Source organism: Ctenopharyngodon idella, chromosome 9 (assembly GCF_019924925.1).
Source record: "Ctenopharyngodon idella isolate HZGC_01 chromosome 9, HZGC01, whole genome shotgun sequence".
Classification (NCBI taxonomy): domain Eukaryota; kingdom Metazoa; phylum Chordata; class Actinopteri; order Cypriniformes; family Xenocyprididae; genus Ctenopharyngodon; species Ctenopharyngodon idella.
The window spans coordinates 37,869,250-37,931,652 of NC_067228.1; the positions used below are offsets into that span (position 1 = coordinate 37,869,250).

General features: G+C 41.8%; 2 protein-coding genes and 1 long non-coding RNA gene across 14 annotated transcripts; 2 read left to right on the plus strand and 1 right to left on the minus strand.

Moving 5' to 3' along the window:
• The first annotated feature begins 18,540 nt into the window (after window positions 1–18,540).
• LOC127518758 (leukocyte elastase inhibitor-like) lies at window positions 18,541–29,314 on the plus strand. Of its 11 annotated transcripts, XM_051905858.1 has the most exons (10): window positions 18,601–18,674; window positions 18,763–18,841; window positions 18,930–19,008; window positions 19,539–19,609; window positions 21,237–21,413; window positions 22,693–22,833; window positions 25,020–25,137; window positions 27,587–27,729; window positions 28,408–28,575; window positions 28,664–29,314. In XM_051905858.1, the coding sequence occupies exons 4-10, from the start codon at window positions 19,568–19,570 to the stop codon at window positions 29,057–29,059; spliced, it is 1,185 nt and encodes a 394-aa protein (XP_051761818.1). In that variant the 5' UTR covers window positions 18,601–18,674; window positions 18,763–18,841; window positions 18,930–19,008; window positions 19,539–19,567; the 3' UTR covers window positions 29,060–29,314. The 11 variants fall into 11 exon arrangements, with proteins under 11 accessions (XP_051761817.1, XP_051761815.1, XP_051761824.1 ...); XM_051905860.1 differs by lacking the exon at window positions 18,930–19,008 and having other exon boundaries at window positions 18,591–18,674; XM_051905859.1 differs by lacking the exon at window positions 18,763–18,841 and having other exon boundaries at window positions 18,599–18,674.
• A 13,682-nt stretch (window positions 29,315–42,996) lies between these two features.
• Window positions 42,997–50,087, plus strand: LOC127518756 (DNA polymerase epsilon subunit 2-like). 2 transcript variants are annotated; one of them, XM_051905850.1, is made up of 19 exons: window positions 43,033–43,129; window positions 43,213–43,340; window positions 43,438–43,538; window positions 43,625–43,700; window positions 43,858–43,935; window positions 44,792–44,885; window positions 45,356–45,430; window positions 45,526–45,609; window positions 47,346–47,392; window positions 47,474–47,641; window positions 47,889–48,061; window positions 48,213–48,302; window positions 48,391–48,445; window positions 48,587–48,646; window positions 48,775–48,852; window positions 48,939–49,047; window positions 49,408–49,584; window positions 49,742–49,809; window positions 49,894–50,087. In XM_051905850.1, exons 1-19 carry the CDS (start codon window positions 43,127–43,129, stop codon window positions 49,910–49,912), a joined length of 1,683 nt encoding a protein of 560 aa, XP_051761810.1. In that variant the 5' UTR covers window positions 43,033–43,126; the 3' UTR covers window positions 49,913–50,087. The 2 variants fall into 2 exon arrangements, with proteins under 2 accessions (XP_051761811.1, XP_051761810.1); XM_051905851.1 differs by having other exon boundaries at window positions 42,997–43,340.
• A 4,794-nt stretch (window positions 50,088–54,881) lies between these two features.
• LOC127518778 (uncharacterized) lies at window positions 54,882–60,783 on the minus strand. Its single transcript, XR_007931653.1, has 3 exons — window positions 60,281–60,783; window positions 56,599–57,360; window positions 54,882–56,496 (listed from the first exon to the last, which is right to left on the minus strand). It is a non-coding gene; the product is annotated as an uncharacterized LOC127518778 (long non-coding RNA).
• Between the last annotated feature and the right edge of the window lie 1,620 nt (window positions 60,784–62,403).

The window sequence follows — 62,403 nt, forward strand, 5'->3', positions numbered from 1 at the left end:
AGATAAATAATCCACACACAAAAAAGGTTTTATATGAACACCAAAGAATCAAAATATAATATATACATATTATAGTATTATGGCTCATTATATTCATTCATTACACACAGACTGATATATTTCAAATGTCTATTTCTTTTAATTTTGATATAACTGACAACCAAGGAAAATCCCAAATTCAGTATCTCAGAAAATTAGAATATTACTTAAGACCAATACAAAGAAAGGATTTTTAGAAATCTTGGCCAACTGAAAAGTATGAACATGAAAAGTATGAGCATGTACAGCACTTAATACTTAGTTGGGGCTCCTTTTGCCTGAATTACTGCAGCAATGCAGCGTGGCATGGAGTCGATCAGTCTGTGGCACTGCTCAGGTGTTATAAGAGCCCAGGTTGCTCTGATAGTGGCCTTCAGCTCTTCTGCATTGTTGGGTCTGGCATATCGCATATTCCACTTCACAAGGTCAGGCGAGTTTGCTGGCCAATTAAGGTCCTTAAACCAGGTACTGGTAGCTTTGGCACTGTGTGCAGGTGCCAAGTCCTGTTGGAAAATGAAATCTGCATCTCCATAAAGTTGGTCAGCAGCAGCAAGCATGAAATGCTCTAAAACTTCCTGGTATACGGCTGCGTTGACCTTGGACCTCAGAAAACACAGTGGACCAACACCAGCAGTGTTGGACATGGCACCCCAAACCATCACTGACTGTGGAAACTTTACACTGGACCTCAAGCAACGTGGATTGTGTGCCTCTCCTCTCTTCCTCCAGACTCTGGGACCCTGATTTCCAAAGGAAATGCAAAATTTACTTTCATCAGAGAACATAACTTTGGCCCACTCAGCAGCAGTCCAGTCCTTTTTGTCTTTAGCCCAGGCGAGACGCTTCTGACGCTGTCTGTTGTTCAAGAGTGGCTTGACACAAGGAATGCGACAGCTGAAACCCATGTCTTGCATACGTCTGTGCGTAGTGGTTCTTGAAGCACTGACTCCAGCTGCAGTCCACTCTTTGTGAATCTCCCCCACATTTTTGAATGGGTTTTGTTTCACAATCCTCTCCAGGGTGCGGTTATTGCTTGTACAATTTTTTTTTCTACCACATCTTTTCCTTCTCTTCGCCTCTCTATTAATGTGCTTGGACACAGAGCTCTGTGAACAGCCAGCCTCTTTTGCAATGACTTTTGGTGTCTTGCCCTCCTTGTGCAAGGTGTCAATGGTCGTCTTTTGGACAAGTGATTGTCTTCCCCATGATTGTGTAGCCTACAGAACTAGACTGAGAGACCATTTAAAGGCCTTTGCAGGTGTTTTGAGTTAATTAGCTGATTAGAGTGTGGCACCAGGTGTCTTCAATATTGAACCTTTTCACAATATTCTAATTTTCTGAGATACTGAATTTGGGATTTTCCTTAGTTGTCAGTTATAATCATCAAAATTAAAAGAAATAAACATTTGAAATATATCAGTCTGTGTGTAATGAATGAATATAATATACAAGTTTCACTTTTTGAATGGAATTAGTGAAATAAATCAACTTTTTGATGATATTGTAAGTATATGACCAGCACCTGTATATCTAATCTGCCACACAAGATATTCAAAGTGTTAGCAAATGAAAGATTCATATTTATAGGGATAGCATACCCAAAAAATACAAGTAAAATGTCAGTTAAAACCAAACCCCTCAAGTGTGATATATGGGGTCAGTGTGACCCCTGCCAACAGTCATCAATACAACCAGCCCAAGAGCAGAGTGCTGGTTGCCTTATCTTTTGATTTTTAATTTTTAATTAACTATGTGATAGCTCTTTAAGGATTATTTCACCTCAAAATAAAAAAAAATCTGTCATTAATTACTCACCCTCATGTCGTTCGAAACCCATAAGATTGCTCTATTTAAGATTGCTGGAATCTTTAAATGATGAAAAGATTTAATTGTAGACTTTTAATGTAAACATTGATCAGCACACATAAGCTCAACCAAACCTGAATTTGTGATTGAGGTTAATTCTCGTGTATTACGCAGCTTCCAGTAGAGGTTTGTTCTTGTGCGTCATTCAGCTTTGGTTGAGCTTGGTGTTCGCTGATCAATGCGATTAAATCCTAAATTAAATCTGTTCATCATTTAAAGCAATCGAGTCTGTTCAGAAAATTTGGACTAAACTGCTCAATTCATATGGATTAGTTTTCCGATCTCTTTATGAACTTTTTGAAGCATCAAAGTTTCAGTTGCGAAGGCAGACTACGGAAGGAAATCTGACAGCATTCTGTCTTCATTTGTGTTCTGAAGATGAATGAAGGTGTGGAACGACATGAGGGTGAGTAATTAATGACAGAAAATTTCATTTTGTGGTGAACTAACACTTTAAGTAAAAATGTATTTCTCAATTTCCGAATCACTAATTTCCCAATAACCGTATCCCAGTCATTGTCATATTGGTGACATAAGACTGTAAAGCCTGGTAGGCTGCTTCAATCTGTCATGTGGAAAGATGTTAAATTGTCCTGACCATTTTTTAAACATTATTAACATTTTAAATTTGCTTTCCCCCCTCTTCCTTCCTTCCTTCCTTCCTCTAACCCATTCAATTCAATTGAATTCAATTCTTGATTAAGAAGACTTCGTGGACCGTCACTTGATGGTGATTCTTGTTCATGCAAATGGAGACGGCGAGCCAGGGATGTCCATTGTGCTGGAAGGAACAAAGGTCCTAACTAAATGTGAAAACACCGGTGCTCTTCTAATGGGACTAATCTATTCTGCAGTATCCCTCAACACTAAAATACACATCTGAGGTCTTCCAAAAACTTTTTATGGATCTCGATGGACTCAAGCTCTCTCCAAAAGTTCGCTCCTTGAAAAACAAGCTTCTTATGTGAATTTCCATACTCTGGATGTTCTTCTGCATTTATCTGCCTTGTCAACTTGCTTGCGACTGGAGAACTGTACCATTGAGAAAACCCTAACCCTGTGACATCCAAAATGATTAGAAAAAAGCTGATGATGAGCTCCATCATTTCCATCATTTGATAAACTGTTTTGAACAAATGTTTTTATATTTACAAATTTTTGTAAAAAGTTTGTATTACAGGGTTTTTGATAGTTTAAAAGACTTTGAGTTTCCTTTTTTTGGTTAGCGGGTTTAATTGGAACAGCAGTCTGGTAGTAACTTGACTGACTTGACATGTAACCCTTACTTCATAAGAAATTATCTATCTTGTTGACTAGCGCTAATGTTTTTTTGTTTTTTTTTGGAGAACTGGAGAAGATGTTAAATTGTCTAACCCTAACCCTTGAGAAAACCTGTACCCTGTGACATCCAACATGTTGTGTGTAACCTTTACATTTACATTTGTATTAGTTGCATGTAAAGTTCTTTTGTTGTATTACAACAGTTGATAATGAGGGTTTAAATCTAAAACTGTTAAACTGTTTTGAACAAACGTTTTTACATTTCCAAATTTGTATTTCAGGTTTTTGTTTAGTTTTAAAGGCTTTCAAAATGTTTTGATAGAGATTAAGAAGCTATCTTAAACCTTTAAACCTTAGTGAAGCATTACATGTTTCTGTAAGTGCTTGTTATTTCTTGTTAATAAATTGCTCTTAACTGCACATTGTCACAGTATTATTTTGTCACATTATAAAAGCAACATTTTCATTTCATTTAAAATAATTACCAGCATAAAACAAGTAAAATACATTTAAAAGAGCAAATGGTTTTACTTAATTATATTAATTACATCAAATTAGTAAGTAAAAATTACTTAACTAAAAATAAAATAATAAATAAAATTTAACAGGCCAAGTGTAATGATTCGTCACTCAGGCTGGGATCCATTTGCAGGCTTTTATTAAAGGAAAGCATGGTTGAACAGGCAAGGTCGGACAGGGGCAAACAGGAATGGCAAGGGACAGACAGAATCGTAGTCAGGGTACAGGCATTTGCCTCAGGGCAGGCGGATAACACTCACAGTTCAGATAACAGTCAAAAGGGTCCAAGGGCAGGCAGCAGAGAATCGTAAACGAAAAGCAAACAAGATCAATAACAGGCAGGCAGACAATAAAAGAAAACACTCAGAAAAGTACACTGTGGCAATACAAGATTTCTCGAAGATGTGAAGTGAAGGAGAGTCCTTTATAGTCCGGGTGATTGGCAACAGCTGGAGCGGTGATTGGTCCAAGGTACGGGCTTCTGGGAAATGTAGTGTGTGTAGGAGTGTGTGTGTGTTAGTATTCGGGAGAGGGCTCCCTCCGATGGTCAGAGGAGGGAATTGCGGAGTTCGTTTCTGTGACAGAGCCCTGTCACAGAATTCCTCCACTAAGTTGGGGTATCAGATATCATCCGCGTCGACCCATGAGCGTTCCTCTGGACCGTAGCCCTCCCAGTCGACTAGGTACTGGAGAACTCTTCCTCGGCGTCTGGAGTCCAGCAGTTCACGGACCCGATAGGCCTCCTCGCCCTCGATCATGATGGGTGGGGGACCCTGGTCACCGGACACCTCCTCCCCCTCCTGGCAGGGACCATCGACGGGCTTGAGCAGAGACACATGAAAAGTGGGAGATATGCGAAAATGGTTAGGTAGTGCTAAACGGAATGAAACAGGTGTGATTTGAAATGGACCAACGTACCTTGGACTTAACTTTCTGCAGGGGAGTTTGAGACGTAAGTCTCGGGTGGAGAGCCAAACCCACTGACTAGGACGATACTCAGGACCAGGGCGGCGGTGACGATCAGCCTGTTCCCTCAGACGGCGGACTGCGTGCTGCTGGTGAGTGTGCGCTCTGTTCCAGGTGGCTTCGCTGCGGTTCATCCAGTCATTTACAGCAGGTACGTTAGTGGGCTCACCGGACCAGGGAAACAGTGGAGGTTGAAAGCCCAGGATGCACTGAAACGGGGTAATTCCAGTTACTGGTTTGCGGATGGAGTTCTGAGCATACTCGGCCTATAGTAGGTATCTGGACCAATCGTTTTGGTGGTGGTTGCAGTATGAACGGAGGAATCGGATTAGTTCTTGATTCAGACGATCGATTTGGCCATTGGATTGTGGGTGGTAACCGGAGGTTAGACTGACGTTTATGTTAAGGGCTTGGCAGAAGGCTGACCACAGACGTGAGGTAAACTGAGGGCCACGGTCGGACACTATATCCTCTGGTAGGCCATAGATGCGGAAGACATAGTTACAGAGCTGTTCTGCTGTCTGCATGGCTGTGGATAGCTTGGGCAGAGGAATGAGATGACACGCCTTGGAGAAGCGGTCTATGACGGTGAGTATGGTGGTATGATTGTTGGAGACGGGTAAGTCAGTCACAAAGTCGATGGCGATATGGGACCAGGGGCGCGGAGGCAGAGGTAAGGGTTGCAGGAGACCGGCAGGTAACTGGTGCAAAGGTTTGTTTCTGTTACAGATGGGGCACTGCTTGACAAATTGGATGGCATCAGTGTTCAAAGTGGACCACCAGAAGTGGTTCTGCAGCAGGTGAATGGTAGCAGTGATACCCGGGTGACCAGACGCCGGCAGGTTGTGGACCATTTCTAGCACGCGACCACGGAAGTTCTCAGGAACGTAGACCTTGTCAGGTGGGCAATCCATCGGGATATCATTCTGGCCGTTGTTCTGTTCCAGCTCGGTCATTATCTCCCACTGTATAGGTGCAATGACAAGAGAGGCAGGTAAGACAGTTTCAGGGTTTTGTGGAGTAAGTTCACCTTCATACTGACGGGAGAGAGCATCTGCTTTAACGTTCTTGGAGCCCGGTCGGTAGGTGACAGTGAAGTGGAAGCGGGAGAAGAACAATGACCAGCGAGCTTGACGTGGATTGAGTCTTTTAGCAGTGCGTAGACACTCCAGGTTTTTGTGATCTGTTAATACCACGAAGGGATGTGTGGCTCCCTCCAACCAATGATGCCATTCCTCGAATGCTGCCTTCATCGCCAATAATTCTCGGTCCCCAACATCATAGTTCCGTTCTGCTGCATTGAGTTTTCTGGAATAGAAAGCACATGGAAAGAGTTTAGGTGGGTTACCTTGCCTCTGAGAGAGCACTGCGCCGAGACCGGAATTGGAGGCGTCTACTTCTACGGTGAATTGAGTAGAGAACAGTACAGAATCGTAGTCAGGGTACAGGCAAATAGTCAGGGCAGGCGGATAACACTCACAGTTCAGATAACAGTCAAAAGGGTCCAAGGGCAGGCAGCAGAGAATCGTAAACGAGAAGCAAACAAGATCAATAACAGGCAGGCAGACAATACAAGAAAACGCTCAGAAAAGTACACCGTGGCAATACAAGACTTTGCAAAAATGAGAAGTGAAGGAGAGTCCTTTATAGTCCGGGTGATTGGCAACAGCTGGAGTGGTGATTGGTCCAAGTTATGGGCTTCTGGATGTAGTGTGTGTAGGAGTGTGTGTGTGTGTTAGTATTCGGGAGAGGGCTCCCTCCGATGGTCAGAGGAGGGAATTGCAGAGTTCGTTTCTGTGACACCAAGTTATATGTACTTGTTCACTTTGTTAATTTTGTTCAGCTTAGTTAATTTACTTAATTTCCTTAGGTGTGAAATTTACTTGAAAAAAAATTTGTGCAAAAACTTGCAAAATAAAAATTGAGTAAATTCTACTTATTGTTTTTTTCAGTGTAGATCTCCCATGTTGTCATTGTAACAATCAAACAGTTGTTACATTGTAACAAATCACTCAGTTCCTTGCTCCCTTTTTATATTTGCTACTTGCTACTTTAAATGTTTTGATGTTTACAACTCTTAATAAAAAAACTCACTTCCGTTGTTGCCGAAAATAAAACCATGAAAAAAACATTTTGGACTTGCGTAGTATGAAGGACAGGCATCCCGGAACAAACTCCTGATGACCCCGAAACATCAGTCAAGGACCATAAAACAACTCAAATTACCAGCGGAAACAGTACAGAGCATCACCTTTCACCGTGTTCATCGTATCAGATCCAAAAACAACAACAACCACGAGCGATCATCGCAAAATCCTAACCAGATTAGCAGTACAAAGTGAAGAGGAAATAGAATAAAGAGAGTTAGACTGCTGAGGTCATCTGGGTTAATGTTTTTAATATTACACTTCCTATGGAACGCTTCAAGTTTAGCTTTGAAAGAGGCAGAGTAATATCAAAGCAGACCATTTTATGGTCTGAGATAGGGAGGTCTGTAGACTTAAAATTGCATGGTGTCACTCCTGAGCAACAGACTAAATCTAAAACATGGCCTTTATTATGAGTTGGAAAATTAATATACTGAATGAGGCCAAAACTATCTAAAACAGAGATAAAATCTTTAGTACAAGTGTCAGTGAGTTTATCACATTGAATTTATACATTGAATTCCCCTATTATGATGACATTAAAATGATGACTCTAAAATTATTATTCACTTCGGCACTAATGATGTTCGACTTGGCCAGTCGGAGATCACTAAAATTAACATTAAAGAGGTGTGTGAACTCGCAAGTACAATGTCTGGAGAAGTAATTTGCTCTGGCCCCCTTCCTGTTCGTCGGAGTGATGAGATAGTTAGCAGATTATCATCACTCAATGACTGGCTGTCTAAGTGGTGTCCGCAAAATAATATAGGTTTCATAGACAATTGGAAAAGTTTTTGGGGCAGACCTGACCTGTTGAAAAGAGATGGTATTCATCCCTCCCGGGATGGTGCTGCTCTTCTCTCTAGTAATATGGCACATAGTCTTAGAACTAAAACATGACAAACTGGGGTCCAGGTCAGGAAGCAGACAGACTGGCTAAACGACCGTCTGCTAGCTGCCTCACGTTACAGAAGTCAGATAATTCCCAACACATAGAAACTCTTACACCTAGATATCATCACATAGAGACTGTGTCTGTACCCGGAATTAGTAAAAACAAAAACAAACTTCCAAACCTATTTAATGGTAAAAATTTAATTGATGTTCAACAAATAAAAAATAGAGATAATAATGCTAAACAAATTATAAAAATAGGGTTGTTAAATATTAGATCCCTTTCTTCAAAATCACTTATTGTAAATAATATTATCAAAGATAATAAATAGATGTGCTGTGTTTGACAGAAACTTTTCAAAACTTTTAGAAGAAAATAAACACAACCCTAGGTATTTATTTGATACAGTGGCTAAATTAACAAGAAATAAAGCTTCAACTTCTGATGTTTCCAAAGAGCACAGCAGTAATGACTTTATGAACTTCTTTACTTGCAAGATTGATAATATTAGAGAAAAAATTATAACCATGCAACCGTCTACTACAGTGTCGCATCAGACAGTGCATTGTAGTGTCCCTGAGGAAAAATTCAATTCATTTACTGCTTTAGGAGAAGAAGAATTGTCTAAATTTGTTAAATCATCAAAATCAATGTTAGACCCTATACCGACTAAGCTATTGAAAGAGATGCTTCCAGAGGTCATAGATCCTCTTCTTAATATCGTCAATTCATCTTTATCACTACGTACCAAAAACTTTTAAGCTGGCTATTATTAAATATAATAACGCCAACGGGGTCGAGGAGCTCACGGGGCTGGAACGCCACATCCGGGCCGACAACAGGTACCAACCAGGCATCGACAGGGTCCAGCAATCGCCGAGAAATACTGAGACGAGGCACCCCTCGGTATTCAATCCAAGAAGCCATGGAAAAGTGCGCCAAGCAAGCCTTCACCCTCACCATCCGACCGCTGCGTTTACCTAGGTGACGATGGCGTTTACGCCGGGGGTATGTAGCCGGGTGGCGCAAGAGATAAGCTGGGATCCCCAAAAGGAGCTTATGTCCACTATGATCAAACTTTTCTAAATCTTTAGCAGAGAGTCTGAGATCCAGTACTGTTTGGCAATCATACACCAATAGAGCATTGACATTTTGAACAACAAGTGACACAAACAGCATAAACACACACAGCATTAGCAGAAACACACACTGGCACCATCACTCAAAGAATTACTCCTATTTTTCTGCTGGAGGTCCTGGACATCTTGTTCAGATACATGGTATCATGGATTATATCAAATACCAACAGATAAAAAATCAAAACCTGACCTAGAAATCCAATAATGGGCTGTGGTTGGATCTTCCATCAGGACAATGATCCAAAACAAACATCAAAACCAACACAAAAATGTGTCACTGAGAACAAAATGAAGCTTCTGCCATGGCCATCCCACAGGCTGACCTGAACCCTATAGAAAATGAGTGGAGTGAACTGAAGAGAAGAAGCACCAACATGGGAATCTTAAGGATCTGTAGAGGATTCTGCATGAAGGAATGGTCTCTGATCTCTTGTCAGGTGTTCTCCAAACTCTTCAGGCATTTTAGGTGAAGACTCAGAGCTGTTATCTTGGCAAAAGGAGGTTGCAAAAAGTATTGAATAAAAGGGTGCCAATAATTGTGGCCAACGTGTTTTAGAGAAAAACATTTATTTCATAATGTGATTTTCCCCCCACTTTCAATTCTTTTCCTTCAATGAAAAGATAGATCTTTGCTAATTTTATGAATTAAAGATCAGATTTATTTTTACAGTCATCTTTGATGATATTTACCAAGGGTGCCAATAATTCTGACCACCACTGTATTTAAAATATGAACCTTACTAACAGAAGGCTATACAGGCTTGGGTGGTTTACTTTAAAAATGTGCTCCGTTACGGTTACAAATTACAAATTACTAAAAGAAAAAAAAAAAAAAAGTATTCAGTAACGTAATCCAAGTACCACAATATGAAAGTAATGTAATCTCATTACTTTTGGATTACTTCAAGGTCACACACACACACACATTATAATATATATATATATATATATATATATTATACGCAGAACGCACAGCTATTCCAAGAAGAACCATGTCGAGCAGAAAAGTAAGTATAAATTTTGCTCTGTCCACACCCGAAAAAAGTAAAGTAAGCTCGACAGTATGGGAGTTTTTCGGCTTCCAAGGAGTTTTTGGCTCCTTAGACAGCCCAATCTGTTCAATTTGCCTAGCTACAGTCAGTGCGTAGGGTGGCAACACCACCAACCTTACCCACCTCCATGTCCATCACCCTGCGGATTACGCCATTTTACAGTTTAAATTTTTAAGTTGCGATTATTTTACTAGTCATGGAATGGGAAATGTTATATTAACCTGTTAACAGCGATTTTCTGTGTTCATATATTTAAATAAAGGGTGAATTCTTTTAATAAATACCACATTTTCTTTACTCATCTTACTCAGCGTGATGTATTAAGTTATTAAGACGGAGCAATCATTGATGCGACTTACCAGCAGGACGAGCTATGAGACTCTGCTGATTACATAGCTCTGCCCCGCAATATCATGTGCGAGCAACAGCCAATCTGTCTTTGTCAGGTGATGTCACACTCGTGAAAACCGAAGTGCATTATTGGTGTCGCCGCCATTTGTAAGGTATCCAAACAATCTCTGCATCAGTGCAGAGTTGTTTTTTTTCTTTGGTTTCTTTTCATTGTAAAAATGGCACACTTTTGTTGTGTGAAAAGCTGCAATAATATGTCCCACGATAGAAAATGTCAAAAACTTTACTACGAGACAAGATTTAGTCGGTTTCCTACTTGAAAAAAGACTGTACAGAACGCATGGGTCACAGCGGTGAGACGCAAGACTTTCGTCAAGATATCTCCATTCACGTATGCTTGCTCTCTACATTTTCACAAAGGTAAGTTAGAGATTTCTGTTTTCTGAAATCCTGTTTTTCTGTATCTTTTCTTGCATGAACAATAAAGCATGTATAATTACAAACCCGATTCCAAAAAAGTTGGGACACTGTACAAATTGTGAATAAAAAAGGAATGCAATGATGTGGAAGTTTCAAATTTCAATATTTTATTCAGAATACAACATAGATGACATATCAAATGTTTAAACTGAGAAAATGTATCATTTTAAGGGAAAAATAAGTTGATTTTAAATTTCATGGCACCAACACATCTCAAAAAAGTTGGGACAAGGCCATGTTTACCACTGTGTGGCATCCCCTCTTCTTTTTATAACAGTCTGCAAACGTCTGGGGACTGAAGAGACAAGTTGCTCAAGTTTAGGAATGTTGTCCCATTCTTGTCTAATACAGGCTTCTAGTTGCTCAACTGTCTTAGGTCTTCTTTGTCACATCTTCCTCTTTATGATGCGCCAAATGTTTTCTATGGGTGAAAGATCTGGACTGCAGGCTGGCCATTTCAGTACCCGGATCCTTCTTCTACGCAGCCATGATGTTGTAATTGATGCAGTATGTGGTCTGGCATTGTCATGTTGGAAAATGCAAGGTCTTCCCTGAAAGTGACGACGTCTGAATGGGAGCATATGTTGTTCTAGAACTTGGATATACCTTTCAGCATTGATGGTGCCTTTCCAGATGTGTAAGCTGCCCATGCCACACCCACTCATGCAACCCCATACCATCAGAGATGCAGGCTTCTGAACTGAGCGCTGATAACAACTTGGGTTGTCCTTGTCCTCTTTAGTCCGAATGACATGGCGTCCCAGTTTTCCAAAAAGAACTTCAAATTTTGATTCGTCTGACCACAGAACAGTTTTCCACTTTGCCACAGTCCATTTTAAATGAGCCTTGGCCCAGAGAAAACGCCTGCGCTTCTGGACCATGTTTAAATATGACTTCTTTTTTGACCTATAGAGTTTTAGCCGGCAACGGCGAATGGCACAGTGGATTGTGTTCACCGACAATGTTTTCTGGAAGTATTCCTGAGCCCATGTTGTAATTTCCATTACAGTAGCATTCCTGTATGTGATGCAGTGCCGTCTAAGGGCCCGAAGATCACGGGCATCCAGTATGGTTTTCCGGCCTTGACCCTTACGCACAGAGGTTGTTCCAGATTCTCTGAATCTTTGGATGATATTATGCACTGTAGATGATGATAACTTCAAACTCTTTGCAATTTGTCTCTGAGAAACTGATATTGCTCCACTATTTTACGCCGCAGCATTGGTGGAATTGGTGATCCTCTGCCCATCTTGACTTCTGAGAGACACTGCCACTCAGAGCCTCTTTTTATACCCAATCATGTTGCCAATTGACCTAATAAGTTGCAAATTGGTCCTCCAGCTGTTCCTTATATGTACATTTAACTTTTCCGGCCTCTTATTGCTACCTGTCTTAACTTTTTTGGAATGTGTAGCTGTCATGAAATCCAAAATGAGCCAATATTTGGCATGACATTTCAAAATGTCTCACTTTCAACATTTGATATGTTATCAAATGTATATTCTATTGTGAATAAAATATTAATTTGATATTTGTAAATTATTGCATTCCTTTTTTATTCACAATTTGTACAGTGTCCCAAGTTTTTTGGAATCGGGTTTGTACATTTTTCAAAATGTTGTTTATTGTCTTCTTGTAATCAACATTTCAACAGCCAAATTAAGTATGCAAACCAAATGTTGTACACACAGGGTGATTTGTAGATTTATTTTACTTTATAGATTCACAGGTATATGCACTTATAGCGTTAACAAGATAATTAATAATATCCACGATCCTTAAACCAGATATTTAACTTATCCATGAATGAGGATGGATGCAGTGATGTTATAAAATCATACCAGAATAAAAAAAATATATACATTTATTACATTTTAAGATATTTTAATCACAAATGAAATGGCTGTATTGGCCTTTTGACTTTTGATAATAATAATAAGTTTTAATAATAAGTTTTATTTATATAGCGCCTTTCCAGGGCTCAAGGACGCTTTACAAGTAGACAATGAAGAAAACAATAATGGACAGGGAAGCATACAGAAGAATAAAGTCAAATACAGAATTACAAAACAGGACTTAAGAGACATAACATAACATTCAGAGAAATATTAGTAATAATGCAGAGCAATCAATTCATCAAATCAGAGGTATAACATTCAGAAAACAGGTGAGTTTTGAGTAATGATTTAAATTCAGAGATATTATTAACACAACAGAGTGAGCGGGGGAGAGAATTCCAGAGTTTTGGTGCGATAGTACTGAATGATCTGCCCCCCATTGAAGAGAGGCGATGCCGAGGGACAACGAGAAGGCCAGAGTCAGAGGAACGTAGTGAGCGAGTTGGAGTGTAGGGGATGAGCATATTACAAAGATAAGAGGGAGCCAAGCCATGCAAAGTTTTAAAAGTGAGCAGGAGAATTTTGAATTTAATACGGTAGGCAACTGGAAGCCAGTGGAGATCATATAAAATTTGGGTGATGTGAGCAGAACACTTGGTATGGGTGAGTATTCTAGCAGCAGTTTTGAATGTATTGTAATTTGGAAATGGAGCTGGCAGGTAGACCAATGAAAAGGGCATTACAGTAATCAAGGCGTGATGAGACAAATGCATGGATGACAGTTTCAGCGTCTTTGTTACTGATGAAGGGACGGAGTTGGGCAATGCGACGTAGATGAAAGAATGCAGATTTGGTAATAGAGGTAATATGAGACTGAAAGGAAAGGGTGGAGTCAATGATTACACCTAAATTTTTTAACAGTATTGGATGTTTTGATGTGAGAACCAGCAATTTCACAGGTGAAATTGGTAGAAATATTGCTGGTAAGTGAGGGAGTTCCAATGAAAATAATCTCAGTTTTGTCCATGTTGAGTTTCAGAAAATTTGAATTAAGCCAAATTTTTATGTCTCTCACACGAGCGGAGATTTTGTCAGTTTGAGGAGGTAGAGTAGGTGTGCAGAGTGAGTATAATTGAATGTTATCAGCGTAAAATTGATAGTTAAGACCATGATGTTGTAAAATCTGACCTAGTGGTATGATGTAAATTATGAATAATAAAGGCCCGAGAACGGATCCCTGGGGAACACCTCACTTCAGGGGGACAGTAGGTGATTGAAAATCCTTAACTGAGATGTAGAACTGTCTGTCAGAGAGATAGGAAGAGAACCAAGAAAGAGCAGTACCAGAAATACCCAAATCAGAGAGACGAGAGACAAGTAATTCATGGGAGACGGTATCGAAGGCAGAGCTGAGGTCGAGCAGCAGAAGTATAGACAGAGAACCAGAGTCACCAGAAAGCAGTAGATCATTCACTACCTTTACAAGTGCAGTTTCAGTACTATGGAGGGGGCGAAAACCAGATTGAAAGGGATCAAAGGGGTTAATTTCACCTAGAAAAGACTGGAGTTGGGAGGCAACAGTGCTTTCCAGTAATTTAGCTATGAAGGGTAAATTTGAAATAGGACGATAATTAGATAGAACTGAGGGGTCGAGGTTGGGTTTCTTGAGAACGGGTAACTGCAGCAGTTTTGAGAGGTAGAGGAAATGAAGCAGAGGTAAGAGATGTATTGATGAAGTGAGAGATAGGTGCAGAGATGGAAGAATGGCAAAGTTTCAGGAGAGAAGTAGGAGCAGGATCAAGTTGACAGGAAGAAGAGTTGGATTTCAAGATTAACTTAGAGACAGAAGATGGGGTTGTCAAAGAAAAACAAGACAGAGTTTGACTGGATAGATTTGGTGGATAGTTGAGCTTTGTATCAGTAGAGAAGCATTGGTGGACGGCATCAGTCTTTTCAAGCAAATAATCCAGAAAAGAACAGCAAAGCTCATTAGAAGCTATGGCGTCTTGGGGTGGAGGTTTAGTAAGCTTATTTATTGTATTGAATAATGCTTTTGGCCTGTTACTTGATTTATTAATTGTGGCAGAGACAAAACTAGAGCGAGCCGAGATGAGAGCAGATTTGTATGTTTTGAGATGATCAAGAAAAGCTAAATAATGTACAGTAAGACCGGTTTTTCTGTAGAGACGCTCAAGCCGTCTACCAGTAGCCTTAAGAATACAGAGCTCAGGGGTATACCAAGGAGAAGAGTGGGAAGAAGGGACACTTCTGGTCTTAATAGGAGCATGTTGCTGTAAGATTTCAGAAATTATGGAGTGATATTTAGATAATAATCTTTTGATATATCAAAGACATCAGAGAGGTTCGAAGAAACAATAGAGGTACAGAATGATGCAGTATCAATAGCTTTCAGATTGTGGTATGAAATAACAGTTTTAAGGCATTTTTACGCATAGGCAGATTTAAGCTAAAATCAAGAAGTTTGTGATCAGAGATACCAGTGTCAGAGGAAGAGATGGAACAGATATCAACCCTTGATGTACAGATCAGATCAAGGATATGACCACGAGTATGGGTAGGAAAATGAATCTGAGTCAGATTAAAACATTCAAAAACAGACAGTAATTGATTAGTGTTAGAGCAAACAGTATCGACATGAATATTGAAGTCACCAAGCAGGAGAATGGGAAATGTCAATGAACAGGCAAGGGTTAACAGTTCACTGAGTTCAGAAAAAAAGTTGGACAGGGCTTTAGGAGGACGATAGAGCAAGATAATTATAAGAGAGTCAGCCTTCAATACCATATATTCAAATGAATTGGTATCATGAAAATTAAGTTGCGTGAGTCGGAGATTGTCTCTATAAATGACAGCGAGAACACCCCCTTTACCATGCAGACGAGGTCTGGACAGATACTTATATCCTTCAGGTGCAAGAAGATTCAACTGCAGAAAATCATCTGGAACTTGCCAAGTTTTAGTGAGAAGAAAAATGTCAAGCTTATTGTCAGTGATAATTTCATTGAGATAAGGGGCTTTGTCCGATATTGATCGACAGTTCAGAAGCGCAAAGTGACGATGCAGGGAATTCAAGTTAGCGGTATGTTGCTGGGCATCAGTGGGATAAATTAAAGAGCGATATATAGTATTGCCGGCGGGTAACTGTCTGGTCATGGACGACAATCTATGGTTAGTCCAGATGCACAGAAGGGAATCAGGCTTAGAGCAAAAGGTACTCCTGAAGACACGCCGTGAGCGGTGAATGTATCGTGGGCGCCGGAGAATCCTTAGACTCCGACAGCATTCATACGTCACAGAATCGAGACGTGGGTGGCAGTTCAAGGCCCTTAGCTGTGATGGTAAATATCCAATATCCATTATGAAAGTGAGATAGAAAATGAGGCAGATAAAAGAAAAAAGAAAAACTTTTGCCCGAGGCATGTTAGTACTGAGCAAATGCGAGCCGATCACAGGCGAAAACCACGTTAGCCAGGACCTGAACGCCACTTCACCAAAAAGGGCATACTAAATAGGAGACAACACACCCAGATAGCAAGCTATTAAACGAACAGCGCAACCGACTGAGAGAGCGGTAACTCGCCCATCAGAAGAGCCGAACGTGGTGGAGGCGTTAACAGGTAGAGGGCTCGCAGCAGCCCGGTGGCAAGCTCACAGACAACAGGAGTTTGAAAATGATAATAGTCCAGTTCAAAGATCAGCAGTGGGAAATGGAGTAATCCAGACAGAATACTGAAAAAATAATCCAAACAGAACGGTGGAAAAACATGTAACAAAACATACAAACAGTCCAGGTGCGAAGCGGCAGCACAGACGCGCACAGCGTTCTCGACCCGGAAGTAGAATCTCAATGGGGATTTTGACACTTCAAAATCTTTAAAATACCTTTATTTGTAGCATAATATAATTAAAACCTTTTGGATTCAATAAAAGAGATCTAGTTTCTTACATACTTTGGATGTCATATCTTTGTTTTTATTATTATTAAGGCCTTTGGACAAAAAAATTGACCCGTTACGTCATTGAACCAGACAACACAGAGGTACATGGAGGACAATTAATTTACTAATTATTTTGGCTCTAAAGGTATAATATACCAGAATGTACTTTAATAAAATACACTATTAAATTCTACATACATTTATGATGATGACTTGTTTATTGGAACAATGTTTATTGTGTTATACATTGGCTTGTGTACTTAACGCAATAAAGAAAAAAATGCATGAAAAAGGGGTAGTATTACATAATTCAAAATTCTTCCTGATCACAACACTAAACCATCCTTAATCAGGCATTTATGATATAAAACATGACATCATCATCATCATCATCATTACAGCAGACCTTACTTTTGCTGTCACTACTGTGTTGTCGCAGTCCTTCGGTCGGAATATAAATAAATCCTGCACCCAAGCCATTAGTGAAATGACACACGTGACACATGTCTGCTGTTATCTCTACTCTTGTAATCTCTTTCATTCTCACAGTCAGCAGGGATACCACAAATATGGCCGCGGTGACGTCACACACAACAAAATCACGTGTCTGATAGAAGTTTTCCCAACTTAAGCTGAATTTAACAACCATTATGTATAATATGTATAATATAACTCCATTACATATATATATGAGGGGCCATACAAGCCATAATTCAGTGGTTCCCAACCTTTTGTCCATGAAGCCCCCCCTCCATACATATAAGAAACCCTGAGGACAACCCCCCCCCCCCCCCAAAACAAAAAACAAAAACAAAAAAACAACAAAAGCAAAAAAAAACAAACATGCAAATTCACTCTCTACCAGAAGGTGGTGCTTATGGAACAAAAAATGCTTTTCTTATTTAGTATTTAAATACCTAAAAAAATCTTAAATCAAGATGCTTTTACTAGATAAGTAGAATGACAAGATATTTTTTCTTGTTTTCTGGGAAAAAAAAAAATCTAAATGATGTAAGTTTTTGCTTAAAACAAGCTAAATTAGCTGCCAATGGGGTAAGAAAATAATCTTGTTTCTGTTTGTGACAGTAACAAGAAACAAGATTTCAAACAGAAACAAGATTATTTTGGCAGATAATTTTGCTTGTTTTAAGCAAAAACTCATTTCATTTTGATTTTATTTTCCAGAAAACAAGAAAAAACATCTTATGTCATTTTACTTATCTTATAGGGCAGCTATAAAAAAAAGCCAGTGTTGAGCAGCAATTTGAAGCTTCTGGTGTCTCTGGAGTCTCAAGAAGCTCTCCATGCAGGCTGGCAGTTGTGCGTAAAGATGCATTTCAGCCACTCCAAACCAAACCTCACAAAGAGAAACATTTACAGTGGGTGTAGAAATACATGAAGACTCATTTTTAAATAGTTTTATTCACTGACTAATGCCGTACTACAATGAATGGTCTAAATGGATGGATTTCTGGATGGTTGGTAAATGGCCTCCAACAAGACTGCGACGTCAGCAAGGAGCTAGCGGGTGATGATTTGGGCTGGAATATTGGGAAGTGAGATCAATTTCATTAGGGTCTCTGAGGGTATTAAAATGACTTTTGCAAGATATGTGGAGTTTATAACTGGCCATTTTCAGCTAGTGATATTAACAGACCAAACTTAGTAAACATCATACATAAAGTATACTACAGAAAAGCAGTTGAGCCCAGAATTTGAACGCAATGCATTTAATTTCACGTTAAGCGTTTTCCTCCCATAAAAAACGCTTAACGTGGCTTAATGTACTAAGACAGTGATACTGAATGACCAAACTCAGTAAACATCATACATGTACAGCTATGTACAGCAAGGCAGATGAGCCAAGAATATGAACGCAATACATTTAATTACACGTTTTTTTCCTCCCATGGAAATAAAGAAAAACTGTGGACAGGCCTGAACAAACCAAGAAAAATGTAAATATTTTGCGTAACGTCACTCCCTGGAACACGCACATGTACATCATCACATGTTCTGTCAGTGTGTGTGTGTGTGTGTGTGTGTGTGTTCATGAGGGTGTGTCTGCTCTTATAAACCCGGACACTCCGGCGATTCAGTCACTGCTGAAACTCCTTCAACTGAAGACCGGATTTACATCATGTGAATAACTGTAAATGATTCAGATCAGCAAATAAGCGCCGCATTTTAATAATTGTTAAAGAATACGAGCCTTTTAAACCTTAATCAGAAGAACACGCTGAACCCGGACACTCCGGCGATTCAGTCACTGCTGAAACTCCTTCAACTGAAGACCGGATTTACATCATGTGAGTAACTGTAAATGATTCAGATCAGCAAATAAGCGCCGCATTTTAATAATTGTTAAAGAATACGAGCCTTTTAAACCTTAATCAGAAGAACACGCTGAACCCGGACACTCCGGCGATTCAGTCACTGCTGAAACTCCTTCAACTGAAGACCGGATTTACATCATGTGAGTAACTGTAAATGATTCAGATCAGCAAATAAGCGCCGCATTTTAATAATTGTTAAAGAATACGAGCCTTTTAAACCTTAATCAGAAGAACACGCTGAAATACTAAGATACTTCATCTAAACGTTTGCGACCCTAACGTTGAACCTTCTGTTTTTGTTAACGATAATCTTAAACATCTGAAGTCACTTTTCCAGCAGAAATGCGACGTTTCTTATTACCTATAAACAGCGTTGTGGCGTAACTGTGTTTTAAAAAGTGAATTGGACAGGAATGCGTGTGTGTGTGTGTGTGTGTGTGGGGGGGGGGGGGGGGGGGGGGTTATTATTGTAATGATACAATGTAATTGCATCATTACAATAATACATGTGTAACAGAGTTGTACATATACATTGTGTGTCTCCACTTGTATATATATATATTAAATATAGTTAATATATATTAATATATATTTATATATTTAATATTGAGATTTAATATTGAGAAAAGTATTGGATGCTGAAGAGTGTGAAAAATGTGTTTTATTGTAGCGCCAGTACGAGTCGTCGTATACGCTGGAATGGGCCTATATGAACTCACTCTGTTACTTCTGTTTTCTCAGGTACATGTTTTGATTTTGTAAGAATACATTATTTTGAACCATGGGTTGTATATTTTGAATTTGTTCAACTCGATTGCACTTACCAGTTTGTGTATGTAAGGCCAGCGCGCCAGCACGAGTCGTCGTATATGCTGGAATGGGCCTATATGAACTCACTCTGTTACTTCTGTTTTCTCAGTAAATAAATTGATTGGGGCACCATTATTTGAAGAACGAGCTTTATTGGAACACAACGCAAGGAGGAAAAAGAGACCAGTTACACATGCACAAAATTTATTGACATAGACCTCATGTTTAATATTTAATATGATAGTTTCGTTCTTTCATCTACTATAATACAGTATATTGTTAGTCTCGAAAATATTTATATTAGCCAATAAATACTTTGAACCGCATTAAACATTGGATTGTCCTGATGGACGAGGGGTAGCTTTTTTTTGTTCAGTGTGCCAGAGGTTCTGGGTTCTAATCCGCCCTCGTGTTGTTTTATTTTATTTTTTTCTCATTAAAACTAAATAGATAAATAAATAAATCTAAATTATATATATGCTGTATTTTTGTAATCCGCTAGGTGCCGCTAGTGTCACAGAAACGACATACTTCACCTTTAAACGTATCAGCTTAGGATACAGATCTAAATCAGACACTACAAATAAAAAACACCATGGCGTCAATTTAAATGTATGCCAGAAGTACCTTTTAAATTAGTAATTAAAAGTAAGTATAACATAATTAGTATTAGCAGCCTATTATAAATAAAAAATAAAATGTAATTATAATAAATATAAGTAGGCTACCATAAATAAAAATATCAGTAGGCTGTTCTTTAAAAAAAAATAAGTTGAAATTATGCAAATGAAAAGACTATCGATTAACATCCTCTGATAGGCCTAGTTACAGTTTTCATAAAAAAAAATCCCTATGGAGAAAATGAAATACTATGAAAATAGTTTTAGTTATGATTTTCCCCCCATTTGGTTAAGTCTAGTTAGTTTTGTATCAAATAAAATTTGATTTTCGGTGATCGAGATCTGGCAGCAGCTCATTTTTCCTCTTGGGCGAGCGATTTTATCACAGCTTATCCTGCCCATGAAAACTCCCATAGACCAGCAAACCAATAAGAACACGGGACAATGATGACGCTCCATAATAAAAGCACGAAGGCGCAAAAGCTGCAGTAGATCAGCTTACCCGGAAGTCTCCGTAACTGGCAGATTTAAGGAAAATTACCATCGTTTGGCAAATAAATAAATTACGGACAGTTAATACGCATTACCAATCCTGTAGGCTTTATGGTACACCTCAAACAAGGGATTTAATAGTAATTTATAATGTTAATATTAATTGCAGAGTCCACGAATGGCTTGGGTATGCAGAGCATTCACAGCTTATATGGACCCCACTCCACTGATATGTATAAATATATATATATATATATATATATATATATATATATAGCTACTATCGTTTGTGGTGGTAGTTCATCAATGGGCACAGAGAACGAACTGTGAAAGTTGAAATATAACATGTCATATGTGTGTTTAATATTCAAAGTGTCCTCATTCATTATCCGTATTCAAGAAGTAGTTAATACAAAGGTCTGTAAATGTTTTGTGTCTCTGTTCAGTGTGTGAGAATGGAGCATCTGTCAGAAGCGCAGGCACAGTTTGCCCTCAATCTGTTCCAGAAAATCAGTGAGGGAAACGCGTCAGGAAATGTCTTTTATTCTCCTCTCAGCATCTCTGCTGCTCTTTCTATGCTGTCTCTCGGAGCAGGAGGAAACACGGCGTCTCAGATGACCCGGGTGAGTCTGATCTCATCAAGATCACAACAGAAGAACTAAACAGTACTTACAAAAGCATAAAGAAAGCAAAGACAAACATGTTTTTAAATGTGGTGTATTCATGATCACATGTGTTGAGTCGAATTGATAAATCACTTCACATGCTGATCATGTGATGCTGTGTTTGCTCATGGAGTGGCTGGTTTTGTCTCAGTCTGTATCTTGACACAAAATGATGATCTGTGAGGAAAGATCTGTGTGTGTGTCATCATCATTACCACAGAAAGGCAGTAAATTGTGATGAAATGGTCTGTTATCATCAGCCCAGGGTGTGTAAGTCAAGTTATAAAGCGAGAAGCAGTTTTCAACTCCTACTGTCAGTTTTTTTTGATGAATTTATTGACAAATTGACAAATTTGAATGGACAGAATGACAGCCGAAACATTTGTTTCATTAAATGGTTAAATGTTAAATTTTCAGCAAAAACGGATCAAAGCACCGTCTGTGAACTGAAGAAACCATATTTATGCTTCCATATCATCTGATTGTGATTGCCAAGAGACAAACCCCTTTTCTCAGTGTTTTTTACAGAATAACACAGTTGGTTAAACATTGTACTTTTCATGAGCTGTATGGAGTCAAAGCTGAATGTAACTATTTCTGATGAAGACTTTTGTGATTTTTAACCAGTGGTGTGCGGTGGTGTTTTAAAATGAGGAGGCAAAGTCCTCATTTATGTCCCTGTTACACAATTTTAAGTTAACATTACATAAAAAGAGAGACCAAATACAATTCTATTTTGTTATTTTTACACTATGTAATGCTCTATTTATTAAAACCAAGTATAAATTTAATCAGGTTAGTGTTTTTACTCATTATACATTTATTACAAAATAATAACTAAAGGCAGTAACAATTTAAACAATATGTATTATTTATCTGCTTTGTTTCTATGAGCTGAAGGGAGGCAGAGAGACACGGACTCCCCGCTGTAACTTTACCTGCGGGTGTCGCTGTTTGACAGTGTTTCTTTAGAAAAACGAATGACTTTTACACTTTTTAATGTCAAATTTTGTAACATTTGCATTGTTTTATTTTTGTAATATCGATTTTCTCATCCAGTTTTTTTGAGGAGGCACTGCCTCCCTTGCCTCCTCGGAGGAAACGCCCCTGTTTTTAACCCATTATTTGATGTGGCAGATGAAGAGGGTTAGTGTTTGGTTCAGGTGTTTACTCACAGACGTCATCACTATCTGCAGCTTCTGCGTGAAGGAAACTGTAATTGCCTGTTTGTCTCCAGACTTTGCAATTTCCCGAAGCGGAGGGTGAAATCCACGCTGGCTTCACCAAGCTCCTGAGCGAGATGAACAAAGCAGGAGCTCCGTACGCGCTGAGTCTCGCCAATCGCCTCTACGGAGAGCAGTCCTACCGATTTGTTGAGGTGAGCTCAGTTTATTCACACATAGAGAGAACATGTGTCTGTAAATGTGATGCTCGAATGGTTGTTCACCTGCTGTACCCTTGTGTGACAATTTAAAAAGTTACTCTTGAGGTCCTTAGAGGACAGAAATGTCTGTCAAAAACTGTCATAAACATTTGAAGTTTTGGAGCACAGACTTAAGTTTGATCTCATTTTAAAGAAGACCTTTAGCAGATTATTGTTGAAGTGAAAGTTTTTATTATTTTATTATTATTATTATTATTATTATTTTATAAAGTTAAACAAAAGGTTGTACAGGTTTTAGTTTATGGAAATTATTTATGAACGTTTTTTAAATCTAAAATACATATTTTATAAATTTGAATTTTATAAACTCAAAGCCATCAATCTAAATAAGCTGTTCCAAATTAGAGGTTATCATCTCAAAAAGTTAGGTTTCAGTAGGATTTTGTACCAAACATGGCAGTACCAAGCTTTTCCACTATATGCCAGCAGAGTTTCACAGCGCTGGGATTCGTGATCTTTATCAACACTGCAAGAGCCCCTGAGATGCTTGACATTTCCCATACTGCACATCTGCAGCAAAGAGAAAAGTGTCTGTTTTTAAACCATTTATTAGCAAAAACATTTGTTTGCTAGTGTTATTACTCTTATACTGCATGTTATTTTTGAAAAAAATTAATTTAAGACAGATGTAAACCTTCAATATTCTTTTTGCAAACATATTTTGTGAATTAAAGCTCTGCTTTATAACTTCGTAAAAGAACTCACTTCGCTCTATTATGTATATATATAAACAATATATAAGACAGATTCAAAGCTCCAGAATTCTTCACTGCAGACATTCTTTACGACTTAAGTCGTTACTCTTAAATAAGTCAAACAGGACAAACCTGCAGCAGTGACCTGACTGCATATATAACTACTATACGCATCCATTTAGAATAACTAAACACAGTGAAATACAAGTAAAATAAAAACAAACATTCTGAATGTGTAGAAACGCATCGATCAGAAGGCGGGTCGACGTTATCAGTGAACAGTTCCTCCGTCAGAGCAAGTGTTCGTGTCTGTGTTTGGAGTGTCTGACACCCTTATACACAAAAACATCTGACCCTCACAAACTCTCTTCGGCGAGCATCCTCGCAGGATGGAATTTTGACAAATAGCCTATATTAAAATGTGTGCATGCAAAACTACGATGTTATAGGGATCAGTACGGTGAGAGCGCACATACACGGTTTGTTTGTACATCAATAATAACGGACTCACACATGCCTAAAGTACGACTCCTGTATGTCACTGTAATCGTCTTTACCTACAGTCGTCATCTCTCAAAACTTTACTAGCGTGACACTGGTTTGATTTATCCAAGCGAAAGTTGTAGCTTGCGGACAGCGGTTGGGAGTTCTGAGCTGCCGTTCAGTCTGTATTTCACACACAGTGCGATGAGAAACGGCTTGGGCTGATCCGAAACGATCGATCACAGAACATGAGTGTAACGATGTATGCATGAGGTCCCAAGCAGGCAGAGGAGTTTTCAAGAACTCAAAGACTTTAATCTAACTCAAAAGGCAGGCAAACGGATGATGCAAACACATTTAAAGACAACAGAGACTGGACAAGGAGTGCAGGAAAGAGTGAAGGTTAAATAATGAACAGAAATTAGATGATTAATGATTAACAGCTGAAACAACTAAACTAATGATGGTAACCATGGAAACAAACAAGTGGCGGGAAACTGAAGGGAGACATGTGACAAATGAAAATGCAAACAAAGTCCAAACACGTGACATTGAGAGAGGTCGCGTTTTGTTATTTTTCAACTTAACACATTAATAATAAAATTAATGAATTATAGAAATTCATTTTTAAGTTATCTCGCAGCCCCCCGGTTGAGAACCACTGCAGTACAGTATAATGTCTCTCTCTCAAACATTACATGCAAACATAGAAACCACACTGACATCCACACCATTATAGCTGTATGATTGATCCTATCAGCTCCAGAATACAGCAGAAGCAGAAAACATGAAAAAAAAAAGTGGTGTTTGCTTTATAGGCGAAACCTGAGAAAATGGCTAAAAAATTGTAAAAATTGTAATTTTAAATTAACAAAACCTACTCAATTTTTATTACTGAAATGAACAATGATGTGTGTCTTTATTTTTCCTGCGTTGTTACAGAAATTTCTTAGTGACACAAAGAGCCTGTATCAGACTGAACTGGAGACGGTGGACTTCTTCGGTCAGGCGGACGCGGCGCGGGTCGACATCAACAGCTGGGTGGAGAAACAGACACAAGGTGGAGAAGCAGTTCGAACCTCTTCTGAAATTTAACGCAATGTTAGGAAGAAAGAGCACAATGATGTGTCTGCTGTCATTAATGTGACACACTCGATTAAGTGCTGTATTACTAAAGTCAAGTCATCTTTATTTATATAGAGCTTTTTACAATACAGGTTGTTTCAAAGCAGCTTCACAGTGACAATAGGACTACTATTAACTAACCATGGACAGAGATTGTTTTGGCTTTACAGCAGCTCTAGAAAAAATTTATTGAGCTAAAGTAGGTTTTTGATTGAATCACTTCCGTGGTAAAAATATTTAACTAGGGGCCTTTTTAACTGAAAACAGAAGACTTTGAATGCATTCTTGCCGTTCATTTACGTGTTTAGTCTATAGGTATGTGCGTTTGAACGTGTATGTGCGCAGACGCTTAGTCTTTTTTACAAAGTGACATTGCCAAATCACTTGTCTGGCCCGCATAATACAGAAAAATTAGTCGTTTTTGTGGATCCATGAGAACTGGAATAATTTTGATAAGGTTTTATCTACACATAAGGAAAGAAAAGGGAAGGAGGCCTTTAGCAACTCATAATGTAAAAACTGCACGTAAAGTAAGAAGTATTACATTATTATTGTAATGTTCATAATGTAATAATTTTCTCAAAACATTATAAAATCTTGAGCTCATAATGTAATAATAATTTTTACATTATGAGAAATTTATTACATTATGAACTCACCAAAAACATGTCATATTTTCATAATTGTAATAGCTTTTAAAACATAAAAATAGTATTTCCTTACAGGAATTCCCTTACATTTTTAAAAATCTAAATCCAGTCTTAAACTACCTGCGAAATGCAACACACACACACACACACACACACACACACACACTCATTGCTCGATACTGTGGGGTTTATTTTACAACATTTTTACAGTGTTGGTATTTAACACTGTTTGTAATTTAACAGTATGTAAACCGTATGTATACAAGAAGTAGAAGTAGTAGTAGTTGCAGGTAGTTTAAGACTGGATTTAGATTTTTAAAAATGTACTGTAAGGGAATACTATTTTTATGTTTAAAAAAAGCTATTACAATTATGAAAATGAGTGAGTACATAATGTAATAAATTTCTCATAATGTCAAAATTATTACATTATGAGCTCAAGATTTCATTACATTTTGAGAAAATTATTACATTATGAACATTGTATTACAATAATAATGTAATACTTATTACATTATGTGCAGTTATTATGAGTTGCTACAAGGCCATCCCAGGGGATAGTTTAGTTGACCCTTCAGGGCTGTGTTGTCGTTGTGTCTAGGCGCAGGTCCTTCATCTCATCCGGATACGGTCTGGATCTGGCAGGCTGCGGCAAACCTCGAGATAAACAGAGAGACTAATATTAGCGTAGATGCTAATTCTTCTTATGAAGTAGCGAGTACATCAGGTGTTATGGGAAGTGTTCCCGGTTCCAGCTGACCTAATCTATGCAATCTATAGAAGTAGATAATGTGTTATGTGTATGCAAGTTTAAACAGATGTGTTTTTAGTCTAGATTTAAACTGACAGAGTGAGTCTGCTTCCCAAACAATGCTAGGAAGATTGTTTCAGAGTTTAGGTGCCAAATAGGAGAAGGATCTACCGCCTGCAGTTGATTTTGATATTCTAGGTATTATCAGCTGGCCTGAATTCTGAGATCTCAATAGACGTGAAGGACTATAATGAATTAGGAGCTCGCTCAGGTACTGGGGAGCTAAACCATTTAGTGCTTTGTAAGTAATTAGCAAGATTTTAAAATCTATACAACGCATCATAGGAAGCCAATGCAGTGTTGACAGAACCGGGATAATATGGTCATATTTCCTGGTTCTAGTAAGAACTCTAGCTGCTGCATTTTGTACCAGCTGTAGTTTATTTATCAGGCGAGCAGAACAACCACCCAGTAGAGCGTTACAGTAATCTAGCCTTGAGGTCATTTGTCATTGAGAGCATATGTCGTAGTTTAGATATATTTTTAACAAATGCTAGAAATGTGGCTTTCAAATGAAAGATTGGTATTAAAGAGCACACCCAGGTTCCTAACTGACGACGAAAAATTAACAGAGCAGCCATCAAGTGTTAGACAGTATTCTAGGTTATTACGTGAAGAAGTTTTTGGTCAAATAATTAGAATCTCAGTTTTTTCCTGAATTTAGTAGTAGGAAATTACTGGTCATCCAATTTTTTTTTGTATCAGCTATGCATTCCGTTAATTTTGTGAATTGGTAAGTTTCGTCAGGGCGCAAAGAAATATAGAGCTGAGTATCATCAGCGTAACAGTGAAAGCTAACGCCATGCTTCCTAATGATATCTCCCTAGGGTAGCATGTACAGAGTGAAAACAGTACTACTAATAAAATTGCTTGATTTGAGAAATTCCTGCTGTGTCAGTTTTAATGTCAATTTATAATCGTAGAGAAGATCAAGGACCTGTTGGCAGAAGGGGATGTGGATTCTGAGACTAAACTGGTGCTGGTGAACGCCATCTACTTCAAGGGCAACTGGGAGAGGAAGTTCACAAAGGAAGAGACCCGAGAAGAGCAGTTCAAGCTGAACAAGGTAAGATTCGCTCTTACGCACTGCTCTGCATTATTATTTTACCTGTTTAATCATCCATTTTTAAATGTAAACTTTCCTACATGGTTTGACCTGTATGTCTATTTATCTTTTTTCTTTAATTTGCATATTAATTACCATTGTGTGTGGAACTTGTGTACCATTGTGTTTTGATTCAATAACTGTGTAAAGTACATTAGTTATGAAAAGAGTTCGATTCACCTATAAAGCAGCTCTGCAGAAAACAATGATGTCATCATCCAGCTTGTGAAACATTCAACATGGTAAAAGTGTGCAGCAGTTCTCAAATACTTCAATAAAAATAGGTCGATATAATTGAGTGTGGCATATTGAAATGGGTAAGACATGCACGCATGTCCATATTACAGGAATGTTTCGTGGGAAGAATCAGTTCTGTTGTAGTTCTCGTTGTCATCAATCTCATTCCTGATGAGAGACACTGAAGATGCCGTTTGCTGGATGTGATGTGATTATTTTGATGATCTCTTTTGAAATGCGTGTCTTGGATGGAGGGCAGACTGATCCGTGTTGTGTATTCTTCATTTCTTCATGGAATGTTTAATATTCCTGTTGTTTCCTCCTTGATGATTTGTGCAGCTAGTCATGTGATACCCTAACCAGTGAGAGTGACCGCGATATGTTTTCATTGATGGTTTACAGAATGAATCGAAGCTAGTGCGGATGATGATCCAGGAGGCCGAGTTTCCTCTGGCCTTCATTCCTGACGTGAACTGTCAGATTCTCGAGCTGCCGTATGTGGGGAAAGAGCTCAGTATGCTGATCATGCTTCCCAACGCCATGGAGGACGACACCACCGGCCTTCAGAAGGTGAGACAGCAGGCATTTCATCAGTAGATCTGGTGTGTTGTCTAACTCCGTGTGATAGTAAACACTTTAACACGACTCTCTTGTCCAGCTGGAGAGCGCGCTGACCTACGAGAACTTCATGGAGTGGACCCGACCTGACATGATGGATCTACAGGAAGTCGAAGTGTCTCTGCCCAGATTCAGGATGGAGGAAACCTATAACATGAAGGATCTTCTGATCAGCCTGGGAATGGTGGATGCGTTTGACTCGCAGAAAGCCAATTTTTCAGGAATGTCCCCCAGCAACGATCTGGTGCTGTCTGAGGTGGTGCATAAGTCCTTTGTTGAAGTGAATGAAGAGGGGACAGAGGCAGCTGCAGCCACCAGTGCTGTCGTTACGAACAGCATACCGAATCGCTTTTACGCCAATCACCCTTTCCTCTTCTTCATACGCCACAATCCCTCTAAGAGCATTCTATTCTACGGACGTGTCTGCTCTCCTTGAGATCCCAACACAGATGTGACAACTTGCTGATGGGTTTGATCGGTTTAGAACGAATCATAATACTGGCAGATGAGGGATCAGGGTTCTGGTCTGTGCGCTACATGTGTTGAAATGTCCTTTTGCCTTAATTCCTGAGTGCCTGTGTTGTTTCTTCTACTGAATATTCTGGAGTGAAATTGTTTATGCATTTACTCTAAAGGTGCTTGCAACATTATGAATAAACAACTTGTGATTGTTCAAAAAATTAAAATGAAACCTGTGTTTTGCTTGATCCTTTACTGTATTTTAATAGATGCAGTAGTTTTGCAGTGAAGGTTTATTGATCATGGCACATCTCAATTCTCACAAAGATACATTCTGTGTCCTTTCCAGTTAATTCTTCCAAAGTAACCGGGCAAAACCACTCTCCACAGTTTTTTTTAATGTTTTATTTAGTGACAACTCACACAACAAATATATAAAAAATAATAAGTCAAGTCATCTTTATTTACAATGATTACAGATTGTGTCAAAGCAGCTTTTTCAGTGAAAGAGGGAATATAATCTTGGCTGTACAGCAGTCTGCACAATGTTGTTGTCCAGCTTAAGTAAGTTCAGTATTGATTCATTCCATTGTAAAAATCAATAGTTATTAATTTAGTTAATTTATCTATATATCAGCTGAGAAAACAGTGATGTCATCATCCAGCTCAGTTCAGTTAGCATACAATGGTGTCAGTGCAGACAGATCAAAAACATTGTTGAATAGCAAGTGTCCCCAGAGGCGAGAGCGGCAAGGAACTCAAACTCCAACAGGTGACATCAGGTGGCAAACAGGTGAGAAAAAAAACCTTGGGAGAAACCAGGCTAAGTCTGGGGGTTAGTTGTCCTCTGGCCAACAGCGAAAAGTGCTTTATTATGATTCAGGGAGCGCTACAGGTCATAAGTCCAATTGGGGTCGCAACAGTCAAGATATTTAATCCAGTTCCATCTAGTAGAAGATCGTATTCATCATGCCAGTATGGAAATGGGTTTGTTGGTGAGGCCTTCACAGGGGATGATCTAGTTGACTCAATCTCTGCTGACACTTCAGGGATGTGTTGCGCTCGTGTCAAGGTGCAGGTCCTTGGTCTCACCTGGATATGGCCCGGATCCAGTTGACTACGGTGAACCTCGGGATAAACAGAGAGAGACTAATATTAGCGTAGATGCCATTCTTCTGATGTAACGAGTACATCTGGTGTTATAGGAAATGTTCCCAGTTCCGGCTGACCTAATTTATGCAGCCTAACAATCCTTTAACGGATTTGAAAATATAAATTGATAATGTGTTATGTGTATGCCAGGTTAAAGAGATGCGTTTTTAGTCTAGATTTAGACTGAGTGTGTCTGCTTCCCGAACAATGCTAGGAAGATTGTTCCAGAGTTTAGGTGCCAAATAGGAAAAGGATCTACCACCTGCAGTTGATTTTGATATTCTAGGTATTATCAGCTGGCCTGAATTCTGAGATTGCAATAGACATGAAGGACTATAATGCATTAAGAGCTCGCTCAGGTACTGGGTGTTACAACACAGAAGGGGACAGCGACACAGGAATATAGGTGCAGATGTTTTATTGAACAACCAGATGAGTGACAGAGTGCAAGTGAGTAATGGCAGATAATACGTTGGCAGATATTGTAGAGGAACTGATACTTGTCTTGGTTCTGCAGGGATGGCAGATTTACGACAGAACTAGAGCTTGGAGCAGACACAGAAGAACTCATGGGAGACGAGGAGACAACGAGGAGTCGAAGGGGAAACGCAGGAGACAGGTAAGTAGCTTCATTGGAGTCCTTTAGGTAAGCAGGCTGGTAAGACCATGTGCATATGAGGCCGGACAGTGACTGAGTGAGAGCGTGAGTCTTTTGTGCTGCTGTTGATGAAGGTGCTGATGGGCTGCAGGTGTGGGTGATTAAAACTCTGGTGAAGACGTGCGCTGTGTCTGTGAGAGTGTAGAGCCTGGCGTGTCTGTGACACTGGGGAGCTAATCCATTTAGAGCTTTGCAAGTAATTAGCAAGATTTTAAAATCTATACGTATATCCATCAATAAACCTGCTAAACCCGTATCTGTGTCTCCGTCCCCTTCTGTACGTAACAGAAGACCGGACCAACACCGACAGCATGAGCACCCCGGATCCCATTCAAGAGCTGGTCACTGTTCTTCGTCGCACTTTCGCCAGCACCTCCACGGTAACAACACCAGCGAACACTTCCGCATCCACCGCCGCAGTTCCTTCACCTCCCGTGGTCGCCAGTCCCATGGCCAAACCAGCGCCCTTCTCTGGTCTGGCGGAGGATTGCAACGGCTTTCTCCTGCAATGTTCGCTGGTCCTGGAGATGCAACCGCACTTGTACCCTGACGATCGCTCCAAAGTAGCTTTCATAATCTCTCAACTCCATGGAAAAGCACTGCGATGGGCTGAACCTCTATGGAATTTGAACAACCCTGTTGTATCATCCTTGTCCAGTTTCACAACTCATTTCAAGGAAGTTTTTGGCAAACCCGCCTGGGACTCATCGATTGGTGAGAGATTATGCAATTTAAAACAAGGTGCACTAACTGTGTCTGATTATGCCCTCCAGTTTCGTACCCTCGCTGCTGCAAGTGGCTGGAATGAGCAGGCCCTCATCACGACATATCGTCAGGGCCTCGATCCACGTGTGCGGTTGCATCTCGCTGCATACGAGGATTCCATCGGGCTCGAGAAATTCATTCAACTATCCATCAGATTCGCCACTCGTATGCAGCTGTGCTTAGAAGAGCACCAGGGCCAGCCATTATTCCCCTCGTTTTCCCGCCAGCCAGAGTCCGTCAGCCCTCCAGAACCAGCTAATGACAACATGCAAGTAGAGCACTCACGTCTTTCAGCGGCTGAGCGACAGAGGAGGCTGACCCAGAATCTCTGCCTGTATTGTGGTGGTGCCGGGCATTACATCGCCGAATGCCCCCTACGTCCTGCTCGGCCCATGGTGAGTGCCATCCTGCCTGCCCTGAATAGAATGAAACCACTCACAATTGAAGTAACACTTACTGCCGCCAAACTTTGCTTTTCAGCCTGCGCGCTCCTCGATTCTGGGTCAGCTGGAAATTTCATCTCCGGAGCCCTCTGTCGCCAGCTGCATCTCAAAACCACTCCCACGCCGAAGATCTACCAAGTCCACACGATAACAGGAAAACCACTACGGAAAGTGCGTTACAGCGTGGGACCTCTTCGTCTCCAGGTGGGAGTGCTTCACATGGAAGAGATTCAGCTGCTGGTTCTGGAGGAATCTACAACTGACGTGATCTTAGGGCGCCCATGGCTTGAGCAGCACAACCCCACCATCTCCTGGAGGACAGGAGAGATCCTGAAGTGGGGTAACCATTGTTTCCAAGACTGTTTCCCTGAACTCCCCGCGTCCAGTTATCCTGAGTCCCCGAAGATCCAAGTTGGGGCGACTACTGTGGAAAGCCCCCTCGAGAACCGTTCCACGGATATCCCCGCCTGTTACTCCCACTTCAGAGATGTCTTCTGTCCCAAACAAGCCTCCAAGCTGCCTCCCCATCGGCCATGGGACTGTGCCATTGACCTCATCCCAGGTGAGCCAGTGCCCAGAGGGAAAATCTATTCCCTATCCATTCCGGAGGAGAAAGCCATGGAGGATTACATCGACGAGGCGCTCAAGCAAGGTTACATCCGTCCGTCCACTTCCCCTGCTGCTTCCAGCTTCTTCTTCGTGGCGAAAAAGGACGGAGGCTTGTGGCCCTGCATAGATTATCGAGCACTGAATCAAATCACCATCAAGTTCCGTTACCCCCTTCCTCTCGTCCCAGCGGCCCTGGAACATCTGCGCGGCGCCACTGTGTTCACCAAGCTGGACCTCTGCAGCGCGTACAACCTCATCAGAATACGTGAGGGGGACGAGTGGAAAACAGCTTTCGTGACCCCTACTGGCCATTATGAGTACCTCGTCATGCCGTATGGACTGGTCAACGCCCCCTCCGTATTCCAAGACTTCATGCATGAGGTGCTCCGGGAGTTCCTGCACCGGTCTGTCCTGGTCTACATCGATGACATTCTGATTTACTCCCGGAGCCTGGCCGAACATCGCCGACACGTTGCGGAGGTCCTTCAACGCCTACGAAGCCACCACCTCTTCCTGAAAGCCGAGAAGTGCACCTTCCATCAGCCATCTGTGCACTTTCTCGGCTACATCATTGACCACAGTGGCGTCCGCATGGACGAGAGGAAGGTCACCGCAGTCAGAGAATGGCCATTTCCTCCACGATTAAAGAACTTCAGAGATTCCTAGGATTTGCCAACTTCTACCGTCGTTTCATCCAGCACTATAGCACCATCACCGGTCCACTCACCACCCTCCTCCGTGGTAAGCCCAAGTCTCTGTCCTGGACACCAGCCGCCACCCAAGCCTTTGAGACCCTCAAGACCGCCTTCACAACCGCTCCCCTCCTGGTCCATCCTGACCCAGAGCTCCCCTTCGTTGTCGAAGTAGACGCTTCAACCACCGGAGTGGGAGCGGTGTTATCCCAGCAGCAGGGGAATCCCAGCAAACTCCATCCATGTGCTTTCTTCTCCAGGAAACTCAACCCGGCGGAAATGAACTATGACATCGGCAACCGCGAGCTCCTTGCCATCAAGCTCGCCCTAGAGGAGTGGAGGCACTGGCTTGAGGGAGCTAAACACCCTTTTACGGTCTTGACCGACCATAAGAACCTAGGATACCTCCGTGATGCCAAGAGACTCAACCCCCGCCAGGCCAGATGGGCTCTTTTCTTCACCAGGTTCAATTTTACCATTTCCTACCGCCCCGGTCCTAAGAACGTAAAAGCTGATGCTCTCTCCCGTGTCCATTGTGTAGAAGAGAATAACGAAGATCCAGAGCCCATCATCCCCGAACGACTCATCTCCTGGTCGGAAGAAACGCTCCCCAAGACCAATGCCTCCACCAACGTTCCGCCGGGTTGCCCCCCCGGATTGAAGTATGTACCCCGGTCACGACGCACACCCCTCATCCACTCTACACATACTTCACTGGGCACTGGCCACCCCGGGGTCAACGAAACCCTCTCGCTGTTGAAACAGCGCTTCTGGTGGCCCAGTATGCTATCCCACGTCAGAAGGTACGTACAAGGGTGCAGGGAATGTGCCATCTCAAAGAGCCCACGCCATCTTCCCTCCGGAAAACTCCTACCTCTGCCCGTTCCCACTCGTCCATGGTCACACCTAGGAGTAGATTTCATCACCGACCTTCCTGTCTCCGATGGTTGCACCTGTGTGCTGGTCATAGTTGACCGCTTTTCCAAGTCCTGCCGTTTAATTCCCCTGCCTGGACTCCCCACTGCCATGGAAACGGCAGAACTGTTATTTAACCACGTCTTTCGTCATTATGGATTACCTGAGGACATCGTTTCGGACCGTGGTACCCAGTTCACATCCCGAGTCTGGAAGGCCTTCTTCAAGCTCCTAGGTGTGACCGTAAGCCTCTCCTCAGGTTACCATCCCCAAACAAACGGGCAGACGGAGAGGAAGATACAGGAGATTGGCCGTTTTCCTACGTACCTTCTGTCACGGCCACCAGGACTCCTGGAACCAGTTCCTGGGCTGGGCCGAGTACGCCCAGAACTCCCTCCGTCAACCCACTACTGGCCTTACACCTTTCCAATGCGTGCTCGGCTACCAGCCCCCACTCTTCCCCTGGGATGGGGAACCCTCTGACGTTCCGGCAGTGGACTACTGGTTCCGGGAGAGCGAGAGGGTCTGGGACTCAGCACATCTGCAACTCCAGCGAGCTCTACGCAGGCGCCGGTTGACAGCCGACCTTCGACGCTCCCACGCACCCAACTACCAACCAGGGCAGAAGGTCTGGCTGTCAACCAGGGACATCAGGATGCGCCTGCCCTGTAGGAAACTGAGTCCTAGGTTCGTTGGCCCCTTCACCGTCATCCGGCAGATCAACCCCGTCACCTATCACCTGCAACTCCCTCCTGAGTATCGCATTCACCCAGTTTTCCACGTGTCACTTTTAAAGCCTCACCATCCCTCTGTCCTTCCCTCCACAGAGCCTGGCGATTCCGAAGATCCCCCTCCTCCACTCATCGTAGAAGACGGAGTGGCCTATCAAGTGAAAGACATCTTGGACTCCCGGCGTCGTGGTGGTTCCCTAGAATACTTAGTCGACTGGGAAGGGTATGGTCCCGAAGAACGCTCATGGGTTCCGAGAAATGATGTTCTAGACCCCAGTCTCCTTGACGACTTCCACGCCAGACATCCCAGTAAGCCTGCCCCCCGAAGTAGAGGTCGGCCACCACGACGTCGGGGTCCACGGTCCTCAGGAGCGGACCGTGGAGGGGGAGGTAATGTCACAGACACGCCAGGCTCCACAGTCACCCAATCACATCGCACTCCCTCTCCCGAATACTAACAAGCCTCACCTGACGCCAATCCACAGTCATCACTACAGCCACATAAAAGACACACCAGTTCACACAGTCACTGTCCGGTCTCGTTTACACTTACCTTGTGTTAACTTACCTCCTGGACTCCCTTGCTCTCCGATTACCTGTCTCCAGCGTTCTCCGTGATTCCCTGTGTCTCCTCGTCTCCAGTGTTCCTCCAGTGTGTCTACGCTCCCTCGTCTCCTGACATCCTCGCTCTCTGTAAGAAACATCCAGCCAAGTATCAGTGCCAGCTCTTCATCATTCTGCTCTGTCAATCTGCATTCACTTACCTGCATCCTGCTCACGCTCTGCATTACCATCAATAAACCTGCTAAACCCGTATCTGTGTCTCCGTCCCCTTCTGTACGTAACAGAAGACCGGACCAACACCGACAGCATGAGCACCCCGGATCCCATTCAAGAGCTGGTCACTGTTCTTTGTCGCACTTTCGCCAGCACCTCCACGGTAACAACACCAGCGAACACTTCCGCATCCACCGCCGCAGTTCCTTCACCTCCCGTGGTCGCCAGTCCCATGGCCAAACCGGCGCCCTTCTCTGGTCTGGCGGAGGATTGCAACGGCTTTCTCCTGCAATGTTCGCTGGTCCTGGAGATGCAACCGCACTTGTACCCTGACGATCGCTCCAAAGTAGCTTTCATAATCTCTCAACTCCATGGAAAAGCACTGCGATGGGCTGAACCTCTATGGAATTTGAACAACCCTGTTGTATCATCCTTGTCCAGTTTCACAACTCATTTCAAGGAAGTTTTTGGCAAACCCGCCTGGGACTCGTCGATTGGTGAGAGATTATGCAATTTAAAACAAGGTGCACTAACTGTGTCTGATTATGCCCTCCAGTTTCGTACCCTCGCTGCTGCAAGTGGCTGGAATGAGCAGGCCCTCATCACGACATATCGTCAGGGCCTCGATCCACGTGTGCGGTTGCATCTCGCTGCATACGAGGATTCCATCGGGCTCGAGAAATTCATTCAACTATCCATCAGATTCGCCACTCGTATGCAGCTGTGCTTAGAAGAGCACCAGGGCCAGCCATTATTCCCCTCGTTTTCCCGCCAGCCAGAGTCCGTCAGCCCTCCAGAACCAGCTAATGACAACATGCAAGTAGAGCACTCACGTCTTTCAGCGGCTGAGCGACAGAGGAGGCTGACCCAGAATCTCTGCCTGTATTGTGGTGGTGCCGGGCATTACATCGCCGAATGCCCCCTACGTCCTGCTCGGCCCATGGTGAGTGCCATCCTGCCTGCCCTGAATAGAATGAAACCACTCACAATTGAAGTAACACTTACTGCCGCCAAACTTTGCTTTTCAGCCTGTGCGCTCCTCGATTCTGGGTCAGCTGGAAATTTCATCTCCGGAGCCCTCTGTCGCCAGCTGCATCTCAAAACCACTCCCACGCCGAAGATCTACCAAGTCCACGCGATAACAGGAAAACCACTACGGAAAGTGCGTTACAGCGTGGGACCTCTTCGTCTCCAGGTGGGAGTGCTTCACATGGAAGAGATTCAGCTGCTGGTTCTGGAGGAATCTACAACTGACGTTATCTTAGGGCGCCCATGGCTTGAGCAGCACAACCCCACCATCTCCTGGAGGACAGGAGAGATCCTGAAGTGGGGTAACCATTGTTTCCAAGACTGTTTCCCTGAACTCCCCGCGTCCAGTTATCCTGAGTCCCCGAAGATCCAAGTTGGGGCGACTACTGTGGAAAGCCCCCTCGAGAACCGTTCCACGGATATCCCCGCCTGTTACTCCCACTTCAGAGATGTCTTCTGTCCCAAACAAGCCTCCAAGCTGCCTCCCCATCGGCCATGGGACTGTGCCATTGACCTCATCCCAGGTGAGCCAGTGCCCAGAGGGAAAATCTATTCCCTATCCATTCCGGAGGAGAAAGCCATGGAGGATTACATCGACGAGGCGCTCAAGCAAGGTTACATCCGTCCGTCCACTTCCCCTGCTGCTTCCAGCTTCTTCTTCGTGGCGAAAAAGGACGGAGGCTTGCGGCCCTGCATAGATTATCGAGCACTGAATCAAATCACCATCAAGTTCCGTTACCCCCTTCCTCTCGTCCCAGCGGCCCTGGAACATCTGCGCGGCGCCACTGTGTTCACCAAGCTGGACCTCTGCAGCGCGTACAACCTCATCAGAATACGTGAGGGGGACGAGTGGAAAACAGCTTTCGTGACCCCTACTGGCCATTATGAGTACCTCGTCATGCCGTATGGACTGGTCAACGCCCCCTCCATATTCCAAGACTTCATGCATGAGGTGCTCCGGGAGTTCCTGCACCGGTCTGTCCTGGTCTACATCGATGACATTCTGATTTACTCCCGGAGCCTGGCCGAACATCGCCGACACGTTGCGGAGGTCCTTCAACGCCTACGAAGCCACCACCTCTTCCTGAAAGCCGAGAAGTGCACCTTCCATCAGCCATCTGTGCACTTTCTCGGCTACATCATTGACCACAGTGGCGTCCGCATGGACGAGAGGAAGGTCACCGCAGTCAGAGAATGGCCCATTCCCTCCACGATTAAAGAACTTCAGAGATTCCTAGGATTTGCCAACTTCTACCGTCGTTTCATCCAGCACTATAGCACCATCACCGGTCCACTCACCACCCTCCTCCGTGGTAAGCCCAAGTCTCTGTCCTGGACACCAGCCGCCACCCAAGCCTTTGAGACCCTCAAGACCGCCTTCACAACCGCTCCCCTCCTGGTCCATCCTGACCCAGAGCTCCCCTTCGTTGTCGAAGTAGACGCTTCAACCACCGGAGTGGGAGCGGTGTTATCCCAGCAGCAGGGGAATCCCAGCAAACTCCATCCATGTGCTTTCTTCTCCAGGAAACTCAACCCGGCGGAAATGAACTATGACATCGGCAACCGCGAGCTCCTTGCCATCAAGCTCGCCCTAGAGGAGTGGAGGCACTGGCTTGAGGGAGCTAAACACCCTTTTACGGTCTTGACCGACCATAAGAACCTAGGATACCTCCGTGATGCCAAGAGACTCAACCCCCGCCAGGCCAGATGGGCTCTTTTCTTCACCAGGTTCAATTTTACCATTTCCTACCGCCCCGGTCCTAAGAACGTAAAAGCTGATGCTCTCTCCCGTGTCCATTGTGTAGAAGAGAATAACGAAGATCCAGAGCCCATCATCCCCGAACGACTCATCTCCTGGTCGGAAGAAACGCTCCCCAAGACCAATGCCTCCACCAACGTTCCGCCGGGTTGCCCCCCCGGATTGAAGTATGTACCCCGGTCACGACGCACACCCCTCATCCACTCTACACATACTTCACTGGGCACTGGCCACCCCGGGGTCAACGAAACCCTCTCGCTGTTGAAACAGCGCTTCTGGTGGCCCAGTATGCTATCCCACGTCAGAAGGTACGTACAAGGGTGCAGGGAATGTGCCATCTCAAAGAGCCCACGCCATCTTCCCTCCGGAAAACTCCTACCTCTGCCCGTTCCCACTCGTCCATGGTCACACCTAGGAGTAGATTTCATCACCGACCTTCCTGTCTCCGATGGTTGCACCTGTGTGCTGGTCATAGTTGACCGCTTTTCCAAGTCCTGCCGTTTAATTCCCCTGCCTGGACTCCCCACTGCCATGGAAACGGCAGAACTGTTATTTAACCACGTCTTTCGTCATTATGGATTACCTGAGGACATCGTTTCGGACCGTGGTACCCAGTTCACATCCCGAGTCTGGAAGGCCTTCTTCAAGCTCCTAGGTGTGACCGTAAGCCTCTCCTCAGGTTACCATCCCCAAACAAACGGGCAGACGGAGAGGAAGATACAGGAGATTGGCCATTTCCTACGTACCTTCTGTCACGGCCACCAGGACTCCTGGAACCAGTTCCTGGGCTGGGCCGAGTACGCCCAGAACTCCCTCCGTCAACCCACTACTGGCCTTACACCTTTCCAATGCGTGCTCGGCTACCAGCCCCCACTCTTCCCCTGGGATGGGGAACCCTCTGACGTTTCGGCAGTGGACTACTGGTTCCGGGAGAGCGAGAGGGTCTGGGACTCAGCACATCTGCAACTCCAGCGAGCCCTACGCAGGCGCCGGTTGACAGCCGACCTTCGACGCTCCCACGCACCCAACTACCAACCAGGGCAGAAGGTCTGGCTGTCAACCAGGGACATCAGGATGCGCCTGCCCTGTAGGAAACTGAGTCCTAGGTTCGTTGGCCCCTTCACCGTCATCCGGCAGATCAACCCCGTCACCTATCACCTGCAACTCCCTCCTGAGTATCGCATTCACCCAGTTTTCCACGTGTCACTTTTAAAGCCTCACCATCCCTCTGTCCTTCCCTCCACAGAGCCTGGCGATTCCGAAGATCCCCCTCCTCCACTCATCGTAGAAGACGGAGTGGCCTATCAAGTGAAAGACATCTTGGACTCCCGGCGTCGTGGTGGTTCCCTAGAATACTTAGTCGACTGGGAAGGGTATGGTCCCGAAGAACGCTCATGGGTTCCGAGAAATGATGTTCTAGACCCCAGTCTCCTTGACGACTTCCACGCCAGACATCCCAGTAAGCCTGCCCCCCGAAGTAGAGGTCGGCCACCACGACGTCGGGGTCCACGGTCCTCAGGAGCGGACCGTGGAGGGGGGGGTAATGTCACAGACACGCCAGGCTCCACAGTCACCCAATCACATCGCACTCCCTCTCCCGAATACTAACAAGCCTCACCTGACGCCAATCCACAGTCATCACTACAGCCACATAAAAGACACACCAGTTCACACAGTCACTGTCCGGTCTCGTTTACACTTACCTTGTGTTAACTTACCTCCTGGACTCCCTTGCTCTCCGATTACCTGTCTCCAGCGTTCTCCGTGATTCCCTGTGTCTCCTCGTCTCCAGTGTTCCTCCAGTGTGTCTACGCTCCCTCGTCTCCTGACATCCTTGCTCTCTGTAAGAAACATCCAGCCAAGTATCAGTGCCAGCTCTTCATCATTCTGCTCTGTCAATCTGCATTCACTTACCTGCATCCTGCTCACGCTCTGCATTACCATCAATAAACCTGCTAAACCCGTATCTGTGTCTCCGTCCCCTTCTGTACGTAACACATGGCTTTCAAATGAAAGATTGGTATCAAAGAGCACACCCAGGTTTCTAACTGACAACGAAGACAACCTAGAATACTGTCTAGTCCTGTAAGCTACCAACGCAGAATAAAAGTATTTTTCATAGCTGGCCGCATATCACACTGGCCGTCGCAAGCCACCAGTTACACTAAGAAAGAAACATTTACTTTTATCCAAAGCAACTTACAAATGAGTAGAGCAATAGAAGCAATCAAACTAACAATAGGGCAACAATATGCAAGTGACAGGACTAAATTTAGTTCCCCGCAAAACTAAATTTGATAGGGTGAAGGAAATTTAAAACAGAAAATAATAAAGGCAGATTTAACAAGAACTGTCCAACCTTTACTTTTTCCACGGCTTTCTTCTCATTGCAAATATGCACAAAATTGATAAATATAAAATTGTTTCAAGTAAAGTGTGTTTCTTAAATTGTATAGGATGAGAACAAAGTCAATAGAAATAGGAAAACAAAAAACAGAACTGAATGCAGAACCAGGCTAACCCATAGAACATAACATTTTTTTAGACAAAGCACTTGAGAAAATAGAATTCACTCAATTTTTACTTCATGATCTGAAAAATTTTACCATGTGTTAAGTTGTTAGAGAATGCATAATATCAAGGAATAACATACAAAATGTAGCTTTTTTCTCTTTGTACGACAACTGGTAGGTTAAAGTAATGCAACATCTAAGCAGACTCACACACAGCATCCAGTGTCCTGGCACATAAGATGGAAAGACCACAGCATCCTTGCTGCTAATTTCAAGCTATATGTATAGTGAAAATATTTTACACAAAAAAGTGACTTAATGTATGCAACATATTGAAAGACATTCCAGACCTGCTTAAAATTTACATATGGGTTGTGTCGGATTGCAATAGCAAAACTTACTATATGGCCGAATATATTGAACTCCACTTTTCTGGTTCCTTATGGATTTTAGGAAGTAAATTGAATCATTTAGGCATTGGAAGGCTATCCCCTAATAAATAATCCCTCTGCACCCCCCCTAATAATTTTATGTTCTACCATTTCATTTAGTATTTCCTCCACTATGACTCTGGTCCGTGGATATATAGGTTCCTGGAGGGTACAATAATGCTCTTTTACTGCCAACTGTCTGTTGCCTTCCCATATGTATTGTTCTTTGTCTAGGATGACAATGGCGTTCCCCTTGTCTGCCGGCTTTATGGGTTAGGAGTTTAAAAATTACAACAGCTCCCCCCAACCTAGCACTCGTCTAGGAAGGTTTGGAATAGGGAGACTGAGGAAATGCACGGGCAGACGCCTGTTAGACTATACCATGCTCCCGACTCGGAGTTTCTCCCATATGGGCATTGGGCCTAGAATTAATGAATTAATTGATCCAAAAAAAACAAAAAACAAATCTAGGGTAAAGCACCTAAGGGCTTATACGACTAGGTCTATTTTGCACCAGGCTACTATGGTTAGGTTTAGGGTGTGAGTAGGTACGGGCTTTTCTCTATTGATTAGGGTTAGGGTTAGGGTTAGAGTTAGGGTTAGGGTTAGCCCTATTTGTTTGAACCGTTAGAGGCGTCTAAGCTGTGTCATTCATCGCGTCACTGGTTACTCTTGTGCCGCAAGTCGACTTGCGCAGTATGCGTACAGCCGTCTGCCACAAGCTAGTTATTTGAATTTATAATAAATATGTATATTTTTCTTACAAAAATGTATTGCTTTGCTTCAGAAAGCCTTTATTAACCCCCTGGAGCCGTATGGAGTACTTTTATTATGGATGGGTGCATTGTTTTTTGCACCCCCATTCAGTACCATTATTGGAGGAGCCAGGATATTTTTAAATATATCTCCGATTGTGTTGGTCTGAAAGAAGTCATATACACCTAGGATGGCTTGAGGGTGAGTAAATCATGACGTAATTTTCATTTTGGGTGAACTAGCCCTTTAATGTTAAAGATACTAAGACACGCACGTGCGCGCGCGCGCAAGCACACGGGCACACGCACACAAACAGCTGCTTGTTGACAGTCATAAAGCATTCTTACCATAACCCAGTTTCTAAGTCATACAACCAAAGCTCGTCATTTGGAAGTAAAACTTCATGTTCCGCCACCGACTGAAGCAAAAAACAATCACTTTTATTTGTTTAGTGATTACAACACTATTAAATGAAATGAGGCGTTATTAAACATGAACTGTTAAACGCTAAACACTGTCCATATTTAAGCAGAAATATGTGAACTACTTATATTACCACATAACCACCCCAGACATATAAATACTGTCCGTCCGTCGCCGCGGTGTGTCCGCTTCTCTCTCGAGCCACTATTTCACTCATCAAGATTATTAACGTTATTAACCGTGCCGATACTAGTAACGTTACTGTTACGAGCTGACAGAGAACAGCAGCTCGTGTCACGCGCACAGCCGCGGAGAAACACTTGGGCGCGCGTGTGGAAAAGAGCTTCTCTCTCTTTATTGTTCTGTCACCGCCTTATTCTTTTACAAACAAATGGTACTATATGAAACCAAACTGCTACAAACAAGGAGAAATTTAACTGTAGCCCAGGAACTAAAGCCGTCTTTTATTTTGAAAAGTGTGAGATGTTTACGGAAGCTGATAGCGCAGAAGCGTCACTTCGGCGGGAGCAGATGAAGATGGACGCGCGCAGAGTGAAGCTGAAAGTGAGCGCGGGATTTAAAATGCGCGGATTAATCCTGCGACCGTACGTGAGACTCGGTTAATCAAACATTAGTTATGTTTATTCGCGACGTGTTTACTAGGTTTGATGATTTTCCACATGTTTTGTGTTGTTCTCGCAGTGAGTCCAGCCGCTTTCTGCTGCAGGTTCTGGAGTCCGTCAGTGAAGCGGATCTGGATGAAGTTCTGGAGCGGATCTTAGATGCTGTTGAAAAGCAGCCTCGTATGTCTGTTTTACCACAGTGCTGTGATGATGATTGTTATTGTTATGATTATGATTGTTGTGATGAGTTCTGTCTGTGTTGTCAGTGTCCTCCAGCATGATTGAACTGTCTGTGGCAGAAGCGGCTGTTCAGGACTGCAGTCAGTCATGTGACGAGACCATGTAAGAGTGTGTCAAACATCTGAACTAACACACACACACACACACACACACACACACACACACACACTCTCACTCTCTCTCTCTCTCTGTCACTCTCACACACATTTAAGTGTATAGTGTGTTTACATCCAGTCACATTTATGTTCTTTGGTTACAGTGACAATGTTTTCAACATTATTGGAGCGTTTGATGTTCCTCGATTCATCTTCAGCACAGAAAGAAAGAAATTTGTACAGTAAGGAATAATTAATAATGAAATAATATAATAATGCTAATCAAGTGCATGTGGTTTGTTTTTGAGTGTAAACCAGTGTCATTTTAGTATTATCTATGTAGTAATAATTTATATAGCTTTTATTTATTTTCAGTTTTAATTGTATTTTAACTTTTACAAATATTATCTGCTTTTGACATTATTATTATTTCTATAATTTATTTTAATTTTAGTTTTGGTAATTTAATACTTCAACTGTTTCATCAATTTTTTTTTTTTTTCAGTTTTATTTTTATTACTGAAAACAAGTTTTATTTAACAATATCAACAATATGTTTAACAATATCCATGAAAACCATGTAATGTGTAGTGTGTCATCTGCTGTGTTCATGCACTCTAAAAAATGCTGGCTTGAAAATTGACAAACACAACAATTTTAACCCAACTATTGTTTGAAAATTACTGTATTGCTTGCTTAAAATGAACCCAAAATATGTTGGGAATTAACATTTATTAATATGTTTAATAAATGAACATTCATTAATAAGATTAATACACAATAAACATTTATTCAACTGCTTATTAATAAATGTTCACCTTTTGATTATTATTGTTGCCTCTAGTAATTATGTGTCTGATTTTTAATTTCCAACATATTTTGGGTTAATTTTAGGTCAATATTTTAAGTCAATATTTATATTTTTTTTAAACAATATTTGAGTAAAATAAAACTGTCCAGCATGTTGGGTCAAACATTTAACCCAACCACTGGGTTTGTCCATGTTCAATCCAGCTTGGGTTGTTTTTAACTCAGCATTTTTTAGAGTGTGTGAATGAAGGTATTTTCCATCTGTTGATCATTTTATCACTCTTCTAGTATTGGCATGACAAATCATCCGACTCCTAAACTCTGCGGTCTGTCCCGAGATAAAGCCGAGCTCTTCAGAGAGAGATACACCGTCCTACAACAGGCAAGGCACTTTATATCTGCTTATATTATTTTAGTTCCTGAATCATAGCGTGTGCAGATTAACATCCGTGTCAGGTGATCCAATCACAAGTGTTAGAAGGAATCATGTATATGCAGGTATTCAGGAAGACATGTGACCATTGTAATTGTAATGCATTGTGAATGACTGAACACTAAATCAATAAAGCGCTGCACTGAAACAAGTCTGTTTTATACGTATAGCACCTTCACAATACACATTGTTTCAAAGCAGCTTCACAAAAATTCATAAAGTTTATAATATCTTCATGAATAATAGTCACGCTGAGCAGTTTAGATAACTGGGGTTTTCATCAGATCATTTGCAGTGAATTAATGAAGCTAAATGAAGTCGATCATGTGATAATGTGTTAATAAAGCTGCAGGATCAGTGATGTTAGTGGTGAAATCACCTGAGACACCTGTTAATCTTCATCATTATCTGTACAACAGCGAACACACAGGCATGAGCTCTTCACTCCTCCGGTTATCGGTTCAACTCCAGATGAAGGGAGAAACAAATTCCAGGTAAAACTGAGCAAACCTCACTGTTGAGACCGTTGCAGATTCGTTTTCAGTCGCTGCTTCATGATCTGTGAGTGAATCATCTGTTCATATTGCAGCTGAAGACGGTGGAAGCTCTTCTGGGCAGCACAGCTAAAGTCGGAGAGGTGATCGTTCTCGGGATGATCTCTCAGCTTAAAGAGGTATTCCTTTACTTCTCCTGGTCATGCTGATTCTCTTCAGCCGTCAGGACTGGATGTTCATGGTTAGTTAAGTGCTTTCAGACGAGTTGTGTCTTCAGTCAGATGGAGGCCGACAGAGAGGAATAGCTATTGACTTTAAGATTTTTAGCCTATATTGACTTCAGCAAATGAATTCTGTAATTAAAGGTAGCTAATGATGGCAAGGAGGAAGTTCAACAAACTTAACTTTAACTTTACTCTGTCCATAGAGCAGTCGTCAACATCTCCGCACATACACATAATGCCCACATAAAGGATCAGACCGTCTCTTAATGACACTGTACATGAAACAGTCTCAAATTTCAAATTTGTAATTTTTAAAGAAATTTAAACAATAAAATACTGTTTTGTGGCTCTTTAATATGTTGTGACAGATCGCTGGAAAGCAGCCTCGCAAACCGCTACTATAACTATGATTTATAGCATCAATTAAACATGAATGAACATCAGAAGGAATGCTGTTTCAACCACGGAAAGACGTCAGTACACACCACTGTTCAAGTCCACCAACGTTAATCTACTAAATCCCCTGACTGTATTATGATTGGTTAGATCACCTGTCAATCAAACTCTCAGCAAAGGGTCAATTCTCTGCTATAAACCACAGATATCAGATCAAACGGCAGAAACACTGTGCCACGAACAAGTTAAGGCTCTCCAGTCCACAAATCACCATGGATGTAATGTAGTAACACTTGCTGAAACTATGGTATTGTGACAGAAATACTCGAATGCTTTTCGAATGCTTAATTTTAGGGTTCATATAAAATTTTGGGAGTGAAATTCAAGCACTTTTCAAGGACTTTTTAAAGTGCTTCACACTTTTTTCAGCACTTAAAAGCTCTAAATATTATCCTATTGTAATGTTATTTTTAATGTGATGATTTGTAATCTAAGTTTAAAGATTATGGAAAACTAACACTTCTAGGCAAACAAAACTTTTTTTAAAAAAAAAGACATGAAATTACCACTAGATGGCGGCAGAGGAGCACTAATGACTCCCTAATATATGGCCAAGTAGGAAAAGTCTCATGAAAAACAAGAACTTCTTCAAATTGTGACTGAATTACTCACAAAGCAAGTAAAGAGCGCTCCTTTTATAATCACTGAATTTAACTGATTTAATAAGAGTAGAATATTTAAATTTTTCCCTATAAAAATGTTTTTGAACATTACTGTTAATAAGTTAATTTTATCTGCATCTCAATTCAAGATCAGTGCTTTACTGTCAAATTTCCAATGAATAAACGTAATATTATTAGTAACTGCACTTATTAATGCAGAACAATAGTAATATGATTAAATTACCTTTATGATTAAAAAAAATCCCAGCGCCACCTTCTGAAGAACTTCCTAGCACCAGCGCCGCTGCTCTCAAATGTTAGTCTGGAGCCCTCAAATGCACGTCTTTGAATGAGCGGCACCTTCTAGCCTTTTTGGTTTAACTTTTCAGGTGATGTCACTGGTGTGACCCATTTAAATGTAGCCAAAATGACAACAACAGTGGTAGTATATGAGTATTGTTTGATTGAAAGTGTTGCTAAAGACACATCAGTATAGATTCCTACACCCTTGACTGAAACATTAGCCTGTTGATGAGTTGATAGAGCGACTGATCTTTGAGCGAGAGAAAACACAAAACACTTGCTTCCTGCTTCAAGGTTTTTTTATGTTGATATATTCTCTTGTACTTTCAGGGCAAGTTCTACCTGGAGGACCTCAGTGGCACAGTACAGCTGAATCTATATATCCTTCCTGTGCTTATCATGAAGCAGATGTGCTGCTGTCTCAGAGAATGTCTTGAGTTTGTTCCTTAACGCTCATCATACCAGTTTCACAGCGGCCTTTACACCGAGTCCTGCTTCGTTCTGGCTGAGGGTGCGTCTCTTTCCCTCTGCCGTCTGAAACTCCTGACCCTGATCTGGATCTCTATAATCACATGCTCTGTCTGCGTTCACAGGATGGTACCCACAGAGCCCTCTTCATTCACCAGGTGTGCTTTAGCTGTTGTTCACTGTGACATGGACTGTCAAGTCAAGTCACCTTTATTTATATAGCGCTTTTTACAATGTAGATTGTGTCAAAGCAGCTTTACATTGATAACTGGTACATTATTTGGCTGCACAGCAGCTCTTAAAGAATAGTGTCAATGCAGGCAGATCAAAGCACTGTTGAATATCAAATCACTGTGCAGCTGACATCGCTCTGCATCCTCATGGTGTTTTCTTGTCTACATACAGGGCGTATTATGGCAATATAAACTTCTTTGGTGGGCCGTCCACCACTGCGGTCAAAGCGTCAGCCAAACTCAAGCAGCTGGAGGAGGAGAATGAAGACGCCATGTTTGTGATGGTTTCGGACGTGTGGCTGGACAGTGTGGAGGTCCTGGAGAAGATCTACACCATGTTCTCAGGTTCGGATTCTCTCGGATCACCCTCCAAATGATACTGTGAAATGTTTTATTACGGCATCATTATTAGTATAATCACAGTGTCTAAATTCACTGCTGTAAAATCCCTTCATGAATGTGTATGTGTGCGACTGACTGAGATAAATCGTTGCAGGCTACTCTGCCATGCCGCCCACCTGCTTCATATTTTGTGGGAATTTCTCCTCCGCTCCTTACGGCAGGAACCAGCTCCGAACTCTCAAAGGTTCGCCATCTCTTCAGAGCTTTTGCTGTTACACAATCACGTTTTAAAGGAAAACAAATTGTTCACAGTGTAACAATGTTGTTTTCAGATTCTTTTAAAGCACTTGCTGATCTGATTTGTGAATTTCCCAGCATTCACAACAGGTAAGACATTTTAATTAAACCTGAAACTGTGACACATGAAAGCTTGATGATGTACTGAAGCTCCTGCTTGACACACAGTGTGAAACACGAGTCCGACTGCGTAATGGACTTCACTGACTCCCTCTGAATATGTTTTTGCAGCAGTCGTTTTGTGTTTGTTCCCAGACCAGAAGACCCCGGGCCCGGCAATGTCTTACCAAGGTATAATGTTTGGACCAGTGTTTCCATCATCATCACATGCTGAACCTTCTTCATTTGTGTTTGAATCAATCACCTTACTTGAACGAATGAATAAGCAGTCAAAGTGTAAAATCTCTTTCTGCTGACAGACCTCCGTTGGCTGAGCACATCACAGAGGAGTTCAGACAGCGCGTGCCGTTCTCCGTCTTCACCACCAACCCCTGCAGGTATATGACGGCTCTCTGAATCATGACTGATGTGTGCATTAATCACTAGTACTCTTCATTCATATTATTCAATAATTATGTATCAGGATACAGTACTGCAGTCAAGAGATGGTGGTGATTCGAGAAGACCTCGTCAACAAGATGTGCCGAAACTGTGTTCGACTCCCCAGCAGCAACCTGGATATCCCCTCCCATGTGAGCCAGAGCTTTATATGTGTATCCATGCGATGCCTAAATTAAATCTGTTGAAGCAATGGAGTCTCTTCAGAAAATTTGGACTAAACCACTCGATTCATATGGATTAGTTTCTCATTATGAACTTTTTGAAACGTCAGAGTCTCAGATTTCATCAAAAATATCTTTATTATATTTGTTCTGAAGATTAATGAAAGTCTTATGGGTTTGGAATGACAGAATTTTCATTTTTGGATCATTCAAGTTTCATTCAAACTAACCCTTTAAGTTATTAAGCTTTTTATAAAGATTGTACTCTAAATTGCTTGCCGACATGCAGAAAGTTGCACCTGTTTGGTTAATTTTGCATTTGTTCAACAGTTTGTGAAAACCATCCTGTCACAAGGTCACCTGACGCCGCTCCCGCTCTACGTGTGTCCAGTGTACTGGGCGTATGATTACGCCTTACGCGTTTATCCTGTGCCTGATGTCATTGTCTTCGCTGACAAATACGACCCCTTCAACATATCCAACACAGACTGCCTGTGCATCAACCCGGTACTCAAGCCACTGCTGACATTATATGAAATATAAGGCGTTCTGTGTGTGTGTGTGTGTGTGTGTGAGAGATATGTTTATTATGGCTGGACTGATGCTGACTGATCATCGATTCAGTGGGTTAGATGTGAAACCTGTTGCTGTCTTACTCTTTCAGGGTTCTTTTCCAAAAAGTGGATTCTCCTTTAAAGTTTATTATCCGTCCAACAGAACAGTGGAGGACAGGTATGATTATTGATAACATTTACACATTTAAAGACACTGTGCTTTGAAAGTAAACCCTCGTATTTCTCATTGTTCCCTTTACAGCAAATTACAAGGGCTTTAAACCAGAAGAAACCGTGGAAAATCAGACAGATGTGCTTCATGTTTTTAATTTTGTTGTTGTTATTTCCATTGTAGTCTTTAAAATGTAGATTTCTTTTACATCAATTTCATATGGTTATTGTTTGATTTTGATTGTTGATGCACTTTTAAAGTAAAATAAATATAGGCAAAATGTGGTTGTTGTGGGATTCATTACAGACTCGTATCTTTAACGTAGATATAGATCATATCTGTACAGATGTTCATAAAGTCTTAGTTTGTTCATAGTCGCATATACAGTATCTAATATAAATATGAAGTCTTGGGAGCATTTAAATGTGAATCATGGAGGGAATAATCTATCCTTTTTAATATGAAATATGTGCTTCTTATGCATACACTGTGAAAATATAAACTCTCACTGGGGGGGAAAACAATTTTTCCCACAAATTTCTTTAGAGAGAAGGATTCCCCCCCCCAGAATAGGATGGAGTGAGCATTAAACACGTCTATTTCATACTGGATGCTAGAGGGCGCCCTTTAGCAGAAATTCCAGAGAAGTATGCCTCAGAGAAGTAATATAACGCATGTTGTTCCAGGAAATCCCCAACCACCGGGTCGTGACCCAGTACCGGTCCGTGGAAGAGTTGCTACCGGGTCCCAAGATCGTTCTGGGGGAAAAAATGTCTAGGCTATATGTATTATTGCCACTGTATAATTTATTGTGCATTTCCCCTTAGAGCCACAATCCAAATTTACATAGGGCGTGATTTCAGAAAACTTCCACACGTTTTGTTGTAATGTTTTGTTTTAGTTTGTTGTTGAATGCCAGAGATGCGCAGATCAGCTCTAACGTCACCCGAATCCGCTGTGAAAACAAATCATCCACCCGCTCCTATGATTATCTCTGATGTAGATATCCGCACCTGATCGTCACATTACAATTATTCAAATTCTCAGTGTTAAGAGCAATGATATGGTAACATTACACTGAAAGCTGCTTTGAAATTAACATTATTCAAAGCAAAGTTGTTGGCACGTGCACAAAAGTGAGAGATGTGTATGTATTTATTCAGAGTTTTCAAAGCGCGTGCACCTGAAAGTGTGACACGTGTGGCAAACAGCCAGTCACACGGAACAAGAAGAACATCAGTTTGATTCACTTCTCGCGAGAGAGCCGCGCAATTCATGTCTCTTCCGAAGATTAAGAGATCGTTATGAAAAATATGAAATTAAACGCATTTACAAAGCAGGAATAAACACTGATTCAGTGAAAGTTTGAGAAGGCAGCTGAAAGAAAATATCTGACTATATCAATGCATGTCAATCAAACAAATAGACCAAATAATTAACATAGTTTAACAAAGAGCTCAAAAGAATACATGTAAGCTTAATCTGTTTAAAAGCTTTATATATTATGCATGTATTATATTTATTTTAATTTAAAAGCAAAGTTTAATATTAATTAATATAATAGGCCTAATTATATGAATATGTCATGAATTATTCATAATTTTAATTTATTTAATATAAATATAATGAATAATTAACAGCAAATGTTGAGCAATTTTGTCTCTAAAATGTCCCTGGTGGATAGCCAGACCCATTGCCCCACAGTGTACGGGGGGTTCGGTCGTCGGTGTCGGTTGGCCTGGACCTCTTGTCTCCTGATGGCTCATCACCATCTGCAACGCGCTAGGTCCCACGTCTCCTCACTCCTTCGCATCCACTCGTTGACTGATGGGACTTCAGAGGGTTCACCTGACCACGGGAACAGAGGAGGTTGATAGCCTAGGACGCACTGGAAGGGGGTAATCCCTGTGGCTGGTTTTCTGAGGGAATTTTGAGCGTATTCGGCCCACATCAAGTATCGACTCCATTCTAGCTGGTCTCTTTGGCAGTAGGTGCGGAGGAAGCGGGTAAGTTCTTGATTCATTCGTTCTGTCTGCCCGTTGGATTCGGGGTGGTAGCCAGACGTGAGACTGACGTTGACATTTAGGTTCTTGAAGAATGCTGACCAGACTCGAGAAGTAAACTGAGGACCTCTGTCTGACACTATGTCCTCAGGTAATCCATAAAACCTGAAGACGAAATTGCAGAGCAATTCAGCGGTCTCGAAAGCAGTGGGGAGCTTGGGCAGAGGAATGAGGCGGCAGGCCTTTGAGAAGCGATCAATAACAGTGAGGATGGTGGTGTTGCCCTGTGAAGCAGGAAGGTCGGTGACAAAGTCTATGGCGATGTGCGACCAGGGGCGTTGTGGAATGGGCAATGGCTGAAGCAGGCCAGCTGGGGATTGGTGAGGGGTCTTGGATGTTTGGCAGGCTGTGCAGTTGTAGACAAACTGAGTGACGTCTTGGAGCATGGAGTCCCACCAGAATTGATTTTGGAGAAGGCTGTGAGTGGCGGTGATGCCTGGGTGACCAGAACTGGGGAGGTCATGAACGTGGTGCAAAACCAGCTCCCCTTGTCTCTTAGGGGAGCTGGTACAAATGTGCGGCCCGGCGGACATGCAGTTGGTGGTGCGGACTGTTCGTTGTTCGAAGAAGAAGCCTGACGAGGCGGGTGACGTGGATGGTCGAATGAACCCCTTGGCTAACTCCTCCTCAATGTACGTTTTCATAGCAGCGGACTCGGGCTGTGACAAAAGGAAGATTCTGCCCTTGGGAGGTGTGGTACCTGGCAGCAATTCGATGACGCAATCCCCAGGGCGATGAGGTGGTAATTCAGTCGACTTCTGTTTGCTGAATGCCACAGCCAAATCGGCGTATTCGGCGGGGATGTTAAGCTTTTCGGGGTTGGTTTCGTTCAGCTGGGCCGTTTGGATTGGCAGGGGGATGACTGGCTGTAAGCAGTTTTTATGGCAAGCGCCGTCCCACTGCAATATCTGTCCCTCCTTCCATGAAATATGTGGATCATGGGTTTGAAACCACGGCAGACCAAGGATAATGGGGTTGTTGGGTGAATGAATGACATAGAACTGTATGCGTTCGTGGTGAAGGATTCCGATCTGCAGTCCGAGTTCCTCGGTGATATATGCCACTCTTCCTCCTCCGATCGGCTTTCCATCTAGCGCCTCCACTGTTAACGGAAAATGGCAGTCTGTTAAGGGTATATTGTGTTCTTTAACGAAAGTGTCAGACATGAAGTTCCCAGCTGCACCAGAGTCCAGAAGGGCTTGTGCGGAGACAATTTGTTCATTAACACTGACTTGAACGGGAATCTTGAGGCAGGTGGGTGAGTAATCAGATAGGATGGAGGAACTCACCGCTTTGGATCTGGTTGGCGTGGGACGCACTGGGCAGTTAATCTTGAAGTGACCGGCCTGACCACAATACAAACAAAGGTGCCTTTGAAGTCTCCACTCTCGTTCTTCGGGTTGAAGCGGAGAATAGCCCAGCTGCATGGGTTCAGGGTTTGAACTGGTAGAACTGGCGGCTCGCGTTCGGCGTCGTGAGCGGATGAGATTATCAATGTGAATGGAAAGTTCGATGAATGAGTTCAATGAGTTACCTTCATCCCGACAGGCGAGCTCCGCTTGCAATTCCATGGTCAGGCCTCGACGAAACAGTAATTTCAATGTGTCTTCCACCCAGTTGGTTTGCGCCACCAGAGTGCGAAACTGCAAAGCATACTCAGCCACCGTTGATTTGCCCTGAGAGAGAGAGAGCAGCTGATCGCCCGGACTTTGGCCCCCCGCGGGATGTTCAAACACCTCTCTGAATCATCGTAGGAACTCGGCGAATGTGGGGAATGCTGAGCTATCATCTCTCCAGACAGCAGTGGCCCAATCCAGCGCTTTGCCGGTAAGCAGAGAGCACACGAAGGATATGCGACTGGTTTCTGTGGGATACAGCGAGGGTTGTTGATTAACGTATAGTGAACATTGGAGAAGGAAACCTTTACACTTCGTTGGTGTGCCATCGAACTTCTCTGGCAGAGCTAGGCGGGGGTTCACCACTGGAGAGGCGGGAAAGGCAGGCGTGGCAGGCGCAGCGCGAGGCGGCGTGACGACCTCGGCGGAAGTGAGTCGTAGGCCTTGTAGCGTCTTTACCAATTCCTCTGTTAGCGACGTCAGGCGGTTCAGTTGATGGTGATGCATCGCTAACTGATTGGCTTGAGCGGATAGCTCGGTGGAAATCTGTGACCAAGCTGCTGGATCGCTGGATGGCGAAGTCTTCTGTAATGATAGGTCAACAGTGTGTGGATCCATAAGCAGCTTTATTAAACACAGCAGCAGTACAGGAAAGGGCAGAACAATACCGTAGTCAGGGACAGGCAGGGGTCGAGGCTGGCAGCAGGAATCAGAGACGGGTCACAGGCAGAGATCAAGACAGGCGACAAACAATCACAGTCCAGGGTACAAGCAAAGTTCAGGGCAGGCGGCAGAGGTTCACAGACAACAAACAGTCTGGGTAATAACAAGATATCAGTCCACAGAAATAACGCTCAGAATGACTACCGTAGCAAATCAAGACTTCGCAAAGATATGGTGTGCGTGCGTGTCTTAAATAGTGTGTATGTGATGTGGTGCAGGTGAAAGTGCAATCAGTCCCAGGAATGAGGGCCTATGGGAAATGGAGTCCGAATGGCAAAGAGTCAATATTCCGGAGATGGCTCCCTCCGGCGGTCCGGAGGATGAGCCGTGGGAGCCATATTCACGACAGGTAGTATATAGAACGTATTGTTCTTTCATTATTCTTTAAGAAAATTAGGTATTTTGCTCTGCCTAGCTTAAATATGTGCTCAAATGCAAAACTATTGTGGCATGCTAGGATGCATTTGATCAGAAGTTACATATGATGAACTCCAGCTTTTTGTTGATGTAAAGATCCATTTCTTTCTGCTGAGCTGTGGTTATATTTAAACCAACAGCAATATAACCAGCAAAGTGACAAGACTACAGTCTTTGTGTGTGTGTGTGTGTGTGTGTGTGTGTATATACAGTGCTCAGCGTAAATGAGTACACCCCCTTTGAAAAGTAACATTTTAAACAATGGCTGCGTCCGAAACCGCCTACTCAATGAGTAGGTACTTAATTTCAATAAGTACTTACTTAACGAGCACTAAAAGAGTAGGTACTTAATAGCCAAATCTCGTTGAGTATGAATGCGATCCGGACATAATCCGCCATGTTGACGTTATCATGTGACCTACGACTAAATCACAAGCGCAACAACTTAAAAGATATGAGTGACAGGTTTAATTAATCTATCTGTAAATATCTTGACATTGATTAAACTTGCTCATTTTGTGGTCTTGTTGAAGAAACAGCTGCCCAGTAATTTTGTAATTGTAGTACAACTAATATATTTTAGGTTAATTTTAAGTTCTTATATTTTTAACTAATAATGTGACCCACAGTATATTTTTTGTTACGAAAACCCAAATTCGCGTGAATATATTGTTAATTTCTTTATTTTATATGCAAAAATGTTCATCCACAAGCAAAAGTGGCATAAATCTCCTTTACGTTTTCCTTTTTTTCTTGTTGAAATAGCTCTAGCTTCGTCCCTCAGGCTTATAAATAATAATAATACTTTTTATGCATTATGATGATGTATTCAAAATATTTAACCTCGTCATCATGCTTTGTCTGTGTATATAATCTCAAACTATGATGTATACAAACCCATATTTGTTTATTATTGTTCATTGTTAAAGATACAACCATGGTATTTTCCCTGATCTTCTATGTAATTATAGGTCCTGCAATAAAAATAAAGATATGAGCAACAGGTGCACTAACCCCTCACAGCACCATAACTTGACAACCCTACCTAGACAGGTTTTCCTTAGTGTTAGCAATGTCTGCACAAAGGAGACGTCGGACAGCTGCTCGAAGATCTCGCCTTTGGAGAAGACTGTTGATTTTATACTCAAAAAATATAAATATAAACTACTTAAAAAATTAAGATTACCCCAGAATGAATTGCATTGCTAGCCCACCCCAACACCTACACACAATAATAATGATAAATGCTGACCAAAACTTAATTATATTACTTTTTGTTTTACTTCTTTAGTAAAACAAGCAAAATGTAATGTTTTGTCATATGACATAGCTACGCATGAACACACACTAGACAATTACAGCTGATGTGAATACAACTCAATTTACAGTCGAGCAATGAATTAATGCATAATAAAATAAATAAATTTACTGATAATAATAGCATAATTAATAAAAAAAAAAGTAAAAGAATTAAAAAAAGTAGCAATGACAATAAATAAATGCATATACAAGTCAACAGCACATGAAACAAAGCTTTATTCAAACTTATTGTTCTAACAATCATGTATTTGCGGGCGGTGATCCCCACATCCTACTGCCACCTGAACACAGCTGTGCCAATTCTGCAGCTTTATTTTGATGAAGCAGCTGACCACCATGAACACCTTCGCCTGTCTTTGTCATCCATCATGTCCCTCACTGCTGCTCTTCTCAATGGGGACATCGTTGATCCAGAGGATGAGGAAGACCATGATGATGGACCCCTGAACCCCACAACCTTGAAGCAAGAGTGGGACATGATGTGCGGGACAATCTGGCTGCTGCTGTTTCTGCTCCAAACATTTGTGTGCTCTCCATCAGCATGACTAAATAAACTGATTAAAACATTTTACAATTCGTGTCAGCATTCTGTTTCTTGCCATATTTCCTTTCATATTTTTACAATTACAGGCTAATTTTTGTTGTAGCTTTATTACTTTTGTGGTGTAGTGGGTTAAACCGCTGAACTGGTAAGCAGAAGGTTGCTGGTTCGATCTCCGCAGCCATCACCACCAGTGTGTCCTTGATCAAGACACTTTACTCCAGGTTACTCCACGGGGATCATCCCTGTAATAAGAGCACTGTAAGTCACTTTGAATAACAGCATCTGCCAAATGTAAATGTGATTTTTGTAAATCCTTTTTTGTTAGTGTCTAGTGTACCTTTTTCAAGGTACTACTGTAATATAAATGCATACATACATTTCATACAGTTTCTATTTGGGATCATAAAGGGTTAGTTCACCCAAACATATAAATTCAGTAATTATTTACTCGCCTTCACACTGTTTAATCCCTGTGTTCATTTTTTTTCTTCTTCTGAACACAAAAGGTGATTTTGATCAAGTTTGTCCTGCTGGTTTCTGTTCATACAATATCAGTCAATGGAGCCTGAATTCCAGAAGCTTCATGACATTATTTGATGATGCTTTTGAAGCTTATGAAAGTCAGGCTCCATTGTATGAACAGAAACCAGCAGAACAAACTGGACCAAAATCACATCCTCAATCTTTTGGTCTTTTTCTAGATGCTCTCGCTGGCTCTGGGCTCACTGAGGATGAAGAGACCACAGCAACATCCGGTCCAGATGAGGCAGTAAGGGCAGGAGGAGTGATGGAGGGTCTCATCCATGGCTCTACACCATTCCCAGGATCTGCTGTGGCTCTCAGTGCTCACACCAGTCTGAGGACATTTCACATCCTACAAAAATGCACAAACATCATACAAATGCAATCATTTTAACAGCACAATGTCATCTGATTTCTGTATAAGTAACAAAATGATCTTACTTTAGACATCACAGACATCAAGAATCAGAAAAGTGCTGTAATAACTTTGTTTGAAATTGCAATAATTAAAATAAACTACAACTTAAGATTTAAGTAGATTTTTATTCATTTCTGTCACTCAAAGCCTTTGATGGCATCATTCCTTCATCAGTCTCTCTCCACCGGATAAACACACGTGATCATCTGTCCCTGTAACATCCAGACAAGACTCAAGTTTCCTCTGATATTTATGTGCTCAAAACTACATTTACATGTTGAGGTAGTTGATGATGTGTTAACTCACTTTTTATCCAACACAAATGTTCCTTAATTTATCAACAGTACTAATGGACAAATACAATAGATAACTTATTTTTATTTTAGGTATATTTATTTATTTACATTATTTTAATTCATGTAATGTAAACAGTTTTGACAACAGTGAATTCTACATAATAGCACACACACATCACTCATAATACATAATCCATCACTCATAAGTCATAATACTTAAAGAAGATGTTCCTGTCAGATGTTAAAAAAACATTTAGTAAGCATCTTTATGATGTATATGGTTTACAATTCATGTAAATCCACTTTGGAGACGAACGTGTGTTTACTGAAGCTCCCCTGTTCTATACATAATAAAACGTGTTTTTACTGCAAAATCACAACTATGCTGTCTAGCATCTTTACACATTCAACAGTTTACTCTACAGTAGCTCAACAAATGCGATTTTAACACAGGCAATGTGTTTACTCACATTTGAAAGCATCCGCGCCGCCTTTCTCCTCTGTGTTCGATTATGACGTATCCTCTCCCGTGGCCTCCTGGGATAGAAAAGTATCCATCGAGGAACACTTCAGAATCTGGGCGGAAGCAGTAGGCCATCCGGGAACTTCTTGCCTACTCTTTTATTACTGTGGTTTCGGACATACTTATTCGCTCGCCTACTGCTTTTCCCCTACTAAATAGTAGAGAAATAGGCAGTTTCGGACGCACTTTAAGTAGACACATGTCTGAATCTCACGAGAATTAATACGTCACCCAGGTAATTTTCGCCTACTCTTTTTTGACTACTAAGGCTTTGGACATACTTATTCGCTCACTTACTGCTTTTCCCCTACTAAATAGTAGAGAAATAGGCAGTTTCGGACGCACTTTAAGTAGACACATGTCTGAATCTCACGAGAATTAATACGTCACCCAGGTAATTTTCGCCTACTCTTTTTTGACTACTAAGGCTTTGGACATACTTATTCGCTCACTTACTGCTTTTCCCCTACTAAATAGTAGAGAAGTAGGCGGTTTCGGACGCAGCCACTATTTCAATGAACACAAAAACAATTTCCAAAATGTTGACAAGACTACGTTTAAAATAACATCTGTTTAACTTATAACATGAAAGTAAAGTTAATAATATAACTTAGATTACACATTTTTCAGTTTTACTCAAATTAGGGTGATGCAAAAATGAGTACACCCCACAACAAAAACTACTACATCTAGTACTTTGTATGACCTCCATGATTTTTAATGATAGCACCAAGTCTTCTAGGCATGGAATGAACAAGTTGGCGACATTTTGCAACATCTATCTTTTTCCATTCTTCAAGAATGACTTCTTTTAGAGACTGTATGCTGGATGGAGAGTGATCCTCAACTCGTCTCTTCAGAATTCCCCATAGGTGTTTGATTGGGTTCAGATCAGGAGCCAATGAATCACTTTCACTCTGTTCTTCTTCAGAACTCCAACAGTGGCCTTAGATGTGTGTTTAAGATCATTGTCATGTTGGAAAAGTGCATGACGACCAAGGGCACGGAGTGATGGTAGCATCTTCTCTTTCAGTATAGAGCAGTACATCTGTGAATTCATGATGCCATCAATGAAATGCAGCTCCCCGACACCAGCAGCACTCATGCAGCCCCACATAAGGACACTGCCACCACCATGTTTCACTGTAGGTACCATGAATTTTTCTTTGTATTCCTCACCTTTGCGATGCCATACAGTTTTGAAGCCATCAGTTCCAAAAACATTTATCTTGGTCTCATCACTCCAGAGTATAGAGTCCCAGTAGTCTTCATCTTTGTCCGCATGGGCCCTGGCAAACTCTAGGCCGGCTTTTTTGTGCCTGGGCTTTAGGAGAGGCTTCTTTTGTGGACGGCACCCATGCATGCCATTCCTCTGCAGTGTACGCTGCATTGTGTCACGGGAAATAGTCACCCCAGTTTGGCTTTCTACTTCTTTAGATAACTGCAGTGAACTTGCATGCCGATTTTCTTCAACCCTTCTCATCAGAAGACGCTCCTGTCGAGGAGTTAACTTCCATGGACGACCTGGACGTCTCTGTGAGATGGTTGCAGTTCCATCTTTTTTTAAATTTTTGTACCACTTTTTCTACAGTATTCTGACTGATAAATAAAGCTTTGCTGATCTTCTTGTAGCCTTCACCTTTTTGGTGTAAAGAAATTATTTTCTTTCTCAGGTCTTGTGACATTTCTCTTCCATGTGGTGCCATTGCTGACAGCATAAAATGGGAAGGGGTTTTTAACACCCTTTTATAGTCAACTGTCTGCTGGACAACTGTGTAATGAATAATTAGACTCACCTGTGGTTGAATTCTTGTTAAATTAGACATTTGTAGTCTAAAATTTAGTTTTGCTCCAGAGACATTCAGTGGGGTGTACTCATTTTTGCATCACCCTAATTTGAGTAAAACTGAAAAAAATTTGTTCTCTAAGTTATATTACTTATATTAACCTTACTGTAATTATGGGTCAACAGTGTGTGGATCCATAAGCAGCTTTTTTAAACACAGCAGCAGTACAGGAAAGGGCAGAGCAATACCGTAGTCAGGGACAGGCAGGGGTCGAGGCTGGCAGCAGGAATCAGAGACGGGTCACAGGCAGAGATCAAGACAGGCGGCAAACAATCACAGTCCAGGGTACAGGCAAAGTTCAGGGCAGGCGGCAGAGGTTCACAGATAACAAACAGTCCGGGTAATAACAAGATATCAGTCCACAGAATAACGCTCAGAAATGACTACCGTAGCAAATCAAGACTTCGCGGTGAGGTGGTGTGTGTGTAAGTCCTTTATAGTCCAGGTAGTGTGCTAAGATGTATGTGGCAACAGGTGATTGGTGTGGAGTGTGCATGTGATGGGCAGGGAGGATAATGGGAAATGGAGTCCAGGAACTGACAGGAACAGACGGTGATCATGACACTTACTTTCATGTTATAAGTTAAACAGATGTTATATAAAACTAAGTTTTGTCAACATTTTGGAAATTGTTTTTTGTGTTCATTGAGATATTGTTTAAAATGTTACTTTTCAAAGGGGGTGTACTCATTTACGCTGAGCACTGTATATATATATATATATATATATATATATATATATATATATGATTGTCATTGTACTGATAATTTTGTTGACCAGGGTAGAACACTTCAGTTTCCAGAATGCATTACTTGTGTGTTCAATTATGATCTACATTTCAGTAAATTCCTCTTCCTTTCATTCCAAGTCAAATTCCAGTTTAAATTCCTGTGGAGTTTGGCTGAATCAAATTCCAACTTTTAAACTTAAAGCATTCTGATTCTCCAATTCTGGATTTTGCTCAACCCTAGCAAGGGATGCACCGATACCATTTTTTAAGGACTGAGTATGAGTACCGAAATTTTTTTTTTTCTGGTACTTCTTTTCTGTTTTTTTTTTTTTTTTTTTGGTGATGAGGCAGTTTTCTTCAATGAAAAAAAGTAATAATTTTTATGTGCTTGTCACAAACTTAAAGCACAAATTTCACAGTGTCCAATAACCTTCAAAGGGCATAATTACCAAAGTCATAATAAAAAACAAAAACAAAAACCCCAAAAAAACCAAACAAACAAACTTGAACAAGTCTTTTTTACCTGCCTTTCAAAAAGTGCTAAACCAATATTACAGAACAAATGTTTATAACATAACACTGTGAACCAATGTAAACAACCTAGGGTGACCAGATTTGTCATGGTGGAATACAGGACAAATGGGCAATATGACCATGATATGAGAAATTTTATTTCACAATATATATATATATATATGTGTGTATATATATATATATATATATATATATATATATGTGTATGTATATATATGAATGTGTATATATATATATATATATATATATACACACACACATTCATTTAACACCTTTTGATGTTTTATTAACATTAATGACAGACAAATATTTCATTAGGCTAGGGTTAGACCGAATCCATGGATGTAATACTGACACATAACCTGTTTTCACTCACCTTTTTCGTCCACTTAAGCCATAACCGTCTGTATTTACGTGAAATATGCGCGAGAGAGTGCATCTGGTCTGTGTCTTTCAGCTCAGTTTACATGCAGTTCGCAATGTGTGGGTTGTCATCATTGATTTTGAAGTATTTCCACACCCCTGAGGCTGACACTGTTTCTGCTGCTGTCGCCGGTGTTAGGGTTAGGGTTAGGGTTAGGGTTAGAGTTAGGGTTAGGGTTAGGGTTAGGGTTAGGTTAGGGTTAGGGTTAGGATATAGGGTCCAATACCGGGGATGAGTCAATGACTGATCCTTCTTATCCTGTATATCTTGGGTTCTATAGGTCATAGATTGTTGAAACTTGGTATATATACTAATTAGTGGGCGGGGAGTTGATTGAACTCAGTTTGGGAGCTCTAGCGCCACCAGGCGTCGAGATACGGTATTGCACTCTACTATATATACATATATATGCAAATATCTGGTTCTCCTATGGTTAAGTTGGACTTGTGTTTTGGATGGGTAGTACTTGGGTTGGAGTTGGGTGGAGTTGTGTTGTTATAATTTATGTAAATAACAGGAATCTGTCATGACTGATATTTCTTATCCTGTATATCTTGGGTTCTATAGGTCATAGATTGTTGAAACTTGGTATATATACTAATTAGTGGGCGGGTTAGGGTTAG

Coding starts and splice junctions, on each gene's coding strand:
- LOC127518758 (XM_051905857.1), top strand. CDS start 19,568: ATGGGCCTATATGAACTCACTCTGTTACTTCTGTTTTCTCAG. Junction 27,730..28,407: donor AGCAGTTCAAGCTGAACAAG/GTAAGATTCGCT, acceptor GATGGTTTACAG/AATGAATCGAAGCTAGTGCG. Junction 28,576..28,663: donor ACACCACCGGCCTTCAGAAG/GTGAGACAGCAG, acceptor TCTCTTGTCCAG/CTGGAGAGCGCGCTGACCTA.
- LOC127518756 (XM_051905850.1), top strand. Junction 44,886..45,355: donor GATACACCGTCCTACAACAG/GCAAGGCACTTT, acceptor TCTGTACAACAG/CGAACACACAGGCATGAGCT. Junction 48,853..48,938: donor TTCACCACCAACCCCTGCAG/GTATATGACGGC, acceptor ATTATGTATCAG/GATACAGTACTGCAGTCAAG.